The sequence below is a fragment of the Asparagus officinalis genome, chromosome 8 (assembly GCF_001876935.1).
Source record: "Asparagus officinalis chromosome 8, Aspof.V1, whole genome shotgun sequence".
NCBI lineage: Eukaryota > Viridiplantae > Streptophyta > Magnoliopsida > Asparagales > Asparagaceae > Asparagus > Asparagus officinalis.
Window position 1 is genome coordinate 22872768 of NC_033801.1, and position 55496 is coordinate 22928263.

Below are 55496 nucleotides of genomic sequence, written 5' to 3' on the forward strand. Positions count from 1 at the left end.
ATATATATATATAATACTTCCTTTAAAAGCACGAGTTTCGAAAAATCTTTTCATGGTCAATAGTACCCTTCACTATTTTAAATATTTTATTTAAATCTTAATTTATCCTAATCCTAATTATATCTGTTACTAATCCAATGTGAACAACCGATAGCTCAACAATTCAATATATATATATAATACTTCCTTTAAAAGCACGAGTTTCGAAAAATCTTTTCATGGTCAATAGTACCCTTCACTATTTTAAATATTTTATTTAAATCTTAATTTATCCTAATCCTAATTATATCTGTTACTAATCCAATGTGAACAACCGATAGCTCAACAATTCAAAAAAATAAGATTAACAAAATACATGAAATACTATTTTGAATATTTTGTTTAAATCTTACTCTATACTAATACTAATTATATCCTATACTAATCTCATGTGACCTACCTTTTGCTCAGCAATTTAAAAAAAAATAAGATTAAGAAATCATATGTAGCTAACATATTATAATGCATGAAGTATTATAAAAAGACCCAATTTTTTTTAAAATTTTCCCAAATTACTCTCAAAAGTTTAAAATTACACAAAACACTCTGACTTTTCAAAGCTTAAAACTACAAAAATAAAATCTAGAAATTAACAACATTCCCCAAAGATTTTAAAACTAGCAATTAACACCTTAACATTTCAAAAAATGTAGAAACAACTTAAAAGTTCAAATTACAAAAAAGTATTCTGAAATTTCAAAACTTACAAATAACATAGATGAATTCAAGGAATTACCATCTGACACTTAAAAAATTTAAATTTACAAAAAAAAAACTCAAAGTTATAAAAATTACAAAAACTCCCTTAAGAGTTAAAAATTGTAAAAAGCCTTGAAATATCAGAACTTATAACCAGTAGACATCAAATCTAGAAATTATAAGCAGATTGTTAAAATTTTAAATTTTATAAAAATAACCAAAGTTTTAATAAATAAAAAAACACATTTAAAATTTTAGAGTTGTAAGAAATATCCTAACATTTAAAAGCTTACCACCAACACATGAAACATAAAAAGTTTAAGCACCCAACTTAAATTGAATTTTTTTTAAAAACACTATCAAAGTTATAAAATTTTCAATAAGACTCTTAAAAGTTTAAAATCACAAAAAGCTAAAATTTCTAAATTTGGAAAAGAAAAGTGTAATTGCTCAACATTATTTCATTAAGATATATTAATTGAACTTTAATTTAAAGTTTATCAAGCCTTTTCAGCATCTAAAGGTAGTCTAAATTGAAAATATCAATAACAATAGATTAAAAATATCTATTTAAGGCATAAAAGTTTGAAAAATATATGATAGATTAGAAATGACATAAATGTATAAATTAAAGAAATTGCACACAATTTTACTCATAACACTAGTTGATAGAAGACTAATGACATAAAATTGATAAAAGGCCATGATATAATAGCTTAGTATTAGTTAATTATAATGTATAAACATTAATCTCTGATGTTAATAATATTTATAGGGTAAAAAAATAAGGAGTTGTGTATGGAGAAACTATTAGAAAGTTCAGAGAATTCCTTTAAAAGAATCAAGTTGTTTTTATTTTATATGGAGAAGTAAAGATAATAAAACCAAATTTAAAACCATTCATGAATCATTTTAATTGACATTGATAAAAGGTATATCTATCAAAGAAGCACAAACTGAGTTCTACTTGAAGAATATATTGAACAACTTTGTCCCAATCAAAGAAGTAGTATACGTAAAAGTTATAAGAAAAATTAGTAAGAATTTATAAATTTACAAATTTTATTCTTTAAATATTAAAGGAATCATAAAATTCATATAAAATTACAAACAAATAATCTTGTAATAGAAACTAAAGTAAAGTCATTCATCACCTATGTTGCAAAATATAACAAGTTAGATCGGGAAGGGAAATTACTATAATAGACAAAATATATACACATGATACTTATTTATAATAACGTAAGTAAAAAAATTAAAATTGACTTTTCCCCCCTATATAGTGGCATGACTATGTGTCTAACTTTCTTTGGGTATATGATGACCAATGAAGAATCAATTATCGAAGACATACTCAAAGATAAGTATGTAATAGTACTATCAGATTTTAAGATCTTAAATATTAAGATAACATATTTTATTACTAGAATTCTTATTAAAGGGTACTAAATATAAAATTATTCTTATATCTGTCTCAAATTTATAGGGGAGATATGCATGTCATTGTAAATTGTGTTAACAATATATATCAACCAAAAGATACAACTTACTAAAGAAATAAGAGAATTGTAAGTAAACCAGGAAAAAATCTAAAGAAAAATATTATATGTTAAAGCTAATATGATGGGCCCATTCAGAACAAGCTGCTGAGGCAAAAGTGTCTCTTTAAGACTTTTTACAAATACAATACAAATTCAGATTATTGATATATGAAATCATCATAACATTCGGACGATGTATGATCTTTTAAGGCCTACTCTAAAATTCACACAATTAAACCTAAAAATAGTTTGCCAATATATAGACATGCTGATGCAAAGATAACTACCATTTACAATAGAGTTAAGTTATGATTCTATGCTTGTAAAGACTGCAACAAGAAAGTAGATAAAGATGTTAAAAAGATTCCCCATATGATAAATATCACAGAATCACCGATGTTGTAGTATTAAGGTTAAGTGATATTCCTTTTATGAAATAAACATATCAAAATTAAATATTGACATTATAACCTAAGGAAATTGACAATAAAAACTACAGTTATTTAGTTAAGATCCTCATGGAAGATGAACGGACAGAGCAAAGGTAACCTTATTTGGTATAATAGAAACTCTTATTGAATACACAATAGAAGAATTCATTGTAGAGAAAAACAAGGTAACTCCTAACCTTAATTAAGTAATAAATTAGAAACATAAAAATTTCATATATATAAAATTAATATTTATTCTTATTGAAACACAAAAATAATCAAACTTCGTATTTCTAAAAGTTTGTGTTGAACATCGAAAAAGATTAACGAGCTCAGGGAAAGATAACATCACAAGAAATCTAGCTCCAGTCTGATGTAACGATCAATGTAAATGATGAAGACACTACTCTAGAATTACCCAAGAAACAAGATAAATGTGGAGAATGATTGATCTTGACTCAATAAAAAAAGAAATGGAAGGAATAAAAGAAACTATTATTTTCCAAATATTTTATAGAATAGTTTAATTTTTTGAGTAAAAAAATGAATCTTTAGAAGGATTTTTTTATAAACTTTTTAGTACTTTTGTATACTTAGTATTAATTTTTAGTATATGATTTTTTAACGAAGTCTATCAATGATTAGGAATAAATTTCATATTCTCTTTAGTTTCGTTCTAGACCATTTTTAATCAATCATCTTGGCTTACTAGCTTTAATTATTCGATTTTTTATAATGCTATTTTTTTAAATATTTTTTACTTTTACAGCACTAATCTTTCAAGTTAAGCTCGGTTTCATGTTGGTCTAAATGAAATAAAATTTCAAATTATCTTTGGCTTATATTTGTTCCCTATCAATTCAATTATCAACACAAAAATTTAAATTCGGTATAACACATTTAAACAAGTATCAAAGAAAATAAATAATTACAATGCTAAAATTTAGAGTTATAAGAGGGCAAAAACTATCAAAATGGAACCGATAAATAAATTTTAGTAAGAAAATAAACCAAAACTACTTAATCATGGTATTTAACCACGTGCATTGCACGCACATAAAATATATTAGGTGTATTAAGAGTGAAGATCAAAGAGTTCTACTAATTGACGAGCAAATAAAATAGAAGTGGAGGAGCTACTTTCATCAATTATTTAATGACAACAAAATATGTGAGTAACATAGAGAATTTAACCACATAGTGAATCATGGAAATGATAAATAATGTCAAAAAATGAGGACCAATGAGGTCAAAGATACTCTAAAGAAAATAAAAAGTGAAGAGAAGTAGAACCAAATAATATCTCTATTGAAGTTTGAAAATGTCTTGGAGATACAGGATTAGAATGGTTGACCAAATTATTAAATTAGATTATTAAGACAAAGAGAATTTTCGATGAGTGGAGGATTAGTACGTGATACCAATATACAAGAATAAAGGATATATATAAAATTGTTCAAACTATAATAGTATTGAACTCATAAGATATACTATGAAACTTTGAGAGAGGGCAATTGAGCAAAGACAAAGAAAAGTGACAATTGTATCTGAATCAATTTGATTTTATGCCCGGGAGGTCAACTATGAACATATACGTAGTTTGAGACGGTTGCTGAAGACATATAGAGAAAAAAAGAAAGAATCTACATATGGTTTTCATTGTCCTAGAAAAAGCTTATGATAGAGTGCATTGAGAGGTGATATGGTGAGTTTTAGAAAAAAAAACACGTAACTAGTATATATATTAATGTGATTAAAGGTATATATGATAGAGTAACAACTAAAGTAAAAATTAATGAACGAGAAACTAAGTTATTTCCTATAACTATAGATTTACATAAAGGGTTAACCTTAAGCCCTTATCTTTTTTGCTTTAGTTATGAACCGACTTACTAGACATATTTAGAAAAGTGCCATGATGTATATTATTTGCTGATGATATAGTATTAGTCGACGAGACTAGAATATATGTAATTTTTAAAGTGGAAAAATAGAAATAAGCTCTTGAAATTAAATGTTCTAGAATAGTATAACAAAATAGAATGCATGGAATACATTTTTAGTAAAACTAGGAGGAGAAAGAGCCTATAGTACATATTGATAGCTAAGAAGTATCTAAAATCAATCAATTTTGCTATTTAGGATCAATCATTCGGCATGATGGTGAGATTGAGGATGATGTTGTCAGTCGAACCAAATCAGGATGGTTAAAATGGAGTACTTCGAAAGTCTTTTGTGATCGTAGAATGCCCATTGGACTTAAGAAAAAGTTATATAGAGTCAAGAACGAAAAATGCTTTATGGATCAGAATTTTGGGTAATTAAAAATAACATGTGTGAAAAATGAGTGTAGCAGAAATAAGCATATTGAGATAGTTTTGTGGGTATACAGTAAAGATAGAATAAGAAATAAATGCATTAGTAGTAAATTAGAGGTTGCTCCAATAGAAGATAAAATGAGAGAGAATCAATTAAGATAGTATGGTCATGAACAATGTAGATCTCTTAGTGCACCGGTTAGAAGAAGTGATAATATTATAGTTAATGGAGCAAATGAATCTAGAGATAGACCTAGAAGGACTTGGTTAGAAGTAATTAAGAAGGATATGATAATGTTTAGCTTAACAGAGAAAAAGGCCCATAATAGAATGAAATGAAAGAATATGATTCATACAGCTGGCCCTAAATACTTGGGATAGTTGCTTTGTTATTGTTGTTGTTATAGATATTGACTTTCAAAACTTCCTACCTCACATACTTACCCCTACAAGTTTGAGACACTATCAGCTCTTGATAGAATCAAAGAACATGCATTGAGAAAACAAGTTATCCGGGGACTCCTCCTAGTGCAAATATAGAGAGCATATATTAGAACTGATAGCTCTTATTCTCATCAATCTATCTTGAGTGAGAAGCTTTCTTCTTGCTGCAAGCCATGCAGAGATTATTATTATTAGGGAAAATTGCTTATAGGAACTCCAAAAAGTTATGTTATGCATCATCCTCCCCAACTCAAAATCCCATGCTACCCAACCCTTATATGGAACTTTAGTGTAACTATCCCTCCAAAACGGTACAAGCTCTCTATCCAATAAGGCTCTTTCGAAAATGTCGTTCCTATTTAAAAACCAAAAGCAAACCGCTCCGAAAAAACCCCTTATGAGCACGATTTTCAAAATCCTCTACAACTAATTTTCTTATCACCCTCTTCCTCTCAAGATCTCGCTCCTCGACTGCCGCCAACGAGAACCCCAACCGCCAACACTGCAAACCATCCATTATCGACCCCCACAGCTTCGATCCATCTTCGTTAATGCTCCTTGGTCATCTTCGCTCCGTCGTCGCCCCCCTACGGCCAAAAGAAGGAAGCTCGTTGTCGTCTTTTCTTCAACAAGGACCCTGCCGACCGCAAGCTCATCGTCCGCTTGTCCTCTCATCTTTGCTCCATCGTCCGCTTGCTCCGACAAGTCCCTCTTCTTCACCAAACCCTCAATTTGCTAAAAATCTAGGATGGAAAGAGCAACTTCATCATTTGAATCAGCAACAATAAAGGCTGAGTTGTAAGTATCATATGAATTATCCATATTTGTTCATTTATTTTGTTCACCATTGTGAATTTATCCACAATTGTAAGTAGAACCCTAAGTAGAATTATTTTCTCTTGTGTTGTGTTTTACAGTAAAGGTGGTATAAGAATATATTATAATATACGTCGATACTGTGAATTCATGGATGGAATTGTTCCACGAATGAGGACCGATCATTGGAAGGCTTATGGATCCTCCAAATTTCAAAACTATATTAGTTTTGGAATAATTCTGGCTGACAAATTCATAATTATGCTACTGATAGATCACCTTGATTTGGCTACTGGAAAGTTCTATTCAATAATAGCCAAACGGGGAAAAACATGCATATACATTTGATGTAAATTGGGTGCAAAAATAAACCCAGTTCAAAGATGAAGGGGAGAAACCGGAAGGAAATCGCGATACGGTGAATAAGATTTGGAGTACGTAGTTCAACAAGAAGCAAAAAGATGCTCACAAGAATGGTCGAGATTATCTTGAGTACTTATTGGATAAACTAGTTGGGTCAAAAAAGAAATCCTATGTGCATGATTTTGTTATGCTTCAAATCCTTTAACAACCCATAATGATATGGACTCCAACTGCTAGAATGAATATATGACGCCCATGGTTTCATACAATGCTGCAGTCCAAGGTGAATCCAAAGATGTCAAACATGTCATGCACCCAACACTGTGCATAAACATGTTTCACCATCACAGTACTATCTCTCTAGCAGATATCAATAATAAGAAGTGATGGTACAAGCAGATATAACAAGAATGACAGTACAAGGAACACAATACAGAGAAGAGATATCCAATAATAATTTTAATTATGTTCCAACAAAAGAAAATAAAGTACATCTGAAAAACTGGAATACAAATAATGAGTCTCTAACATATAGGAGTCAATTGAAAAGTACATAGGCACTCAGCCTCCAAAATAAAATACATCTCTATAAGGAAACTAAAAATCATAAATGTCTACTGTAGAGTACTAACTAGCTACTAATAAATGACGGCAAACTATGCTGAGTTTCTGTCAACCTGCGACTCTCCGAACCCCTGACTCGTTGTGTGAAAAAGATGAAAACAACGAGTGTCAAAGTGCTAGCGAAAACATCTCCACCGTCCCCAGAAGGAAGCGGGTTAGGTGTATAAAAATACAAGTTATAGCATATATAACTATATAAATCATATGCGCTAAACTAAGAGGAATTGAGATTTAGAAATACACAACACAAGAATGAGTATGTCGAGCGAAATAATCCAAACACGAAAACCCTCATATATATACCATGTATCTTAAATTGTGGATTACTAAATATCAACCCCAAACGCTATAAATAAAGAAATAACAAGCAAGGAAAAATACACCATCAATATCTCATCCAAGACAAATAGTATATGTTGTATCAAAGTATCTCACACTACCCTCGGGTAGGTGGCACAGAAGCAAATGTACAACTTGTGAAAGCTTCGTCAAAGTATTCATCGTCACATAAGAATGTCAAGTGTTAGATTGCGTCCATAATCATACTAATTGTTTTGAAAGCTTCAACGGGATACTTAAGGGGGCTCGAGCAATGCCTATACATGCATTAGTTGCGAGTACATTTTATAGATTAAATTTTTATTTTTTTCAAGCGGCGAGAGGATGGAGCAGTGGGATTGCTATGTACTAACAAGAGTTTGATTTTTCAGCTAAAAGTGGGCAGGAAGAGTTCTGCAAAATAGTCGGGGTTGGGAACCCGACCATTTTGTGCACCTACACAAAATGATCGGGGTTCCCAACTCCGACTATTTTACCTTAGTCAACTCTCACCTCTTTTGCTTCAAAATTCTTTGTTAAATAATTGGGGTTAGGAAACCTGACCATTTTGAAAAAAGGCTTTCGAATGGGTCGGGGTTCCCAACCCCGACCAATTAGCTAGGGCGTGCAAAATAGTCGGGGTTGGCAACCCCGACTATTTAGCAACGAGTTTTAAAAAAAAATCGTCTCACTTCATGATCACGATGCTGACGTGGCCACGAAGTGGGTCGGTTGTTGTAAATAAAATGAGAGTGTGTCGGTTTAAAAAAAAAGTAAGAGTGGGTTTAATTCGAAAATTTCTTCTTCCATAACCATTTTCCAAGTAGGGCTTTGTTCATAGTCTTAAGATCAATAATACCAAACCCACCACATTCTTTGGATTTACAAACGTCTCCCCAGCTAACATGCCATTCAGAGATTCTAAGCAGGTTGTTAACCAAGTAGATAGGGAGATTGTTTTTTGCAAAAATTAGCTAAGCCTATTTATCCAAAATCATATCTCTGTAACTTTCAGAACTTTGCTTCCTCTATCATCCATCACACGTTTTAACAAGAACAAGCCAAAAAATATCATGATATTTAAGATATGCCTCACGAGTCATGAACCCATATTAGAATATTTTCTGGATCTCCTAAACAAGTTTGGCAATGGAAGCATAATTCCACCTTCATCATGAAAAATACGAAGACCTCCGGCTTGCTTCGATTTGCAGATTTCACTCCGAGCTACAAGAGACTCTCTTCAGAGAAATCTTTTGCAAACATGAACGAGATCTCTCAAAATTGATTTAAAGGTAATTACTCACTGTTAAGTTTATATTTAAGTAATTTAATTTATTTACGCACTCTAATTATTAAAAAATGCATATTGTTAAGGGCTTACATGAAAAGCACAAATTGCAGGTGATTTTCACAATTTGGGGTACTTTTGCGCAATTTCTAGATTTGAGGGACTGTACGGGATTATTGAAGATTTGAGAGACTAATATCTAGATATTTTTCAATCTCTTTGTAATTGTTGATTAATAGGAGAGTAATGTGTTTGCAGGTAATTTTCACAAGTTTTAACGCAAAGATGCATCTTTATACCTCTTTTCCACCACTTACATGCGGAAGTTTAGAAATTGAAGAACATGTGATAGAAAGTGAATTTTATTGGTTAGACGATAGTATAAGATGTTAAGTATTTAATAGTATATTATTTTATCATATTATTATTAAATAATAAATAAATATAATGCCGTTAATAATTATAATTTTTTAAGTTGTTTATTAAATAATTAGTTTATACTATTTTGTTATAATTAGTATTAATTATAATAAATTATCAGGCATTTAATAATTATTCTTATTATTATAAATTACTATGCATATTCCTGGGAAGGATGTAAGGTTTTTTAGAAAGTGAGAAGATATACAGTTAGTAAGATGTTTTGGATAATTAGTGAAGAATTAATTACAAATGAGATAGTTAGAAATTATATACAATGGCAGGGACAAAATAGAAAATTTGAAGTTTTTGAGATTCATGTCCTTTTCTATAAATAAAAAAAATAGTATACAATTAACAGAACATAATAAAAAGGGGTTTTTGTATTTAAACCCAAAGTTTTAACCCAAATACCTAAATGAGTTATTTTTAAACCCAAACATATGAATTTAGTGTATTTGTATAATATATACTGTTATAAAAATTAAAATCCCACATGTGCCCTCATCATCTTCCTCTATCAATACATACCAACTATTGTCATCTCCTCCTTCAACATGTTCTCACTGCCTTAATGAGTGAAACAATAATTTTAATCTCAATTCAAACAAAGTTTCATGTTAGCAAATCAATATTCCTTCTATCACTTCTTCCATCCTCAGATATTTTCCTAGCAAATAGAGTCCAAACATTTATATCTTCTTGAAGTGATTGAATTCATAAGGAGTTATACTTTATTCATAAGGAGTTACAAAACTACTATAAGAAATTATATTTTAAGCTATACTTGAGGAGAAAGTGCTATAATATATTGTAAGGAGTTATACTTTGTACAGTCAATATTTACACACTAGTTCTTGTGCACGTACAATGCACGTGGTTAAATATCAAAATTATTTTTTTTATTTTCTTACTATAAAATAAGTTAGATTCATTTTGAGTTAAAATCTATAAACATGGATTATTACATTTGCTATAAGTTTTATTTAAACATTTAAAAAAAAATATGAAATAGATGATTAATTTTGAAAAAAATTTAGGGTCAGGAATAAACAGCTAACAAGTTTGTAGTGGAAGGTGGGAAACGTAGTACATTCTTAAGAATTATTAATCTTTACTTAGTTTGTCTATAATGATAGGATCTCATAATTAACTAACTTCAAGGTCTAGTGCATTATTTTTTTTTTGTTGGACGTTCAAGGCAGGCAGAGGACTCATGTGAGTCCTCATCACAATGAATGTTATACAATTTAAGTATAAAGAAAAAAAGAGGATTAATCAATGATGTAGTTGGTGAGGGAAAACTCTAGCAGTTTAATTTGATATGTGGATATATAATACATGGTGATGGAAAATGGTGGTTTTGAAAATAATGGGTACGTGTGGGTAATTAATATGGTTTCTATTTGTGTGGTTTTTTTTTGTTCATTTTAAAGATATTTGTGGTCCTGTGGATATATATAGCTATAGCATTGCTACTCTCTTTTGATTTTGTGGAAGAGTTTGGGTGTTAAAACAATTAAATTATCTAAGCCCATACATGAAATTTATTTTAACCAACACCTATGTGTAAATATGTGTGAAGTTCTCTTTGATTTTTATACAAACAGTATCTATTTAAATAATAATAGTATAATTAAACTTTGTGATCCGAAGAAAAGATCAAACATACAATATAAGTAATTGTTTTAAAATAATCTAATCTAGTCTAATATGAAGAAAATAGATGAAAATGATATGAAAATTATTATAATTTCATAATTCATAAATTTTAAACAATTTAAGCTAATCTAATAAGAAGAAAATAGCAAAGGCACATACCTGTTGAAGGAGATGAAAGTGCTATAAAAATTATTATAATTTTTGATCTAAAAAAAGATCAAACATATAATATAATTAATTACTTTAAAATAATCTAATCTAATCTAATAAGAAAAAAATGGATGAAAGTGTTGTGAAAATTGTTGATATTTCTTAATATAAAAAAAGATTAAATATACAATATAATTAATTACCTTAAAATAATCTAATCTAATCTAATAAGAAGAAAATAACAAAGACATATACATGTAGGAGGAGATGAAAGTGCTACGAAAATTGTTGTAGTCTCTTGGCTTATAAACATTGCTATGTGATGTTGCATGTGAGAGGATAACAATTATAAATATAGTTCTATTTAAATAATAATAGTATAATTAACTTTGAAACTAATTATGCAATATTGTGAACTACTTGAATTTTAGTTGGTGAGAGATCGCCACGTTGTGTCCTCATATCGCAGCCGTTTGTTTTAATTTTTCGTTTTTATAAATTTCAAAATGATTTTGTCTCTTTAATTTGTTCGGTGGATTTTGCAAATACCCCATCCACATTATGTGCATTTGCAGGTCTGTGTTGTTTCGGGGTTCGACCTCTGGGTGAACATTATTTGCCTCACTAATTTGTTTGGTTTTTACATATACGTTATTCATCTTTATACATTTGTGGATTTGGCATTTAATAATTTCACTCAGGTTTATATTTCAATTTAAACTATATTCTTATTTTCCTAATATGTATACCAATAAGAATTTATCAACTTATCAACTTACTTTTACTTAATAGATTTGTATTTAAATTTCAAGGGTATTTTTGTCTACCAAAAGATTTTCCCGAACTTATGCTTGATTTGTTTGGTTTTTACATATATGTCATTCATCTTGTATACATTTATAGGTTTGGCATTTAGTAATTTCACTCAAGTTTATATTTCAATTTAAAATATATTCTTATCTTCATACTATGTATATCCAATAAGAATTTATCAACTTATCAACTTGCTTTTACTTAATAGATTTGAATTTTCCGGCGAACTCATGGCTTTTAAGGGAGTATGATATATATATATTATATATATATATATATATTATATATATATATATATATATATATATTATATATACTATATATATATATATATATATATATATATAGTTAATATATATATATATATATAGAAGCAGAGAAGAGAGAGGAGCCAAAACTTCTGGGTGGCACACTTAGTGGACATGCCACTAAGTTTCTATGCCATTGAATGATCACTTGATTGAGGCTACATTATGGATTGATCGCGTTCCGTTAAAGCTTGATCTAGCATATTCTAAAACGCGCAACACACCAATTTGGGGTGAACACCGTCGTAGGTTTGAGCGGGCGCTTCATGACACTCGTATCAAATTAAACGGTTTCGAGTGAATAGAAGCTTTTTATGCATGGGCTCGACGGAGGTCAAACATACGAGATTCACACCCAAATTTGGGTGTTGGGGTTTTAGAAATAGGTAGATCAAGTTTTAACCGGAGCGGATCATGCACAATGTTAGCTAATCAAGTGATCATCAGATGCGATAAGAAACTTAGTGGACCGTCCACTTAAGTTCATCGACAGAAGTTTTGCTCTCTCTCTCCTCTCTCTCTGCTCCTCTCTCTCTATAACTATATATACGTATATATATATATATATATAATAATATATATATATATATAATATATATATATATATTATATTAGTAGTTGTATATAAACATGTAAATTTTAAGTGTATTATCATAAGACATTTCCTTGCGAATAGAATCCAAATGTTTGACTTTTAATTTGTAAAAGTAGTAGAACCGATAAGGGCTTTACTTTGTTCAGAAAGAGCTATAAAACTGCTATTGTTAGACCCTAGAGGGGGGGGGGTGATTAGGGTCTTATGCTACTCTAATCCGATTTTATGCCAATTAAAACTAATTAACAAATTATTCTTGCAAGAGAGATACCCAATTACTTATGAGCAAGAATATGCAATATACACAAGGTGATATATCCTAGCAAAGAGATATACTATATGATATATGCAGGGATACGCAAACACAAGGGTAACATAAACAAATGTAAACAATGTAGTGGACAAGCTAGATAATGAGACAAAGGCGATATGAGCAATGAGCACAAATATAAATGAGCGCCAAAGCACACTCAAACACAATCAAATGATCACGGAGTTCGGATCTTCCGTCCTACGTCTCCGCTCCCCACTCCCGGGGAGAAATCCACTATCACAACCGGATTTTCTACGTTTACCCGAATAACGTTTACACCACACAATACGGTTTTCTAGTTTACCGAAAACTCTACAACTAACACACTCTTGTAATCTCACTCTACACCCTCTCAAGTGTTGAACTAGACGTGTCTCCCTCAAGTGCTCGGATACAACCTCTCCCTAGGTTCGTCAACCGACGCCACTCCTCTTGGGACGATCCCCGACTCTCGCCACACACTTCTCTCGGTGTACAAGTGTATTACAAAGTGTATCCTCACAATTAGGCACAATACAAAGTGTTTGTTCTCTACAATGGATGAGAACGAATTATAAGCCCACTCTCTAAGTTACACAATCCCACAACCCAATTATACTATGAATGTAAATATAATAATCTCAATGGTTGTGTGTGTGTAAAACAAAGAGAAAATAAAATCTAACTCAAATAACAAACTAGCAATAATAAGAATATGAAAATCAATAATAAAATTGCTAGAGAAAAGAGTTAGAAAACTTCTCTATAAATTCAGAGGAGAAAAGAGTTAGAAAACTTCTCTATAAACTCAGAGGAGAGGATGAATAAGATTGAGAATGAATCCCTCAATTTGTAATGTAAGCTTCCTCCTTTGTAAACAAAAACCAACTTTGAAACAAATTGTAAAACCCTCTTAAACTTGTTTAAAACTTTCTCCAAATTCATGTATGTAGAAGAGGGGTTGAGGGGTTTTTATAGGAAGAGAAACCAATAGCCAAAACCCCAAACAAAACAACAAAAATCCCAGAAAATCAGGAATATGATTCTGTACAAAAAGAGCTGTTAGAGTGAACGGCAGTCGACCGTGGAAAACTCGCGGTCGACCGCGAGCCAGCTTTGAAACTCAGAAAACTTCCAGATACTTTGGCGGTCGACCGTGGCGGTCCACCGCGAAAGTTTCTGATGGCTCCGCAGGCTAAAAACAAAGGCGCGATCGACCGTGGCGGTCGACCGTGAACTGATATATGAAATTGACAGGTTTGAAAACAGTTTGTTGATTTTAAAACACTGTTTAAAAATATCAAATAAATTCTAAAAATTATGAAACTTTGGAAAATAATTGTAGACATGATAATACACATGTTACAAAAACTGGTTTTCTAAAAGGACTTTCTAAATGAGAAATATCATTATTTTTCAAAATAGTCCAAAAACATGAAAATGTAAATATATGAATTTTGACATTTTGGCTAAACCATGTTTTGAAACTTTACAAAATGATTTTATAAACTTGAAAAAAGATGTAAACTATTGTTATGAAGTCTATAAATAATGAATGTAGTATTTTATCAAAATACACATATAATGCACTAAAACATGATTTCATTGAACTAAATAAAATTGATATTGATGAAATCATATATATGCATATAAGTATGAAACAAAAATATGTTTTCTAATTATATTAAATTGTTTCATATTAAAACTTGAAAGCTATCAAACCAAAAAATATATGTATATATATATAACTATATATATACAAAACCAAAACATGTGTGTATATGATTGAGCTTAAGGTATACTAACACACATAATATAAACTCCTAAACTAAATGTTACTCAAGCTTGATCTTGATCTTCATTGTAGCTTATAAACTCCTAAACTAAATGTTACTCAAGCTTGATCTTGATCTTCATTGTAGCTCAACTTGGTAAACTAGGATGAAGCTTGTAATTGGATCTTTTGTAGCTCAACTTGGTAAACTAGGATGAAGCTTGTAATTGGATCTTTAACTTGATAGCAAGGCTTCACTCAACTATTCCGCCAACCTCCATTGAATATGATCGTGAAAGCTTGATTCCATCCATCCTCCAACATATTATTTTCCTAGAATAAATATAAAACACAAACACTAGACAAACAATATTAGATGTAAATTATTTGTAAATCATCATCAAAATAAGAAGGCCAACAATCTCCCTCTTTTTGATGATGACAAATAATTTATAAAAAGGATATATGCATGAGAAGAAATGAATATATAAATTAGAATTATCATGCATATAAACAAGAAAGAATATACTCATAATTTTTCTCCCCCTTTGACAACATCAAAAAGGGGAAAACAAAAGAAGGAAGAGAGCGAAATCTCCCCCTATCAATATACATGGGTGAGTATACCACATAGAAAGGTATAGGGATTGCTCCCCCTACCAAAATGTATCATGAATGTATGAAATGAATGCTAAGGCATACATATGTGAGAAAGCATAGATTAAAAACATGCTAAACATAACTCACATACAAAAAGATAATGAGAACGCATATAAATATGAAAGAAGTGTCTCATTACACAATTTTAAAAATATAGTGTATAAAAATAGATTTATGAAATCAAAAGATAGAACATGAAAATCATGCAAAAAGTTTTCAAATGAAAACAAATTAATTAATGAAATCATAAATCAAGATTTAAGTCCAAAAACAATGTTTGATCAAAAAAGAAAATTTTCTTTGTAAAACTTGATCAAACCACATAAAGAATACATTATAAAGCATATTTGAAATTTGAATCATCTATTTGTGCTTATATAATGAATTCAAAAGAACAAATCAAAGCAAAATTTTCATAGTTCAAAAGTAACATACAAGAATTATGAACTATGGATTTTAAAAAAGTCATTTTTAAGAGTATAAAAACAAAACTATCATTGATTTTTAAAAATCAAGAGAGGCAACCATATCTAGCTCTTGAGCTAGTATCAACCCATATAAATATTTTTAGCACCCGGTAAACAAGATTTAGGAATAAACACCCAATAAATCCGGAAGGTTATATAAATACAAACATCTCATCAAAATAAAAACTAATAATCATGAAAACAAAAGAATTTGATAAAAAAAATTGTTTTCATATTCAAAAGTTTAAAGTGTAATTTTTCAAAACCAAGAAAAAAGAAAAATAAAAATATTAAAATTCTTGGTTTAATATCAAATTTGTTTTGGTACCCAAGTATTCTTGGTACCAAAAGGTTTAGGGACATGACCCCTATCATTCAAGCTCAAAGCCCTAGGGTTATGAACCCATTTGGGCGTTTTTAGTGCACGGGTCCGGTCATAGCAATAATTATGCAAATGACCCATTCGATTGTAATAAGTGCAATGAAGAGGATGCATTTGGTTATGTTGACCATGTGGATATGCACGAGGAACATTTGCAAATAAAGATGGTCTTTTAAGATTATTTTGCAAATGAGAAACATTTTGAAATAATATTGGTCTACTTGACATATTTTGCGATTTAGAAACTTTTCGCAAATCAAAACAAAACTTAGCTAAGTGACCAACTCTACCACAAAAATCACAATGATACACATTATCATGCTTATGATGAACAATGAGTGCATGTGTGTGTACATGTGATGAAGAAACTTGATGAGATGCACAAGAAGGATTAGTATTCTTATGTTTTTGTGCATCATAGCAAAACTTAGCTAAATGGCCTTTACGATCACAAATAGAGCACTTGTAAACTTTGCTATACAAGTGTGCATAGTGTGTAGGTGATTTATAAGTTATAGCACTAGATTTAGCACACTTGTTCATAAGTTTCTTATGATTATCAATGCATGTGTTTAATGTTGAATCAAAACAAGATATGCGGTTTTTCACACGATTCAACTCATCATTATGCATACAAGCATTGGAAATAGAAGTAGATGAAATATGATCATTTCTAAAAGAATTAAACTCTTTTCTAATAGTTCCTACTTCTATCATGGCATCATTATTAGTATGAGTTAAGCTAGCAATAGATGAAGATATATTATTATTTTTCAATTTTAACATATCATTAATTTCTTTAAGAGAAACATTTTCTTGAGAAATGATATCAAAATTGGAGGCTAGCTTCTCATGATCGGATTTTAAACTAACATGCTTGCTTTTGAGATCAATAAAATTATTTTGTAATTTAGTGTAGGCATGCGATAATTTCTCATATGCACAGTGTAATTTAGTGTAGGCATGCGATAATTTCTCATATGCACAAGCGAGTTCATCAATAGATAAATCATTAACGGAATCAGAATCGCTTACTACACAAGAATTATCCTCTTGTAGCCGTGTGCATGATGCTCCACATGAACTTGAACAAGAATCCTTTAAAGCTTGTTGGATTGCCTCTAAGTCCCCTTGATGTGCTTCAATAAATTTTCAAAGTTTGTAAGCACTATCAAAATGAACAAATTTGTTAGAAAATGATGAGTCAAAAGCATTAAGCAAAAATTCTAACAAAAGCTTGTTCATTGTAAACATTTTATGATCATGAAAGCATTAAGCAAAAATTCTAACAAAAGCTTGTTCATTGTAAACATTTTATGATCATGATTGCTCCACTTAGATTTCTCCAATGTGAGCATAATATAAGCACAATTAATAACTTCTCATAAGTCAATATTTCTAGATTCAACAAATATTTTAAATTTAGAGCGCCATTGAGCATAAGGGAAATTTTTATATTTTGGAGCAATATTTGGATCATAGCCTAAACGAAATGCACCTATATTCATGATGTGAATATATGCAAGCAAGACAAAAGTAATCATATCTAGATTAGCACAAATAAGATAACTTGGATCTTTAACTCAAGGTGGTTATACCTTAAATCAAAGAGCACCAAGCTCTGATACTAATTGTTAGACCCTAGAGGGGGGGTGATTAGGGTATTATGCTAATCTAATCCGATTTTATGCCAATTAAAACTAATTAACAAATTATTCTTGCAAGAGAGATATCCAATTACTTATGAGCAAGAATATGCAATATACACAAGGTGATATATCCTAGCAAAGAGATATACTATATGATATATGCAGGGATATGCAAACACAAGGGTAACATAAATAAATATAAACAATGTAGTGGACAAGCTAGATAATGAGAGAAAGGCGATATGAGCAATGAGCACAAATATAAATGAACGCCAAAGCACACTCAAACACAATCAAATGATCACGGAGTTCGGACATTCCGTCCTACGTCTCCGCTCCCCACTCCCGGGGAGAAATCCACTATCATAACCGGGTTTTCTACGTTCACCCGAATAACGTTTACACCACACAATACAGTTTTCTAGTTTACCGAAAACCCTATAACTAACACACTCTTGTAATCCCACTCTACACCCTCTCAAGTGTTGAACTAGACGTGTCTCCCTCAAGTGCTCGGATACAACCTCTCCCTAGGTTCGTCAACCGACGCCACTCCTCTTGGGACGATCCCCGACTCTCACCACACACTTCTCTTGGTGTACAAGTGTATTACAAAGTATATCCTTACAATTAGGCACAATACAAAGTGTTTGTTCTCTACAATGGATGAGAACGAATTATAAGCTCACTCTCTAAGTTACACAATCCCACAACCCAATTATACTATGAATGTAAATACAATAAGCTCAATGGTTGTGTGTATGTAAAACAAAGAGAAAATAAAATCTAACTCAAATAACAAACTAGCAATAATAAGAATATGAAAATCAATAATAATATTGCTAGAGAAAAGAGTTAAAAAACTTCTCTATAAACTAATAGGAGAGGATGAATAAGATTGAGAATGAATCCCTCAATTTGCAATGTAAGCTTCCTCCTTTGTAAACAAAAACCAACTTTGAAACAAACTGTAAAACCCTCTTAAACTTGTTTAAAACTTTCTCCAAATTCATGTATGTAGAAGAGGGGTTGAGGGGTTTTTATAGGACGAGAAACCAACAGCCAAAACCCCAAACAAAACAACAAAAATCCCAGAAAATCAGGAATACGATTCTGTACAAAAACCGCCGTTGGAGTGAACAGCGGTCGACCGTGGAAAACTCGCGGTCAACCGCGAGCCAGCTTTGAAACTCAGAAAACTTCCAGATACTTTGACGGTCGACCGTGGCGGTCGACCGTGGGAAAATTCGAGCTGACGGTCGACCGTGGCGGTCGACCATGAAAGTTTCTGTTGGCTCCGCAGGCTAAAAATAAAGGCGCGGTCGACCGTGAACTGATATATGAAATTGACAGGTTTGAAAACAGTTTGCTGATTTTAAAACACTGTTTAAAAATATCAAATAAATTCTAAAAATTATAAAACTTTGGGAAATGATTGTAGACATAATAATACACATGCTACAAAAACTGGTTTTCTAAAAGAACTTCCCAAATGAGAAATATCATCATTTTTCAAAATAGTCCAAAAACATGAAAATGTAAACATATGAATTTTAACATTTTGGCTAAACCATGTTTTAAAACTCTACAAAATGATTTTATAGACTTGAAAAAAGATGTGAACTATTGTTATGAAGTCTATAAACAATGAATGTAGTATTTTATCAAAATACACATATAATGCACTAAAACATGATTTCATTTAACTAAATAAAATTGATATTGATGAAATCATATATATGCATATAAGTATGAAACAAAACTATGTTTTCTAATTATATTAAATTGCTTCATATTAAAACTTGAAAACTATCAAACCAAAATATATATGTATATATGTAACTATATATATACAAAACCAAAACGTGTGTGTATATGATTGAGCTTAAGGTATACTAACACACATAATATAAACTCCTAAACTAAATGTTACTCAAGCTTGCTCTTGATCTTCATTGTAGCTCAACTTGGTAAACTAGGATGAAGCTTGTAATTGGATCTTTAACTTGATAGCAAGGCTTCACTCCATTATTCCGTCAACCTCCATTGGATATGATCGTGAAAGTTTGATTCCATCCATCCTCTAACATATTGTTTGCCTAGAATAAATATAAAACACAAACACTAGACAAACAATATTAGATGTAAATTGTTTGTAAATCATCATCAAAACAAGAAGGCCAATAGCTATAAGAAGTTATACTTTGAAAAAAAAGTGCTATATTTCCTCCAAAAAGAGCTAGACTACGTTCACTAGTGGAAAAACCAGTATCGCTGACGGCAACAACGCTGACGGGAGATTCCCGTCAGCGATGTTTATATTGCTGACGGGGATTCTCGTCAGCGAAGTTGCCGTCACAGTTGAATTATACCCGTCGGCGATGCTATTATTGCCGACGGGAAATAAACATCGCTGACGGGAAACCCGTCAGCGATGTTTGATATATATTTCAACAGATCGCGACGGAACCCCGAACCCCCGATCGTGAACTCCGTCAATACCCACTTCACCACCAATACCCCTCGCGGCTGCCCTAGATCGCGAACTCCGTCACCTCCCGCTCCTCCTCTCCGACTCCACCGCACGTGCTCCGACACCCTGGAACCCCGAACCCCCGATCTCTCGCCGGAGCTCGCCGCGGCACCGCCCCCGCTGAACTCGCAGAGAGGTATTTGTAAATTTTTGGGTATTGTTGTAAATGTTTTGTAATTTTGGGTATTGTTGTAAATTTTTAGGGATTTTTGTAAATTTCTTTGATGTAATTTTAGGTATTGTTGTAAATTATTAAAATAGACAATAATAATAACAATAATCCAGGGGTCTATCTGTAACAATAAAACTACAGGGGTTTAGAACCAGATGATGCGGGTCATTCGACCTAGCCATGATTTGAACAGCTATACTTTGAACAATCATAATTTGAACAGTCTAAGTTTCTACATTTTCCTTATAACTGTATCTATAGATATATTGATTTTTATTTATTGTCCTCAAAAGTATATCGTGCAATACATTTAGTTTCCTTCTTGAAGTGACGAAAGCCATAAGGAACTATATTTTATTCAGAAAGAGCTACAAAATTGTTATTAGGAGTTATACTTTGAAAAAATTAGTTATACTTTGTCCAGAAGGAGCTATAATATGTTATAGAAAATATATTTGAACATTCAAGAAATAGTCGATAAGCAACACAAAATGAGATTGTTCCATACGGCTTTTTCACTTCAATTACAATTACTCATTTCAAGAAACAGTTGACGATTAAATCTCTTCATTTGAGTAAAGGATTCATCACACAAACATTTCATCGAACATCTTTCTTATTTACAAACTTAAACGAAGAAACGTCGCGGACTAGGTCTAATGCTGCAGGCATCATTGGCACATATGAATCTCTACGTTGAGGTGAGGAAATGAATGTATAGGAGGGCATTCCTTTAGACTGAGAACATCAAATATTGGTGTAGACATCGAGAAGCGAGAGATTGATGAGAAAGTTGTAGCCAATGTCGAGTTTGAGGAGACTATATATTCACGAGAATATAGAGAAAGGATGGAGTCTGGCGAGAGTTGACGAGGAGGAAGAGAGGGTAAATTTTGAGGAGGTGGTGGGTCAACGGCAAAGGAGGTAGGAGAGGAAGGATGAAGCAAACGGGTTAAATAAGAATAAATAATAATAAGATGGGGATGTTTTGGGTTTTTTAGGTTTTTGAGAGAAATACGATGTACAAATACTATGTATTAGATATATTGGATTTAAAAATAAGTCGGGATTAGTATGCTGGGTATATGAGGCATTATGAAAGTGGATGGGTTTATAAATAAGTCGGAGTAAAACTCTGGATTTTAGAGACAAAACCCCGTAATAAAAACCACGACTCGATGATATTTTGTAAACCGTGCGTATAATATTGACCATTTTTTATGGTAGTTTCATGTAAAAAAAAAAGCTCTTTACATAACTATGTATGAGCATGTACGACTCAAAATGGTTGGTACGTAGCATTTCTAAATTACACTATATTACAAATATCTAGATAAATAAAGAAAAATCGAAAACAAATAGTCAACGGCTTCGATACTTTAAAAAAAGTGCTGCTACGGGGACCCAAAATATGGGACCAAGAGAGGGGACAGGTGAGGTGTCCCCTCCCTATTGCATAATAAGTTCGCTATGCCAACTCATGACCAACTCATTATGTAATAGGAAGGGGACACCTCATCTGTCCCCTCCATTGGTCCCATATTTTGGGTCCTTAAATCATTTTCCTTCCCCTATATATTTATCGGTGAAGTGGCTGTGTAGAGTTCTACTGTCACTTTTGTAAATCCTATTCTTGGTTCCTCAAAACAAATACATTGGTCCATCCCCACCAGAGATATCTCCGCCACGTGGCAGCAGGAGGGGCAGGAGTACATCTCGAGGATATCCGAGAATTTGAGCGAGGCCCAATAAGCTTCCTCCTAGTTGGCATCACCCTCATCCACTAAAACCACCACCCCCTCGCTCTCCCTACATAAACCTCTTCCTTGTTTCAGAGCCTCCACCACCTCTCATTCAGCTCCGCAGTTAGCTTCGGTTCATCAATGGCAGCCTCTGCATCAGCTTTCGCCGGCCAGACCGCCCTCAAGGCCCCGAACGAGCTCGTTCGCAAGGTTGGCCCCTCCGGCAATGGCCGCTTCACCATGCGCCGGACTGTCAAGAGCGCTCCTCAGAGCATCTGGTGACAAAAATCTGCACATCTTTGCAAAATTTTAAAATTTGCATGCATCTTTATTATTATTATTATTGTTGTTGTTGTTGCTGCTACTGCTGTTGTTATTGTAATTTAGTAAATTTTCTATTAGATGCTTGTATTTGCATTATTGTAAATTATAGCTAGTTGAATTGATTTCTAAAATTATGCTAATCCAATGACTTTTATCTTTTACGAGAACAAATTCGGAGAAGTAATTGGTTGTAATCTGAACTTAAATTCAAGTAGGGGATATTCAAATAAAATAATCCAACAGATTTCAAAGGTTAGCATGTAAAATTGAAGTTTGAGAAGGTTTGAAGTGATAATAACTAGCATTTCAAATTTTATATATGCATGGAACACCCTAATTAATTCAAAATTTAACGACAGGTATGGACCGGACCGTCCCAAATACCTCGGCCCATTCTCAGAGCAAACCCCCTCATACCTAACCGGTGAATTCCCCGGTGACTATGGATGGGACACTGCCGGTCTCTCTGCTGACCCAGAGACCTTCGCCAAGAACCGTGAGCTCGAGGTGATCCACTGCCGATGGGCAATGCTCGGCGCTCTTGGCTGCGTCTTCCCTGAAGTCCTTGCCAAGAACGGCGTCAAGTTTGGTGAAGCCGTCTGGTTCAAGGCCGGCTCACAAATCTTCTCAGAGGGCGGTCTCGACTATCTGGGAAACCCTAACCTGGTCCATGCCCAGAGCATTCTAGCCATCTGGGCCTGCCAGGTATTCTCAATTTTATATATATATAAAGCTTAAGCCGTTAGGTATTGGCTTGTTGGATGATGATAAAAGCTGAATCAATAATTATGATGGCAGGTTGTACTTATGGGCTTTGTTGAAGGATACAGAGTTGGTGGAGGCCCTCTAGGAGAGGGTCTCGATGCAATTTACCCAGGTGGGGCATTCGACCCCTTGGGTCTTGCTGATGATCCAGAGGCATTTGCAGAGTTGAAGGTGAAGGAGATCAAGAACGGACGCTTGGCGATGTTTTCCATGTTTGGATTCTTCGTGCAGGCGATCGTCACTGGAAAGGGACCGATCGAGAACTTGTTGGATCACTTGGATAACCCAACTGCCAACAATGCATGGGCATATGCTACCAACTTTGTCCCAGGGAAGTGAAGTTGATGATGAAATGGATGCAGGACGAATGATGAAGAGGTGTAACGGTACGGATGAAGGGGGAAAAAAGGGCCTATGATTCTACTATGCATCTTTCTTATTGTGATGTTAGCGTATGACTTTTCTTGTTTCAGAATAAGGACATTAGTCGTTGTAAGCCAGTTTAAGTTAAACAGCTTGTTGCTACTTGTAACGCATGAAATAAATCAAGGTAGAAGAGAGGAGACGTACCTGATGGGCAAGCGGATATACATTACATTTCCAGTTAACCTACAAAAACTCAGGCAGCTGGTTAATAACTGGGGACATTAAATGAAAAACAAATCAAATTATAAAGTCAAGGGGAGAAAATAACTTAGATCCGGAGCAACACTTAAATACAAATGATGATCACATAAAATGTTTCACGTGCTATTGCACTTAGTTGAGTTCAATCACTGTAGAAAATGCAAATGAAAGTAATCAGAAAGGGGAATTTCCAAGGCTGACAATGTACCCTACAATACCAAAGATTAAAAGCGCATAAAAGCGAACTTACAGCAGCTGATAGACTCCATGTAATTCGCGAGAACCTAAACGCTTCCAACCAGAACTTTCAGATAAAGCTTGACCTTACCAGTTCTGACCGTTAAATATCTCAGAATTGTAAAAAAAATCCGTGCATTAGGAGATTATCATAATCTTCCAGTAGAGAACAAAATTTCACATAGAGGATTATTATTATTATTATTATGCTGCAGTACTAATAGATACTATAATGTAAGGGCAGCACTTGTAACGCACAATCAACTGATAGCAACCACCACACTCACACATGCCAAACACAAAGTAGACAACAGCATATCTAACGCAGAATACGAAGGTATGAAGTCTAACGTAGGCCCATAATACAATATGTTGTAAAACAATCTTCTTACGGACACCCAATTCTCATAGAAATGGCCAACAGAAGCTCACCTAGCCAAACATACATCACAAGTGACACTTAATAACATCAGGAGAGGAGCCTGACACAGATGGGAGGACACATGGAACTTCCAAATGGTAAGCTTTTGCTCACTTGTAGAGCTGCTTTAATCTTTTGCAAGCTTCAACAACATTCTCTCGGTGACCAAAAGCACTAACCCTGATGAACCCTTCACCACCAGGTCCAAATCCACTGCCTGGTGTTGTGACCAGGTGAGTCTTTTCAAGAATCTCGGCAAATACATCCCAAGAGCTCTTACCTGGAAAATGCACCCACACGTAAGGAGCATTTAGTCCCCCATACACATCGAATCCGAGCGCAGTGAATGTGTCGACAATTATCTGTGTGTTCTCTTTGTAGAAAGTGACGACATCAGTCATGGCCTGCACAAAGTAAAGATTGAACAGTGATCAAGATATGTAATTTTCTTGCACATAAGTTGCAGGATATCTTAAAGTTTCCGTAACCTTAAGACCCTCCGAAGAAAGACAAGCGAGACCCCCAGCTTGAGAGATATTAGATGCACCATTAAAGCCAGTGCAGGCTATGCGATTGAAGTCCTTGGCGACAGGAAATCCATCAGAAAACAGAAGCTCTTTAGGAATCACTGTCCAACCAAGTCGAACACCAGTAAAGCCAGCATATTTTGAAAAAGACGCTGTCTCAACTGCAACCTGAAGAAGAACGATTCTTGATAGGGTTACATATGTTTCTAAAATAGTACAAAAGCTTTGGAATAGATTGACTAACAAAAGCTTGATATGCTTTGATAATTAGACAGTATAACATGGGTTGACATCTTCAAAAACTTTCATGTGTTTATGATATCATCAATGAGATACCTTTATAATGGCAATACAGATAAATTGTTACTATATTGGTGGAGAAGATTTTGATAGTATTTCAGACTAGGAAAAGACAAACATAGGGAATTCACTTCGGCAAGTGTATAATGTAGATCATTGACCCTATTTTTTCTACTTTTTTCTACTAGCATCTTTAATGAATTTTTTTTTAATCCACGCTAGGCTACATGTCAACACTCAACAGTGGGCAAAGAGTTGGTCAATCAATACATGGACAGAGGAGCAGATGTAAGTCAACACTATCTTGCTAAATTAAAAGCAGCTCTGAGAAGCAGACATAACTTAACAAATAATGATTGTGATTATTGTAGTGGTCTTTCCACTACTTTTTTTATACTGAAGAGGATCCAAATCCATCAAATCCATTTATAGGGCCCTGGGTGGCAATAGGATGACCCAGTGGCTCTGAGGGTTTTACTTGGCTAGTTCAACCAAGCTTGGTATTTGGAGTGAGATTTGGGCTCCCTGTAGTTGGTATTGGGCTGGAGTTGGAGCCCCCACAGGTTATAACAATATGTGGTGGTAGGCTCCCCTTAGTTGTGTGCTCCCCTATTTTAATATACCCCAGATTTGCTTCTTACAAAAAATAAATTGCAAATTTAAATTTTGTAGGAAAGTTTTTAGAAAGTCTCCCAAACAAATAACATGCATTGGCTTGTTGAGTTTTTTCTAATCAAGAGAGGAGAAGTGTCCTTATTCTAGTGGGAGCCTTGGGCAAATGTAAGGCAGTTGGTCACTTGTCTCTTGCCTCCTCATGGTGAAGTTCCCTCTAATAAACCACTCATCAATCCTCTATCTCTGCTGTAGCAAAAAATTTCAAAATAAAATTTCAGAGAAAAAAAAGGGAAGAGAGGTAAAAGAGAAGGAAGGCTAGGGGAGAAGAGGCAAAGTTAAGGATCTCAACTTTTGAGGAATACCTACTAAAACTTTTTAGTAGATTTTCTAGTGATCTATAATGTTGTAAATATGTAGGGGGAAAATAATGTAGTTCTTAGATGAGAACTCTCAAAAAAATTCGTCGGCCGCCAACCGAGGCCCCCCCGCACCGGCCGACAAGGGCTCAGCGGGACAGGAAACCTTTGAGTTCTGGGGAGGGGGGGGGGGGGGGGGGGGGGGGAGAGAGAGAGTAAATGATCGCGGGAAGAAGGAAGAGCAAAGAGGAAGTAAAAAGTCTTAATGGGACCCCTGAAAGTCACATAGTTTTTATCTGGTCCTAACAAAAAGGTCCTAACAAAAAGAAAAGGGGAAATTTTATGATAAAGCCCTGAAATTCCAGAACTAACCAAAAGGCCCAAACAGAGTTCTTTACAAGGAAATAGATAATTTAAACTAGACCCAAAATATCCATGAAAATGTGCTTTAAAAATATTAAACAAAATCCTTATACATTTAGTATAAACCTTTTTAGGAGTTTGTTTACCATTTAACTTGTGTAGACCTAGGATAAAGAGGTATCATTAACCTATGAGTTGATTTACATAAATTGATATTGGCCTTACAAATTTTTATACTATAGGCCCTCCTTCAAATTAAGGGAATCATAACCAAACTTTTCATTGAGTAAAGATGAGTATATTTCTCACTAGTTATTTTCAGAAAAAGAAAGAAAGAAATTTCCTATGTGTATTGAATTGTGAAAATTTATTTGTGTGAGAATGATATGTTCTCTTGATTTTATTAAGTGAGAAATGGGTTTGGACATGCTTTATTGTTAAATATAATATATTTGATTTTATATGCATGTCTATTTGAACTCAAGTGGAATACAATTAAGCTATGTCTTCATATATACCATTTAGACAAATATGAACGTTATTTTCTCTTAATGTGATTTGTTAAAGAAGTGTTGAAACGATTATGTTTATCCATGACTTGGTTTTGTAACAATTGATAATAAATCTCAATAATAATAATAAAACCCTAAAAGTCCGCTATGAAGTGAAGTGATCGAGTCTACCATAAGTATTAGGTGCACCAATAAGTAAAGTGATATGTTTAGCATAAAAGAAACGGCCTTCTTAGGCACAAGTGATGAGGCTGACTTATGGTAAGCTAAGTGTATTGTACTCCTGGGAAGAAAATTGTTGAAGAGATGGGAATTCGTTTTTCCTTACTAATGGGCTAAAATTAGTAGTCTTAGTATCACAAGTGAGAGTGTTATTTCCAGTGATATAATTTGTTCATTGAGATTTCAATTCAAGTGGCCAGCTGATATAATGTGTAAATTGACACTCATTTTGTTTCTCTTGAACTTATTTAATTCCTCACATTTATTTGTGTTTTCAGTTTTATCATGTTTGCTCATGACTTTGATTTAAGGCCAAACCAAAGTTAATTTGCTATCTTACACTATTATGGCATGTAGCATCGATCATTGTTACAATCCTACATGCTTCATAGTTTGCAAATAGAGAGGTCAAGCTAGCTTACTTTAATATTAAGATTTTAATATTCATTACTTTTGCTAAAAACACTAGTGCGGAAATGTCCTCACTGGGCTCTAGCTCACTCCGTCGTTTTCAACCCTTGTCAGATTCTGCATAAGTTCCGATTGAAGCAAGAACTGCCAACAAGGAGTTGATAAAAGTGTTTTTGTCGTAACAGCTACACTTTTGTAGTAAGAGTAGCTAATGGTATGAAGTATGTATATTAAGTGGTACAAGCATAATCAAATTGAACTTGTATTTTGTATTTTCGCTCTGAACCTCCATCAATAGCAGGTATTGTTCATCTGTGGTCTAAAGATCAAGGTTTTAAATGTCGGATGTCGGGTTCATGTCGGATGGCTGAAATCCATGTCGGATAGCGGAAATCGGGGATATATCGGGGAACATTGACTAAATATCGGATTGTCATATCGGGTAGTGCGCATATGTATAATATCATGTCTTAAATGTAATCTAAGCATTCATAAATTCAATATAAGCATACTTTATAAATTCTATAGACTAAACATATAAAAAAGTAAATAATATATGGATTTAGGTTCATAAATTCTTTCTATCGGGTTCATAAGAAACCCTTAAACATGAGAACGGGTCAAACGAGTTTGAGTATTTATCACTAAACCCAAACCCAATAACAAAAAACAGATCTTAAAAATATATCATATCGGTCGATTTTTCAAAGCTAAAAAATAGGTCGATATGCCTGATATGACCCTGATATTTCCGATTTGGCCTTGAAAACCGATATACGAGTTGAAAACGTCCATGTCGTGTCGGTCAAGTCCTCAAACCGATATGTCGGACATGTCGGGCGACATTTAAAACCTTGCTAAAGATGCTATGCAATCGAAGTTCTCAGGCTTGACACATGCATGAGACTTGTCTCATGCCCATGTCGTTGCTGTCATGTGATCCGAGATTTTTTTCCCTCCATTGTGATCTCTGGGTATGTCATCAATGGTGGGAGAGCTTAGAATGTGTGTTGTTCTCCTGTGGTTGGGAATGCTCGAACATTGGACCTCATTTTTTATATTCGATTGACCTAGCCAAGTTTCCTCATCCAAAAAAAAAGAAAGAAAGAAAGAAAAGGAAGAAGAATATGTAAAGGATTGATTTTGGACACACAACAGTTCAATGATTGCCCCTTTAAATGTTAAAGATATAACCTTTATAATAAATGGCTAAATACTCATATTGGTATTTTAATTCCACATCATTTACCAAGAAGGTATTTTAATTAGACAAACCTGTTTTAAGGCATTTTAATTGATTCAACTTACTAATAAGGCCCTTTTTCTCGTCGGTGATCAGTTTTCCGACGAGAGCTCGTCACGTGCGTGGCACGTGATGACTTAAACTGATTTTTAGCATAACCCTCATGTCCCATTTTGGGTGAATTGGGATTGTTAGAGGGTTAATTCCCGCCTTTAAACACCGCCACGTCAAAAAATTTGTGACACATCAGCAGCTAAAAAACAGTTTAAGTCATCATATGTTACGCACGTGACGAACTCTCGTCGGAAAACTAGTCGCCTACAAGAAAAATGACCTTATTAGTAAGTTGAATTAATTAAAATGCCTTAAAATAGGTTTGCCTAATTAAAATACCTTCTTGGTAAATGGGGTGGAATTAAAATATCAATATGGGTATTTAGTCTATAATAAAGATATACAGTGCATTAGAAGATTGAAAATGAACAATGCAAAAAGTTTGTCAAAAAATTAAGGACTCGACTAACGACGAAAAGAACAAGTTATCATAGGTTTGGATACGAAACTATATAAGAAGGGAACTATTATATTTCAAATAACTTAGGATTTTATTTCAGACATATTTGGATGATTTCTAAGTTAAAAAGTAGCTAATAAGGAAATTATCAAGGATAAATGGTTAATTACCAGGGTACTACTAACCTAAAGCCATACCCATACATGATACATACTCGTACCTAAACTCCTTGGACACTCCTTGCATATATGAATACATTTATTTGGGCATATACTCAATTATATACAATATACATGTTTTAATTTAAAACCTTACCATACATTTTTTGGACATATATCCTCCACTTCACATCCACTTCTTAAAACTTGTTGAACATAGGTCAGGTTCTGAATTATGATTTTGAAGGATTGTTTTGGTGTCTAGTTAAAAACCTAGTGAATTTCCAGTTTATAATTAACATAATAAAAGAAACATAAAAATGTTATAAGAATTTTAATTCTCATCCTTGTTCTCATATAAATTATTAATTTTAATATATAATAATGTGTATATAAATGTTTATATAGCTATCTCCCTGTACCCAACCTTTTACATATTTGTCGTGTCCTATCGCATAAATGTACCAGCCATGCGACATAGGTTAATTGTCATATTAAGGCAAAATTGACATAGTTCCAACTGAAATAAGTTTTTTTTTTTAATTTGAAACTTATAACATGTTGTAGAACGTAATTCCCTTTTTTAAAACTCCTAGTCGAGATTATAGTACTTAACTATGACCCAAATAGAAGTATGCAAAGTTTGGAAGTGAAATAAGTTAAATACAGCTTTTTATTGTAAATGGCACAAGTATAATCAACTTTTTTCAGCATAGAACTCTATTTAGTTGGTACGTAACAAAGTAACAATGCATACATCCTATCATCCTGATAATGATAGGATTCACTGAAATGTCAAAAAAATTAGTAATTAATATGAAACGACTAGGCAAGAAACTATCATCATTTAAGAATTTATATTAAATAAAACACTTTAAACCTCACCACTACTTTAATCACAATAGACTGTTTCTCTAGCTAACGATTTCGATTTGTTTTGAGTGAAAAGTGGGAACGAGTGCAGGATATAGGAAATATGATAAGTTATACATCTTTGAATAAATCATAATCATCCGTCTAGCTTGCGCGGAAATGGGTACGGGTATGGGTACTAGTACCAATACAGGACATGACACATTTGTGTAAGGTAGGATAGACATAGTTATATATATGTACATACTATGAATATGTGCATCTATATGTATTAAAATTAATAATTTACATGCGATCAATATTCATCACAAGTTATAAGAATTAAAATTCATATAACAAATTTATGTTTCTATTTATGTAGACTATAAATTGGAAAACAGCTCGATTTTGAATTAGATACCCAATTGACCCTTTGAAATATAGTTATAGTTCTGAACTAGGTATGGGCTGAAACAAACTTGACCCGTGTCCAACAATTTTCAAGAAGAAGATGTGAAGTGTAGGATATACGTCCAAGAAGTGTATGACGGGTATTTTAAATTAAAACATGTATTGTACAATTGAATACGTGCTTGAATGAACGTATGCATTTTTTCGAGAAGTTCCCAAGAAGTTTGGGTGCATGTGCTGGTGCATGTCGCGTACGGCTTCAGAAGTGCCCAGGTAATATATTCGTCCACTAAATAACACATGGTTCTAATTAAAAGTAATGCTCTCTCCACTACTTTTTGGCAGTGTATAGGATCCAAATCCCTAAATGAACATGCAGTTATTTAGAAAGAGAAAGAAAGAAAAAGAATTGATTTTTTCAGTTCACCTCTTTTGCTCCGGGAATTTCAAAGATAGAGCGTGGACAGTCATCTGATATGTACATAGCATATGCTGAATCATAAACTATGATAGATCCATTGTCCTTAGCAAACTGAACCAATCGTGTCAACTGCTCTCTAGAAGCTGCTGCGCCAGTTGGATTGTTTGGTGAACAAAAGAAGATTACATCTGTTCTTTTAACAGTGGATAAATCAGGAAAGAAACCATTCTCGGGTGTGCATCTCATGTACTCTATGTTCCCATATTTTTCTATATCCTTCTGGAATACGCCAGTTTGCCCCATAATAACACTTGAATCTACATATGCCTGCAAATAAAATAAGCTCACAGTTTATATAAAAACACATCTTAAATCAAGATATCATTAGAACTAGGTCCTATCAAGAATCTCCATGTAGCAACAATGATAATGCCAATAATATAAAAAGTAATTTAGAGCATAAAACTATTCTCTACAAAGCAAAGTGATAAACATAAGGGAATATTTTTCCCCTTCCAGGGCTGAGATTAAAACTAAGATACCAAGCAAAGTAAAATGGATGGTATCCACATAGTTAGTTCAATTAGTTGTTGGACAAAATTTTTAAAAGATAAAAGTAAACTAAGAGAAATCAACTCACAGGATATGATGGATCTTGCACTGCTATTGTCACATTGGCACCAAAAAGAAGCTGCACAATATAAAGAACAGCTGAGCCAAATCAAGTAAAAAAAAAGTCATTCAAAATCCAAACTATCTTCAGTTAAAAATTTATCTGCATTTACACTCATGAAAAAGTGTATCAAACTAAGTATAAATATTGATAAGCAATTTTTGTCCAGTAATCTTAACCAAAGTTGATATTTCTAGTTTTTTATACATTAAGAAGTGACAGGACAACCTGAAGGCGTGAAATATCGCATTTTGCTCCATCTGAGACAAATACATCAGTTTCTTCAATACCAAGTCCATCATAATATGTCGATGCAATTGCAGCCCTAAGTTTCTGAACCACAAAAAAAAGAACAAGGAATGCTGAGATCAAAAACTAGTGCAGAGATAATAAAGATCCCTTTCAAGATAAAAAAAAAAGAATATAAAGTTATTGGAAGTTCATGCATATACCATATGAAGCATGGCCAATAGTCAATATATTTAGAGGTTCAAAAAAATAAGGCATATTAACATATAATCCGGGATATATCAGACTGGGCTAAGGTGATCACATCCAACCAGGAAAATAGATTTTTGTATATGAAAAGAAATAAGGAGAATACACAACATACAGATAAAATGATTATTCACAAAGAACTGTGCACCTTCTTAAAACAATAGTATCTGTGATAGCTATACCACATTCCTAATCCAGTGATAATATTGTAAAAAGCAACTATCTAAACGAGTTAAAACTGTAATGGACATTAACACTTTGAGACGTTGACAAATCAGAATACTGTAACAAAACAAGTGAACCCGGCAGTCTATTTAGTAGCAATTCGTACTGTTTAAACTGAATTTAAGCAACCTCACAGGTCCAACGACTAAGTAAAATAGATAAAGGTGTTCACTCATTCCAGCTACCCACACTCTATTTTGGACCTTGCAATGAGATGCTCTTTTTTTCCAGAAAGGATCTGCGACAGGTCCAACAAACTACTTACATTTTTTTTCTTTTTGTATTCGGAACCCTGGTTCAACAATTTAAGAAAGAACCAGAAACTTCTTTGTCAGTTTAATGGCAGGTGCGTTGAGCAAAATTGACAAGGAATAAGATAATAATGGGTGGATAGGCTGAACAAAGACTAAATTAGAATAAGACACATTGAATTTTCAAACTTTTCTGAAAATTACTATGAATTTGCTTTATCATTTGTAACTTGCTTTATCATTTGTAACTTCTGTTAGACTGCAACAATCGTACACTGACACACTGAGGAATAAGAAAGCAAGTAATCAATGTTTGTTGCAGTTTAACTTATCTTAGATATATAATTACTTAGGTACATAGTCCAAGCAAGCTCACTCATCCTATTTGCAGTAGATCATGTTTTTCTGTGCATGAGTGGACGCTTTTCCTTTTCATATGGGTGATCCTGACTAACTATGTCCATTTGCATCTTACATGTCGCATCACAAATTTCAGAATCCAAATCATTTGTATTGACCCCATCCTTGCCCCCCCAAAGAAAAAATGAGAATTCGGCTGCTTATAAAAAATCAGCAAATAATAGTCTTGGGTTGCCAGATTTCCTAGGCTTTTGATCTTAAAGCATCTTTAAAAATTAAACTCAACCAACAAGGCTAAAGCACATTCTCCGATACAAGTAAGATCTACAGAGTTTTGAACTTCATGCCTTATCTTGACCACCAAGACAAACAAGGCTAAAGCACATCCAAAACAAACAAGGCGCATACAAGTAAGATCTACAGAGTTTTGAACCTCATGCCTTTTCTTGACCACCATGACAAAACTGATAGGGAGAAACCAAAAAGACATCACAGGAAAATAACTGCACATGCCCAGCGAGGATGATAGCAGCCTTGGTCATTTAGCAGAGGTGTCCAGACGTAACTTTAGGAGCACCATTGGAACCGTCAAATGTTGCTTTGCAAAAACAATAGCATTATCACCAAGAAATGAAAACTTCTTCAAATTATTGTATAGGTACTAATGGGAACCTGTTGCCACTAGTATGGTTGAAACGGAAAAAGATTGTCATTTAGGGCTAAAAATGCACAAAAAGTCCCTCATACCATATATTTGCCGGATTCGAACCCGCCGCTTAACCCTATTCCCAGTAGCCCTACTTGAATGTCATCAAAAATCAAAACCCATTTCATTCTTTTAACTAGTTGAGGTAGAATTTGCAAATTGATAAAACCTGGTGGATTCCCTGTTTTCGTAACCGCTGCCGCTGTTGAATAACCAGTGCCATTCTTTTCTTTTCCAGTAACCGTAGTTTGCGTACGGAATATGTATTATCCATATGGGAGATCTTCCAATTGAGAAGATCCATCGAACTGAGACTATATCTGACCCTGCGCAAATATGATCAAGACGCATATATGATATATCATATATGTCATCTTACCTGGGTGGGAGAACCCGAAAAGACAGCTAAAAAAAGGCATAAGCCTCGGGCAATTTGGCGAGATAAAGCAAAGCCTAGCAAGAGGGCTGGCTCATAAGAAACTTACTAGGCCCATAGCGAAAAAACCAACTTTCTTACGATTACGATGTTTATTCGAGTATGAAATCCTCTGTCATACCGCGGCTGCTGGGAATTTTGGATTCCATGGCTTATTCCCCTTAGTACTATGCACAGAAGGGAGGAACCGTATGGTTAAGGCATACGATCTATAAGTTAAGAGTAATATTTATCCTGGGTAACTCGTACTATAAGTTGCTGACTCATTGCATAATGGGCTTCCTTGAAAAGCATTGACACACGTGTAAACGACGTGCTCTACCTAGCTGAGCTACAGCCCTTGTCATATTGATATAGATATCTCATTCGAGCGTATGTAAATAGATACTTGTTTCCATATGGATCCCTACGTCGTTACAATAGGATTAGGAATAGGCGTACCAATCAAAATGCAAGAATACCTGACATTGGTGACCTGCCCTCAAAGATACAAGATCCTCAAGGAACCTCAAGCCAAACCCAAAAAATAATGCAAAATTTATAAACTTAATGCTGAATAAAAAGACATGAAAGGTATGAACTTATTCCCGTAGTAGTGATTGTGATGTAAGAAGCATTTTCTATTGATCGAGAGAAATGGAGTCAAGAGGCAACAGTTCTCCTTTTTGTAGTTTAATATAGACAAACAAACTTGCAAGTCATTGAGACAGGTGCATACCTATGATGCACGGATACGGATACGGGACACGGATACGACACAGACACGGATACGGGATACGGCAAAATCCAAAAAAATAGGATACGTGGATACGGCGAGGATTTTTTTAAAAATTATTATTATATATAGAAAATTTATAAAATTCAACTAACAATCTAAATTATGAATTAGCATGGTAATTACTATTTTAAGCTCTTTTCTCTAATTATACTAATTAATAAGTTGTTACTCACTGACTTTGTTTTTTCTTTTTACAGATTATACTTGAGACTGAGAGTTAAGTGACAACGAGCAAGGATGAAGGATCAATCAAATTTTCCAACATAGCTGTCAAAATAAATATCCATAATTCATTCATTAAATATGTATATTCATATTGTATTCCTCTAATTAGAAAATCATCATGTTTTAATTAGAAAATCTTCATATGTATATTTATATTGTATTTCTATTTTCTAATTAGGATGCAGTTCTTGTTTTATTTGGTGTCATGACATATAAAAGAGAGAATAAATTCCAAATCTTCATCATTGCCTTAACAAATAACTAGAATTGACAAAACTTCATCATCATTGTCTTAACAAATTGAAATGTTAATATTCATAATTTATTTGTGTAATGTTAATAATTGATTTGTGTTAAAAAAAACTAAAATTGAAATTGAAAAAAATATTCATATGTTAATAAATTGAAACTGAAATTAAAACTAAAATTTAAAAATATAAAATACCAAAAGAAGTGACTTGCTCAGTTGCTCAGCACTTCAGCAGTAGCACAAGCCGCATAAACAAAAAAAATTGTTAGGTTTAGTTATTCAACAATTTAGGAGCAGTTTAAACAATACACATATTAAAACGAAAGTGCAATAAACTATTAAAACCAAACCTATTAGTTCAGCTTATGTCTTTCCAAAAAAAATAAAAAATAAAAAAAAAATAAAAGAGAGAGACGAAGAGAGAGACGGAGATGAGAGCGGACGGAGATCGTCCAGGAGACGAAGAGGAGATCTTCTCTACAGAGACGAAGAGAGAGAAGGAGATCAGATCTCGAGAGAGACGAAGACGGAGATCAGATCTCGAGAGAGACGAAGACGGAGATCAATCTCGAGAGAGAGGCGTGTAACGGCATCGGAAAGAGAGAGAAGAGATCTTACCTAGCATCGGAGGGGAGAGATCGACGATGACGGGAGGGGAGAGATCGACGGCGACGGGAGGGCAGAGATCGACGACAACTGGCGGATCTTCGAGAAGACGATGAGCGACGGATCTTCAAGACGATGACGAGAGAGAGAGAGACGAGGACGAGCAGCGGATGTTCGAGAAGACGATGACGATAGAGAGAGAGACGAGGACGAGCGACGGACTGAGGTAAGTGAGAATTAGGGTTTTGTAGCGATTAGCGGGTTTGGGTTACGGGTTCTGTTTTTTGTTCGTCACTTTTTTCTTAGTTCAACGAATCGACGCCGTATCCTGCTTCTCAGTTGATCGTGTCCCCCTCAGTTGACCCGTTGACTCGTGTCGGACACGGTTTGACCGTGTCCGACACGTGTCGTGCACGTGTCGTGCACGAATCGGTGTCTGATTCGTGTTAGACACCGATTCGTGACCTCGGGGGAGTATCCGTGCTTCATAGGTGCATACAGGCAAAGGTTCAAATTCTTTCATAGATTTATAGCACTTTTTTCAAATTATCAATACTATTTCGTTCATAGATTTATTAATCTTTTTACAAGTTTTCATATGTTCATCAACAAACAAGGGAATATTTCAGTACAATGGATAATGATTGCCAAACTAGTACAATATGTAAGTACTCAAACAATAGTAAATCCTATTGCAAACTAAAGAAACCATAAAGCTCCCACAAGTTTCAATATAGAGTCCAAAAGAGTTTCTTTTATAAGTTTCATAGCAATGTATCAAGAATAGTTGCAGTTAAGCTGATAGACTATGATAAAATTCATGGAACTTTATTCTGGAGCCTGTGCACTACAGATGCTCTGCTCATACTTGATGATAAAAGTTTGTGAAACTTTTGCTGGAGCTTCTACAGCAGGACTCAGATGATGACAATAATGATGAAATTGTAGTTCAGTCAAGCAAAATACGATGAGTTCCACTTCCACGCTAAATGTACAGTTATGTTTTAGGAAAGTACCACAAGTCCCATTGTTTTAAATATCGGCCGATAATCGATATTATCGGCCGAGTTATCGGATTTGGGAGCTCTCCGCTAGGATAAATTGGATTTTTAATCGGTTATCGTTTTTCTAGGTTTATCGGTGATTTATCGGCGTTATCGGCACTTATCGGCCGATAAGTAAGACTTTTTTATCGGGATTATCGGGATTATCGGCCCATTTTAACTAACATTATATTTTTTTCAAGGCTATGATGCAAGTTTCGCTTTCTACAATTGGTTAATGATTCTAAACATGATGATTTACATTTTGGTATGTTTATATTTTATTAAGCATGATTAGATTACATTTTTTAATTGTTATATTATATATATACATCATCCAGTATATCACTCTGATAAATACTACTTATCCCCGATATATCCCCGATTTCCGCTATCCGATAAGGATTTTGGCCGTCCGATAAATCCCCGATAACCGATATTTAAAACCTTGCATAGACCACAATAACAAGTCACGGTTTGCAATCTTGTTATCTAAGTGGAGTGTCTAGCAGGGCCCGTGTAATCAAGATAGGCAGCATTCAAGCTTCACAAGTAATTCTGTCAGTTTGTTTTCATTGTTTCTAGTTCAACATTAAAACAAGTAAATCAAGCAGAAAACAAAATAGCTGTCATTTCATTGTTTCTAGTTCAACATTAAAACAAGTAAATCAAGCAGAAAACAAAATAGCTGCAAGTTGAGAAGATTCACACCAACGACAACGGGGCAGATATGATGACGAAGACTCTGCCTAGAGAAAAGCTTGCTATCTGCAGAGAGATTGCTGGTGTGGAGGACCCCTGTCACACATAAGGTGAAGGGGAAGATTTGTTGGTCCACCTCATGTGTTCACGTGGGCCAGCAAGAAAAAAAAGGGTGGAGATCACATGGGATAGCAATCAAAGAACAAAAGATTGGGTGGGCATTTTTGCTTTGTCAAAAGTTGCGGCTCGTCTCGTTTCTTTCTCTTTGTTAAACACGTGGGTCCGCAAGTAAGTAGAAGGACGGCATGAAAACAAAGAAGGTCAGCAAAGGGACCCACGCACTTTTGACAAATTGGAAGATGTTGAACGAAATTCACGGTGAATTTCGAGGAGAGAGGAGGCCGGTTCTTCTATAAATAGAAGACGCTTCGTTTCATTTTTCAATCATCCGAAAAACAAGAAACAACAAAGTGAGAGCCTCAGAAACAGAGAGTTTATCTGAGAGAGAAAAATAGAGAGCCAATTTGTGAAGTTCTATCCACAAATTGAAGTTGTGTTGTTAGCCAATTTTGTGAGAGATCCACCTAAGAGTGAAGTGTGTAACCCCATTATTATTATAGTGGAAGTTTTTAAGTGGCCTACGGGTCCCGTGGTTTTTACCTCTTTTTGGAGGGTTTTCCACGCTAAAAATCTTTGGTGTTATTTTTGTCTCATTTAGTTGGGAAAATTATTCTGGGATTTGTCAATCTTTCTCAACAATGTGGATGGATGACTGATGAGTGAAGAATTTCCTCGAGGTTAAAGGAAATGACAAATCATATAGAAGATTACGAAACTGTGCTAACCTTTGCTTGGGATTGATGAATGAATACCCAGCTTCTCCACTCTTGCTTTTATAGCTCTCTAACTCAACTATGATTCTAGGAAACCATTAATCAACAATTGCTGAAGGAATTACACATGAAATGAACAATTTGAAATTTTGACTCAATGGTACAACACTAATATATGTAGCACCTTCTCCATCTAGCTATGGTACCAGGGCAAGGTTGTTTCTTAGTTATATTATGAGAGTTTCATGAGATATAATGCAATGCAACAAAATGCAATGGGATTGAGCAATAACCCGCTATTTAAACTGGCTGCTTGGACTCCTACACAAGTTGATAAGAAAGTTCAATGTTTGATCTTAGAAGATCATCTGACAACTTGTAAGGTGAAAACTAGTACTCTAATTTGTGTCTATAAGACTTATCCATCATGTTGAATCGATACTTCATTTTGGAGTTCTGGGAATTGTGATGTAGGATAACTTTCTATTGGAAAATAAGAAAGGAAGATAAAAGGCTCAAACATTATTAGTTAAAAATTTTAGTTAATTTAAAAATTGGGAATCGTTTTAGAATCTAATTATTAGAGATTTTTTTTAGTATGATAAGAATTCTTCCTTATTAAGGAAGTTTAATCAAGTTTTGTAAGTTTATAAGTTCTCAATAAAGGCAGCCACCCTAAAAACTCAAAACAACAAATGCCCAAAGTTGCTTCTTATAACAACAGAGAGAGAGAGAGAGAGCCACCCTACAGACTCAAAACAAGAGAGAGCGCCACCCTAAAAACTCAAAACAACAAATGCCCAAAGTTGCTTCTTATAACAACAGAGAGAGAGAGAGAGAGCCACCCTACAGACTCAAAACAAGAGAGAGCGCCATCCTACAGACTAAAAACAACAAATGCCCAAAGTTGCTTCTTATAACAATAGCCTGAGAAATCCAAAACAAGAACAAACCTCTTCACCTTGTTCAGCTCCATAACCACTGTATCCCTCAAATGTTGATAATCCTAGTGCTCTCTGCAAAAGAGACCAAAATATTTCAATTTCCTGAGCCCACCAGAATACATAATCTGATTATAGAAAACTAACGGGAGCAAACCAAAGAACCTTGCACAAATATATAATAGGCCCAAGTGACTACCACCTTTTTCCTGAAATGTTCAATATAGAACAATTAAGCTGCATAGCCTTAATACTTACCAAAATTGTAAGGGTGATAAGTCTTTAACAGACAAAAGAGGCTCGACAATTCCACACAACTCTTAGAAAAGAAAAAAAATATATCTGGCTAATGTAAAAGCCAAAAGTCCTACACAAATAATGCAAGCTTAGTGATAAGACAATTTTCTTAGAACAATCTAGTTGTTAGCTTAGTGATGAGACAATTTTCTTAGAACAAATTAGTTGCCTGCCAAGTTTCAAAAGGACCTAAAACATATGGATCTTGCATTATTTCCCTAATCTATTTATCGCAGTGTTTCTATTATCAATAAACTCATCATTTATGAAAGATAAAAAATACATAAGAATGTAATGATAAATGGACCAGAACTGGAAGATGGTGATATTAAAGGGGTAAATGAATAGCGGTACAACAATCACTATTGTTCGTAGTTATAGGGAAACATTTAACTTTAAGACCTGAAGCCACCTAAGTCAAAAATTAAAAGATAACAAATATTTCATCAATGAACTAAAGATAAACATGAAAATATTGTTAAATAAACGACGGTCGTATTCTTTCATCGGAAGGTATGACCCGGTCAAATGATGTTACATCAACCTAACTACTAAATAGCAGCAGGAAAGTGAGACAGAATTACTGTTATAGTGATTACCTTAGCCATTGCAGAAGTAATAACTTGAGGAATGGGTTCAGTAGTGTCACCAATACCAAGGCTTATCACTTGTGCATCAGGATATTTCAACATGTGCGCCGATCTTCTTCTTGCAATCTAGACTCAAATAAAATCATAGGCTGTAAGGAAAATGGTTTTTGACATACATTCTTACAATATGAAACCTATAACTCCAAGAATAGATCTTAAACACAAAAAGAATCGTCAAGAGCAAACATGTTTGGCAACCCAAAAGTTAAAAAAACATAAAACAACATGTCTATAATGAACAGGCAAACTTGTTACATTTTGTAGACTGTATCAACTATAACTACATGACTATTGAAATCAAAATAAAATATCCAAAAAATTACATACTCTATAATAGGAGAAAATTATCAATAAGGATTTAGATGGTGAATCGACTATGACAGTAAAATTTAATGTAAAATGCAAGTGAAGACCACATTTGCCACTTCTTGCTAATCATACTCCTAATATCTATCAAAATTTTCACTCAAATTAGAGAATACCGGGCAGGTGTAATTGTTGATTTCGGATACTAGTTAAAGGTTACAAATAAACAAAAGAAACTACATAGGAAGTGCATGTTATTTTATATATTTAAAAAATTTCTTTTTGAGTAAAAAGACCATGTTTCAACCAAACATGCATTCATAACCATAAAAAGAACTTTAGGGGTTAATTGCTAACCAAAAGATGATGAAATGATGGCGAACATTTTTTTGGCTATCTTCTCCTAATTAGTCGTATCCTCTACATTTTCTACAATTAGACAAGTAGACTTCCTATCAAATACAGAGGTCAGACTATACTACACATAAGCCTTGGAAGTTATTTTCTCCTAGTTGGTCATATTCTCTAGCTTTCTTCTATCATATTTCTTATCAATAGGAGTTACTTTGTATCTGCATACCATAAAAAGGCTACTTCAGAATAACTTCTTCCCATTTGATGCCTTATGAATTTCTCAGTTTTCGAACATTCTACTAAGTTTGGAAGCGTAGAATTTAAATGAAAGTGGCTTAAAATTTTGGGGTTACTTAAATACTATTTATTATTTATCTTATTATAGCATCCAATAACTAAGTTCTGCTGGGAGTCTCCAAGTAGATGAATTTCTTTGTATTTAACCAATCTGAATTTCAAATTTTGAATCCAGCTTAAAGATCGAATAATAATGACCTAGATACAAAATTTGCACAAACCCACTAGATAGGGAATATACACTATCAGACTGTAAGAAGTAGGGATGCTCGATCTAGTGTTAGTCAAGTTCATTATCAATGCTGCATGTTGATAAACCATAAGATGTTATGGATTATACTTACTTAAGATTTTATGAGTCTTTGCTTTCTACATCATAATTTTACAATGCTAATAGGCGCTTACAATTACCACTCACATCCCAGATATACATTGGCATAGCTCTCATGGATGATTGTCGGTCCTTTTAACTATGGGCATGCTTGGGAACTTTGGATCACAATCCACTTGGGTTATAACCCACAAATGGCTTATAATCAAAGTGGATTATAATCCAGAGTGTTTGATAGATTTGGTCGATTATAATATGTTTCCTATGGTAGACTGTTTGGCAAATTGATTGATTAATCTATTATGTCATGAAAATCATAGTTATACAGTACGCAGTACTCAGCGGATCATGGTACAAATTTGGGTATGCAATTTGCCACGTAAAAAATTTGGATTCGACGAGTGGTAGCTTACTGTGGTACCAAATTCGGTACATGATACGATGTAAATATTTTTGGGTGCGCTTACCATTTTTCAAAGTGTATAGTAAAAAACTAGAAACAAAAACGCTAATTATGCATTTCATATTTTTAATACAAAATATTTAAATGCTTCTTTTTTATGGAGTTTGTTCTTCTTTTTCTAAGACTATCTTCTGCATTTCCAATGAGTTTCTTTTTTCTTTTTTGGATTTTTTTGGTTCTGTTTTTCTTTTCACATAGTTTGTGCTGGGATGATGGTTTCATTTCATGTTTTATTAATGTAGGGATCAAGTTATTGACTCATATATTCTATTGTGAGCATCCCTTCACTCGATTGCGCACATGGAATTGCGTCTTGCACATGTGCAATTAAAGAGATTGTGTCCCGCATTCTTGTAACCGGTGCGCCAATTCATGTATCAGAGGGAATATGTTCACAAATGTATTAGGATTTAGTTCATAGGAACTGTACGACGGTTCGAGGGGGATCCGAGGAATTACGCAACTATAGTCAAAATGACCAAAAAGGATATGGATCGGTGGTGAGTTATTAAACCAAGCAAGGGATTTTGTGAAATCAATAGAGGCATAATTGTCTTTTACTTGGTCGAGCCTCATAGATTGTAATACACCAAAGGTTATTTTTTGGTGGATATCCAAGATAATCCACATGCCAGACAACCAAAAGTGGATTATATGTGGATTATAATTCACTTTTTCTATTATATGGTTTAAAGTTTAAACTTTAAATAATGAGCATCTTATAACATGTTTCAAGGGATCTTATGAAATTAAGAACGTGAAATTCATTCAGTGGAGATCATATTTGAGAATTTTATAACTATTCCTATGACTTATATTTATGTAAAAGTTTCCACACAATGTATAACAGATGTAACTTCTAGCATCCATCTTTACCAAGTTGTGTGTGTGTGTATAACTATTCCTATGACTTATATTTATGTAAAAGTTTCCACACGATGTATAACAGATGTAAATCTTCTGGAAATCCATCTTTACCAAGTTTTTATATATATATATATATATATAATATATATATATATATATAATATATATATATTATATATATAATTAATGGGTATCCTTGTCATAGGAGGGATTTTCTCCTATGACGCCTTAAAATCACATGATTGAGCGACATTGTAGATGATCCGCTCCGTTGAACTTAATCTACATATTCTAAAACCCAACACACCAAGTTTAGGATGAACCGTCGTCGTTGACCCTTCATCCACTCGTATCAATTTTAACGGTTTGAAATGAATAGAACTTTTCACATGGCTCGATGGAGGGTCAAACGACGACGGATCACCCCAAACTTGGTGTGTTGGGATTTTAGAATATGTAGATCAGTTCAACGAACGGATCATCCAAATGTCGCTCAATCATGTGATTTTAGAGGCGTCAAGGAGGAAATCCCCTCCTATGACAAGGATACCCATTAATCTCTCTCTCTCCTCTCTCTTCTCTCTATATATATATATATAATATATATATATAATATATATTATATATATATATATATATATTATATATATATATTTCTCTGCTTCAACGCTTGATGGAGAACTTTGGACCTTAACATGCAATAGTAAACCTTCTATGTCTTTGCTCAATCTCTTACAGTCATATATAGGTCCAAACATCACCGCTGAAAAGTAAAAGAGAATAGAGGAACTGAACACTTACTTCGGGGAATAGATAACCAGCTTGAAGCTTTGCCATATTTGCGTTGCGAGGAACTTTTGTCGTGTAAGCTTCAGATCAACATCAATAAGTTTGTGAAGTGTAATTGAAATCTACACAAAATACAAAAGAGACTATCTCCAGCAAAACCAAAAAGCAAGCAGATACTTATGATATTACTGATCGATCATCACTTCAAAAAAATACCAGAATGCCCTTATTTTCAAGATCCAATATTCTAACTCAAAAAATCCAAAGCCATACAAGGCTAAAAGCCTAGCCCAAAATCTGAATCCCAAAAATAAAACTGCTCACCCTTCCCTTTTACTCAAAACCACCAGCTCTCTTTAAACCACGTTGGCACATTCTCGCATCATCAAAGTGCCCCAAATTTCAAGTCCAAAGAAAAGATCATCATATCTCACATCTAATGATTGTAGGCTTGTTTTTTGGATCCAGCTTTCATGTTCCAGGAATGCGTTCTCATCAGGCATGTGGCTTTGGTTGTGTATAACATTGAGGTCATCTGCAACAAATTTATCATCTTTTTCCTTGTTCTAAAATCTTTCCCCTTAGCAGAGTTTAAAGGATGTTAAAACAGTCAATTGGGACTTTATGTTTTACTAGCTAGTATCTCAAATATGAATTTAGCACTGATTCGGTTTGGTTGGCATCAAGTTGACACCCAAATGTAGACTTTGTCAAATAATTTATTTGTCGCTCCATAGCCCACTTCTCTAATGGAAAAGACTTTTACATGATTTTTTTTCAAGTTGTAAAATTCCTTAACTACCTTCTTTTTCCCTAAGTTATTCTTAAAGTCCCTACAACCATACTAAAACTCAAAAGTTCTGGTGAGGGTTGAGGTTATAATTTTATATTCTAACATGCACCCACTGATTGATGAATGATGACCCTTTTTTGGCAGAAATCTAGATTCACACAACCATATCATTTGTTTTAAACCCACATGTAAGTCATGGCCAGCAAGATTCGAACCTGGGTTGCTCTAATATCATATCAAAGTCCCTACCACTACACCAAAACTCAAAAATTGTGGTGAGGGTTGATGATTATTATTTTATATTCTAACATGACCTGGCATGTTGAGTGTCCTTTTATGGACCGAAGGTCGAACTCACAAAGCGGCACCTTTTTTTAAATTCGCTTTTAAAATTCACTCCGTGGTTAGTTTCCTATCACTACACCAAAACTCAAACTCCGAAGTTGTGGTGTAGGTTGAAGATATATTTATATATTCTAACTGCTATACATAGTGCTACTCATATACTTCATCCAATCCTTCAGGTTATCTACCTATTCTTCCCATTTATAATCTTTTTACTCACGTGTGACATCAAAAACCAACTAACACCCAAGTTCTGTTTCTTTGAGGAATTTCATCAAATAGCGCAAAGTCAACACCAAAACAAAATAAATGCAGAGAGGGAATTTACTAGTAGGTTTCTCAGTATCAGGCACTGCCACGCACTTGAAATTCTTATCATTTCTCTTCGCAAAGCAAACCTTTGACGGCGACCTACAACACCCAATAAAAAAACCAAGTGAATTACAAAACCATAAGCAAATGTATGAGAGAGAGAGATTAGTGAACCTTGTGTTGATGTTGAGACAGCTGGGAGCGAAGAAAGAAGAACAGTTTGAGGAGATGGCCGGCGACGAAATTTGCAGCATTGCCGCCGATGGCATCTTTGTAAATAATTTGACTGTTGCACGTGTTGAAATTGTGAGTGGGTTGACAATGAAAATGATTGGAAAAAGGAAAGGACTGCAACTACCGCAGAGTAAAAGGCTTGAGGTTTTTGAAGAGCTATTAGATTCCTATAAATGGGCAGACACGGACCGGACATAGCGGCCAACGCTAAGCTCCTATTAAATTAATAGAGAAAGGTCCTTAATTTTGGATGATTATAAAATAACCCCAAATAACTTCAAGTCAAAATAACCCCCCTTAAGTTTAGGGATTATCACAAAAATCTCCTCTAAATTTAAAATTTTATCAAAAAAACTCTTTAATAGTGTTAACCACAACTTCCATAATTGTGGATAAAGTTACCTAGGAGGATACTTTTGCCAATGAAAATTAGGATTCACGCTTTTAGGGGGATTTCAGGAAAAATTCTTAAAGTTAGAGGGAGTCCTCTGATAGCCACTAATTTCAAGGTCAGTTCTTGATATTTTTAAAGTTAAGCGGGGCTATTTGATTATCGTCCAAAGTTAAGGGGGTGTTTATAATATTTAGCCCTTTTTAATACAAGTGAAAGAGAATGTTTAAAAAAAATTGTTGTTGAAACTAGAAAAGTGAAGATGGTGTGACAATAGTATTTTATTTTATTTAGGGCTAAGTGCAGATAGACTCCGTATAGTATCATCCAATTGCGGATAGACCATTTGTAGTTCTATCTGTGCGGATACCACCACCCCCCAGGTGAGTTTTCTTTTACTCTTAAAAGAATCAAAAAAAATCAGAAGGCGAATTGACTCATTATGCTTCTGGTGAGGGTAGATTCTAGACCCCAAATTGCTAATCATTTTTACTTTTAAAAAAGTCGAAAAAGTTAACTTAAAGGTCTATCCACACTTGGGAAAATGCTTTTGATGATCTATCTGCACAAGTAGACAACAATTGGTATATTCATAATTAGGCGATGCTATAGGGGTCAATTCGCAATTAACCGTTTTATTTATTTAACATGATATTGTTTTGTGGTTATGGAAACGATCATAGAAGCCGCGCAAAAACCTATCATCACAGAGCTGGACGTGATGAGAAGACTTATTTTAAAAGATTCATGAAAAAAATATAGTTAATAAGTGGAAAGGAGGTTTATGTCCTAAGATACAAGATAAGAAGCAAGAGTTAGAATATGATTCCTTCGTCAGAGTTAACTTTTTTGAAAGTTGGGGTGTTTTTCTTAAATGAAAACTTTGGGCATTTAAACACATTGAACAAACACCTAAAGTCCTGAAAGCGTGCAGTTTCACACTTTCAACGGACATTATATGTGTTTTCTAAAATATATCCTTTAATTATTCAGTGAATCAAATCATTTTATGTTTTCCCCTCTTCCACATCTTTTCTTTATTTCTTTTCCCTTGTCTATGCTCAGTAGAAATCAATGTTAGCGCCTAGACGTTTCTCTATTTTTTAAACTATTTAATTATAACAATAGATAAAAACATGAAATTCATAGAAAATGCAAAAATGCATAAATAGCAACATTAGATCCATAAACAACCATCCATAATCAGCTATGCATAAAGAACAGTGAATAAAAAGTGAAAAATTAGAAAAATTTACCTCGAAGAGAAGAGGAGGAGGAGGTTGAGGTGGTGGCCGGAAATGCGTCGAAGAGGGGGGAGACGACAAAGAGGAGGTTGAGGTGGTGGCGGCGGCGCAAAGAGAGGGACTCTGTGTGAAGACGGATTTGATTTGAGGAAAATGATAGGGTTAATATGCTAGCGGGTCGGGTTTCTTTTCCGAAAAAAACCTTTTTAAAATTTTGTATCCTAATTGGGTTGGGCTGGGCCGGTGTTTGAGCTGGGATTTATTTTATTTTTAAAAAATAAATTCCTTAGTTCCTAAATTAACCCTCTAACCACTCTTGAATGGTGTAGATCACCCCAATAAGTGGCGAATCTATTGATAAAAAAAGATGTCACGTGACATCATTTCCCTTGAGTTATTTTCCCCAGTGTTGTCTCGATTTTCAATCAAGCCCATACAAGAGAATAAAAACTAAGTTAGGAAATTTCTTCGTACAAATTCAACCCGCAACAACAGACATGGAGCACATGGAACCCACTTAGCTATATTCTAATTCGACCAGGTGAAGGGTTAAATTTAAAGGACTTTTGTTTGTAAAATCAAAGTTTACCCTTATTTGTCTAAAACCCACGTCATTCGATATGCATTTTACACCTAAAATAAAGATTTTTCTTACTTTAAATCCAAATACATAATACAAAGTGTATAGCTACATATAATAGGGTGTATATCTACAATAAGGTAGAGAGCAAAACTAGTACTATATTGTGTATAGCTACATACTGCGAAATATATGTCTACATTATTTAGAGTGTACAGCTACAAACTCTATTATATTATATTATATTCTATATTTTGCATTTAAATGTAAAATAAACTTCATATTTTGGGCGTATGATAACATATGAAGTTATATAGGTTTTAAAAAAAACTAATATAGTGCAAGTGCGTTGCACATAGAATATTTCTGAATATTAAGAATGCTTTAATTAGAATATAAAAATAATGACAATGAACTCCAATAGAAATAATATACAAAGATCTCTAATGGCAAATGAATCCAATTAAGAATTCTTCGAAAATGCTAATATGGTTAACTTTTTGATAGAAAAACATTTAAAGATAAACTATAAGATGAATATTTATATATTATGCAATTGAAATAAAAACTAAGAGAGGAAATATAATGTGATTTAAAAAAATATTAACGACAAGATTGAGGACAATGGATTTGCCAAATAGAATGATGGGTTATTTGCAGCTTTAATATTGATAGCCATGTTAGAATTTTCACATAAAGCATTAGAACTATTCCTACTAGGGGTGCTAAACCGTATCCGTATCCGAGAAAATATCCGTAACCATATCCATTAGGATACGAATATGGTTACTCAAATCTACAACCGATAGGATATGGTTACGGATATGGTTTTTTAGTGAAATGTCTGTATCCGTATCTGAAATATCCGAATACATATTAGTCATACTCTTACGATAGTTTCGATTCTTAGATTATGGATTTGTGGTTAATTTTGATGATTAAGATGTTTAATCTTAACTTTTTAATTATAATGGACATATTAACAAACTCTTTTATATCACATGAACTATGTTTTCCTCAATACTATCTAGTTTTCTCATATCTGTTTTGTATCTGCATGCATATCCGCTTATATATCCGCATGTATATCCATAACCGTATCTGATTTTAGCGGATATGGTTACAAAATTTTCTTATCAAGATATATCTATATCTGTATCCGTATCCGAGATGGGTAAGCAGATATGGATATGATAAGCATCATATCTGATCCGTATCCGGACCGAATGCACCCCTAATTCCTACCCGCATTTACAATGATTTGAAGGACTAATTTCAATCTATGAAATATTTAAGGGACTAATATAAAAAAAACCCAAACTTTTTTGCACGTTAGAATATCAAAAAGAGAATTTGAGATATAAAATGTTTAAAAGAGGGCAAATTTCACATAAGCCCCTGACCATAGGGTATTTTGCTCATAGCTCCCTCAACTTTATTTACTCCTCTTAACCTTCTTGAACTTTGGGCTGTCTCGCTTAAACATGCTATACTTTGAAGTCTTTGAAACTACCCACTGACATTATTAAGTGTTAGTGGTGAAATGACCAAAATACTCCTTTTGAAAAATGTGGACGGTCAAAATATATAGGCCACTCCATCTATAGTTAATCTCTCAAGTCACGAGAGACCTGGATCGATACTTGGCACAAGTTTAATACTTGAGCGTAAAAAAGTAGATGCACGTAGATCAAACACTAAATCAGATCAAAATAGCATAAACACAAGCTCAGAGCGAAGTTTGCCCAAGTACCAACAAAGCTCGTTGAAGCGAGCTTCGCCTTATAGCTCACGTAGGCCACATCACCCACATTCCAAAGAAAGTGGGATACCCATATTTTGGCGAAGTTTTCTCAATGAACTTCGCCCATGGTCATTATTGGCAAACTTCATCTATAGTTGTTAATGGCGAACTTCGCCCATAGTCATTTTTAGAAGCTACTTTTAAGGAATCAGTTTGTCCACTTAACTCGCCCATTTAAAGAAAGTTAATGATCGCTAACTCACCTATTTAATGGGAGTTAAGAACCACTAACTCACTCATTTAATGCTCTCAATTTTCTATAAATATGCATGATCAACATAAAGAAAAAGGGGGGCAAGGAAAAATCTTGGAGTGCTCTCAATTTTCTATAAATATGCATGATCAACATAAAGAAAAAGGGGGGCAAGGAAAAATCTTGGAGTTGATGTTCTTCCTGGCTAGGCTTTTTATCACTTGAGAGAGAGAGAGAGAGAGAGAGAGAGATTCAGAGGCTACCAGCTGAAGCTTGGTGAGCGACATCGACGAAGAGCCCGTCCCTACTCTATTCTCATTTATCTTCATAGATCATTCTCATTAACTAATCATTTAGTTCAATCAATGATCCTAGTGAGGAAACATGTATTTCCTTTAACTAGTCATCTAGCATAATCAAAAATCCTTGTGAAAAAAGATCTGTTAATATCTCTTCAACGTAAATAATCATCTACTTTACTCAAAGATAGTCAATTAGCAAAAGACCCACTATCTACTGCTTAGTCCTTCAACGGAAGACAAGAACGACCTTCCATCAACACATAAAAAAGAACCCAGATCTCTATAAATTTTTCATGTTTCTTATTTATTGAGATTGTAACTCTTCTTTTTTGCCATTAATTTTAAGACCAGAAATAGAATGGCAACACTGTTGGGGACTCTCTTCTCAATCAAAGAGAAAATTATGTCGAGAACACTAAGGCCTTAAGTTCTATTACTGAATCATTGGTCATAGAATTTGAATAAGCAAAATTATATCCTCTGAGAAAATAGTTACTGCCATGACCAAAAGCTACTATAGATACATTGAAGTTCAAGACCGGGTTTAGACCTGAGCTTTGCCCATAGCAAGGCGAGCCTTACCGAAGATAGCCCTAGCTTCACTGAAAGCAGAGCGAACTTTACCCAGAGCAAATACAACCATAGCTTCACCCAAAGCGAAGCAAATCTTACCAAAGGTAGTCTCAATGTCGCTGAAGGGAAATTGAGCTTCACCCCAAGAGAAGTCTTAGTAACCCTCGCCATGAGTGAAGGTCATGATGTTCAAACGTCTTTCAAATTCAGACATTATCCCACAAGCCCTGTAGAGGTTCGCTTTAAAGTGTCTTGCAATACTCATCATACTTTCTTAAAAGAAGACAAAACTGGGGGGTTACCCTCCAATGAAGTTCTCAAAAGGGAAAAGTATCGCCCATGGAGATTCTCAGTCTCAACCACAAGTTTAGACTTATGATGAAGCCATAATGATCACATCAGTTGTAGGTCAAAGCAACATCATCTCAGGCGATGCTCTAATGCCAAAAGCTAGCCCTACAAAGTTGCTTTTAAGAAGAGCGACTGACGCATCAATAGCCAAGTTGATACTCCCTATGACTTAAGGGAGTTCCTCTCTCAAAAGAGGGTGCAACAATGTCAGCATTGCTCGAAACTAAAGGAGATAGTATCGACAGTTCAACTGAATTGTCTATGTAAGTCTCCCTCTATTAAAGAGTTGGCGTCTACACATCTTAGTCCATTCCCCAAATCTTCAAAGTTTAGGAATAAGTAGAAACATGGCGACCTCACAAGAACAAGGTGACTTTCGATCTTGATCACTAAGAGTTCACGGTTATAACCAGTATAACCCTAGAAGAAGATGATGATGATGATAACCCATCAGATCCAAGATACTCGAAATAAGGAGTATACTTTTAAAGACTGATGGTATCTATCACCATACTAGATCAAGATGGGGGGTAACTATCCCCATCAACTACTCTGTCATGAGGATGTCCATTCAATGAACTCCTTCACAAATGGACAATTCCCCCTGCTAGTGATGCTAACTCAGTCATAGCGTTAAATGTAACTCCTAGCTCAAGTCAAGAGCGGGAGTGGACTGCTAACATGGCAGATGGAGAGGTCATCGACAATCTTATTCATTGAATTGAGACCCAAAAGAAGGTATCTGATGAGCGCTTCGAGCGACTCGAAAATATGCTTCAACAATGCTACTCACTTTCCAACCCCCTATGAGCACTTCAAAGGGGAAGCGCCCAATTGACATCTTCCTTGATAAGGAGTTGTGCTACCAAGAAGATGTCTTCTCCCCTCTCTCAGAGTATGAGACATTCAATCCACTAAAGTAAAGGCACAAGCTAAAAATGTCCAAAAGCCTCCAAAATTAGCTTAACGCTTTACACAGAGAACCAACCTAAAGAAGGATTGCACCACTCAACCTTATCCCATCAAATGAGACTCAGTTCTCTACTTGATAAAGTTTAAGCTGTTGTGTTATACACGTTCGATGGCAAAGGTTCCCCTCACCAAGATGCAACATTTTATCGACACCCTCCATGAGGTATCTTTTGACTAGTTCCCGAATCTAGCCGAAGGATCAATCAAATCCTGGGCTAACTTAGAATCATAGCTCTTTCCCAATTCCATGAGGATTAATCTAATGTAACAATGACAAAGATCCTTTCAGAAAATAGAGGGGAAATGATTAGGTCAAAATTTGTATTGAAAGGTTTCGTAACTTGTCCTTATGATGCTGAGACATGTTATTGTCAATGTTGCTCTAGACATGTCGGCACACCATTCTTAGCTGAGTGGAAGCCTACACAAGCGCTATCAAGGCTAATTTGTGGAAAGATCTGATTGAGCAGGTAGAAATTATCAAGAAATTTGCTGAGAGATTCAATCAATATGATCCATGGTCAAGCCTCAAAGATGATGACAATGACACGGACAATCCTCTGATGATGAGAGAGAGACGAGACAATCCTCCTAATCATAGTCGTTAAGATGATTGATAGTACAATTTATGCCTTAGCAATTAGTCGTTAAGTTCAATATTATACCTCTAACAACAGCCTTTACGCTCCACATGGCATCAGGAGTAAACCCTCTGCGAGTACTCATGACAAAGTCGGGATATCAGAATTCTAGACTTGTGAAGTAAGGGACCTATACAATATGATGTTCATACCCCAAAAAAGCAATCCAAGAATAAGCAAGTCACAAAGTTCCTTGTAGATCATCCTATCCCTGAATCTTTCAAGCTCTGTGAGTTCATTCTAGATGAGGCGTTCGAATTGAAGGTCACCTTAGAACACCAACTGTGGTAACTCTATTTCAATGGCGCATCATGATAGAGCCGTGAATGAGCTATTGTCGCGGGTATGAGGGTATTGCTCATCAATCCCCACGGTCATGTCCTTCCCAAGGCCTATTCACTTATTAAGCCATGTTCCAGTAATGTGTCTGAGTACAATACCCTCATAATCGGCTTATGTCACGCCCCGCTTCCCAAAATACACGGGAACCGGGACGTGAACAAGCCCGCGATGTATTAGATCAAGGAGAATAAATAAAATAAATGTTTCTCCCCAACCTAATACGCTAAGCGTCTGGAAATAAAAACAATGCGAAGTCACAGGTCCCCGATCACACATAGCAAGAATATAAAGACAACCCAGAATAAAAATAGACATATCATCAATGGTAAATCATCCCAGACATAAAATACGGGTCAAATAGCCATCCTATAACAGGTCACTGGTTCACATCTCACACAGAGTCAAAGTTCACATTATCGGATATCTGGTTAACCATATCTCACTAGTACCTTAGACCCGCCCCAGTGCGAAACGATTCACTGGTGCGTGCCTAGAAATCACAATACCACTGCTCCTCAGACCCACCCCAGTGCGAAACGATTCACTGGTGCGAGCCTGGAAATAAACAACAATCACAATATCACATCACCTCAGACCCACCCCAGTGCGAAACGATTCACTGGTGCGAGCCTGGAAATAAACAACAACATATCCGATAGCATGAACCCAGACCTTCCCATCCTAAGTCCAAGTTAACAACTCATATCTCACGGGTCACTACGGTCAAGCCATACTCGCGATTCTCAACTATAACAGGATATAAATGCAATGAATACTATGTAAAAGTGTCATGAATCATGAACAGAAAACGTGAACAACTACTAATAACAGTGCAAGATGGAACTACAACTATCAAATAATTATACATAAAAACTCGCAATTTCCAATCGTCATGATCACAAATTTATTAATGCCAAAAATAATCTTTTCCAAAATAGATTACTTTAAAAATAATCCCTTTTCCAAAAATTTCCATTAAAATTAGTTAACATTCAAAACTAACCCATTTTCCAAAATAAATTCTTCTAACTTATTTATTATTATAATAATTCAAATTAAACCATTTTTCCAAAATAAACTCTTTTAAAAATTATTTCTCATAATGATAATTCTAATTAATCTAGAAAAACATTAATTTATCATTTGAAATCATTTAATATTGTCGTCAACAGTCCCACGCAGATAATCATATTACAACTAATCTACACTTATAATTAATAATTATTGAAACAACAAAGAGAGGCGTGATCTTGCCTCGGGTAACGTTGAATGAGTCAACGTCGACGACGCGGGTTGGATCTGACGAGGAGAGCGCGGCACAGCGGGGAACTCCGACGAGGGACTGCGGGTCGCGGATCTGAGTTGGGGGCTGATGAGGGTGTCGACGGGGGCCCACGCAGATAATCATATTACAACTAATCTACACTTATAATTAATAATTATTGAAACAACAAAGAGAGGCGGGATCTTGCACATAAATGATCTACAATAAATATAAGAACCGGAACGAAACTAAACAAGGATCGGGATCTTGCCTCGGGTTTCGTCGAACGTATCGACGCTGACGGCGTGGATCGGATCTGACGAGGAGAGCACGGCACAGCGGGGAACTCCGACGAGGGACTGTGGAATCTCGGCGACGAACAACGGATCTGATGGTGATCGAGGCGACGAAGGTGAGCTCGTGGTCGGGGCTGACTGCTGCAGAGGTTGGCGGCTGCTCAGGGCGGCGCGACGGTGCTCGGGGTTCGGGTTC

At 34.4% G+C, this 55496-nt stretch overlaps 2 protein-coding genes across 2 annotated transcripts; one reads left to right on the forward strand and one right to left on the reverse strand.

Annotated features, from left to right (window-relative positions):
- LOC109851351 (chlorophyll a-b binding protein 5, chloroplastic) lies at positions 22594–24166 on the forward strand. Its single transcript, XM_020421433.1, has 3 exons — positions 22594–22781; positions 23187–23532; positions 23626–24166. Exons 1-3 carry the CDS (start codon positions 22645–22647, stop codon positions 23929–23931), a joined length of 789 nt encoding a protein of 262 aa, XP_020277022.1. The 5' UTR covers positions 22594–22644; the 3' UTR covers positions 23932–24166.
- On the reverse strand, positions 24722–48146 carry LOC109851350 (probable LL-diaminopimelate aminotransferase, chloroplastic). The gene is made up of 11 exons (XM_020421432.1): positions 47995–48146; positions 46288–46399; positions 46130–46212; positions 44676–44743; positions 41206–41322; positions 40322–40384; positions 32684–32788; positions 32423–32473; positions 31789–32109; positions 25366–25572; positions 24722–25281 (listed from the first exon to the last, which is right to left on the reverse strand). Exons 2-11 carry the CDS (start codon positions 46380–46382, stop codon positions 24988–24990), a joined length of 1404 nt encoding a protein of 467 aa, XP_020277021.1. The 5' UTR covers positions 46383–46399; positions 47995–48146; the 3' UTR covers positions 24722–24987.

What these genes read in the sequence shown, in the direction of transcription:
- LOC109851351 (XM_020421433.1), top strand. Translation starts at nt 22,645, where the DNA reads ATGGCAGCCTCTGCATCAGCTTTCGCCGGCCAGACCGCCCTCAAGGCC. An exon ending in AGCGCTCCTCAGAGCATCTG is followed by an intron (nt 22,782 to 23,186) that starts GTGACAAAAATC and finishes ATTTAACGACAG; the next exon opens with GTATGGACCGGACCGTCCCA. An exon ending in TAGCCATCTGGGCCTGCCAG is followed by an intron (nt 23,533 to 23,625) that starts GTATTCTCAATT and finishes TTATGATGGCAG; the next exon opens with GTTGTACTTATGGGCTTTGT.
- LOC109851350 (XM_020421432.1), bottom strand. Translation starts at nt 46,382, where the DNA reads ATGCCATCGGCGGCAATGCTGCAAATTTCGTCGCCGGCCATCTCCTCA. An exon ending in GCGATATTTCACGCCTTCAG is followed by an intron (nt 32,474 to 32,683) that starts GTTGTCCTGTCA and finishes TATATTGTGCAG; the next exon opens with CTTCTTTTTGGTGCCAATGT. An exon ending in TTTCTTCGGAGGGTCTTAAG is followed by an intron (nt 25,282 to 25,365) that starts GTTACGGAAACT and finishes TACTTTGTGCAG; the next exon opens with GCCATGACTGATGTCGTCAC.